The following is a 72089-nucleotide window of genomic DNA, read 5'->3' on the forward strand; positions in this document are numbered from 1 at the left end:
ACAGGCCTGCTCACTGGCTCAAGACGAGCCACAATCGCTACCACGTGCAGATAGTAGGAGAGTTGAAAGATGGGATAGAAAGACAGGATAGTAAAAACAAGGCCTATCCCGGAGGCAGTGAAATACCGGACCAACCGGTGGCGGGAGTGAAGCATCCTTCAAACTCTCCGCCACATTTCCAAAAATGTGTCCAATTGGACCCGTAACAAATACTCTACGGGGTCCGGACATTTTTTTTCGTCCTTTATTCTTTCACTCCCTCTTTTCCCCCTTCCCTTATGGCGCGGTTCAGGTGTCCAACGATATATGAGACAGATACTGCGCCATTTTCTTTCCCCAAAAGCCAACTATTATTATTATTACTCTCTGTGTTCAGCATTTCTTGGTCAGTCCCTCTGTGTGGGCATGTGCCATTGTGTGAGGGTAACAATAATAAGAACATCGCACAGCACTCGGGCGCCTCTTGCGTTTCTGCTCCATCGAAACATGGCCACCGCAGCTGGATTCGAATCCGGATCCTTCAGCTCAACCGCCGAGTTTTCTAACCCCGTGCCTTCTCTCTGATTGCCGGTGGACACCCCAGCCTCTGGAATATTCGTACGCGATGGTCTCTGTCCTCCCTCTACGGCGAACAGATAGTCCCGCACACATCCTTAATATCTACTGGCTCCCGAAACTCAAAAACATCAATTTTTCTAACGTCTTTAGCGCAGCGCTAAGGACCGCGGGTCGCAACCCCCTCATAATAGTGGGCGATTTTAAAACCCCTGTGCCATGTGGGGCTATCGCAAGGAAGAGCCGCGTGGCCGTAAGTTGGCGGAACTTATACCTACGCTGGGCATCACTCTTCAAACCTACCCTGCCCACCCGACACGTGTAGGGAATTCCGTCACTCGGGACACCTCCCCCACCTTACCCTCACGAAACACATCCGACACGTAGAGTGCATCAACACAACACTGAGGACGCCTCGGTAGCGGCCACTGCATACTGAATACTGTAATTTACACTCGACACTTATGTCACCCCCTTGCACAAACCAACTTCCCGACTGGAATGCCTTCTGGCAGGCCCTCCCAGTAACTGCTCTCTTGGAGGAATACTACTCAGCTTGGGTATACGGACTCATGCAAACACCCCGTTCACACGAAAAGGAGATCCAGCTTACGGAGCGCCCATCGGACGTGAATTACCACCTGATGCACCTCCGGGAAGCTCGCCGCAGCCTCATTAAACGATGGTGGCGGCAGAAACGCAAGCATAAGCTCCGCGCTCGCATCTCTGACCTCACCCAGCAAGCTACCGAATACGCTGCCCACCTCGCTGACAATAACTGGGTAGACAGATGCAACAGTGCAGCAAGACAGATGTCGAGCCCCAACACTTGGCGGCTCTTTAGGAGTCTCGTAGATCCTACACAAACACGCTCGGAAACCCAGAAAAACCTCACAACTGATCCAGAGTTCTCGGGTTCGAACCCGACCGCGGCGGTTGCGTTTTTATGGAGAAAAAACACTAAGTCGCCCGTGTGCTGTGCGATGTCAGTGCACGTTAAATATCCCCAGATGGTCGAAATTATTCTGGAGCCCTCCACTACGGCACCTCTCTCTTCCTTTCTTCTTTCACTTCCTTCTTTCTCTCTTCCCTTACGGCGTGGTTCAGGTGTCCAACGATATATGAGACAGATACTGCGCCATTTCCTTTCCCAAAAAAACAATTATTATTATATATTTCCCGCGATACACAATTTTCAAGAAAACACAGAACAGCTAGCGAACGTCATACGCTCACAATACATCAGTCAGGATAAAGATCCGCGCAGGGAGGATTTTTTGTATCCAGGCAGCGATAATCCGGAACTGGATCAGCTTTCCCAGCTTCACGACCTTCACGCGGCTCTTGCCAAAATGCGCATGGGGACAGCGCCCGGGAGGGATAAGGTCACAAACTGTTGCCAAACCTCTCCGATCGGTCATACGAAACACTACTTGAATATATCAATGCCATTTGGACCGGGACTCTTCGTTGCCACCCGATTCGAAGACATCATTGGTAACCTTGGTAACACCATGTTCGGCTTCCGACCTCGTAAGTACGCACAAGACACTCTTTTACAGCTTCATCGCGAGGTTCTCGAACCCACAGAACACCCACACAATGACAAGATAGTCCTAGCACTCGTTTGACAATGTTAGACACGCCGTCATATTAAAACACCTTAGCGAGACCAAATGTGGTCCGCGTACCTTCTACTACATCAAACATTTCTTAACAGACCGCTTGGCCTATATATGCATACAAGACACCGAGTACGGCCCGTTTGAGATGGGAACGCGGGGCACACCACAAGGCGCTGTGTTGTCCCCGCTTCTCTTTGATATTGCCATGATGCACCTCCCGGCACTGCTGGCGGTGCCGGCGGTGTTCAGCATGCACTGTACGCCGATTACATCGCCATCTGGGCTACTACGAGAAACATAGGAGGGATGGAGGAATTCCTGCAAGACGCGGCGAGCACAGTAGAACGCTATGCTACGTACTGCGGCCTCGAGTGCTCCCCGTACAAGTCAGAATTTGTGCATATTCGACATTAACCGAAATGCAAAATCTCCGTTCAACTCTCTCTCGCCAGCGGCCCCATCTGTGAAGCGCAGGAGCTGCGAATACTCGGCCTCTTCATCAATCAGCATCGCAAGGCAAGACATGACCCTTGCCAAACTCCGCCAAGTCGGCGACTAGGTGTGCCGAATGGTTCGCCGCGTTTCCAACAAGAGAGGAGGATTGTGAAGTAAGGATATGGTGCGGCTCGCCCATGCCTTCGTAACTAGCCGAGTACTGTACTCGACTCCTTACCTCCGCTGACGGAAACATGACGAAGATTGATTGGAGGTTGTACTCCGCAAAATTTTCAAGACAGCCCTCAACCTCCCGATCCCCACTTCCAACGCGCGTCTGCTCGCGTTGGGGATGGTGAACACCTATCGGGAACTTCGCGAGGCGCATCTCGTTAACAAATACACGCGTCTCGCTCAGACCGTGTCCGGTCGCCGCCTCTTGAACCGGCTACATATCAGACATGACCGCCATACGAAGGACTGGGTTCGAGTGCCCGAACTGTTGAGACGCGCCCTCTACGTTCGACCCCTTGCGACTAAGCACCATAAAGACCGGCGCCAGGCGCGGGCAGATGCCCTGCACCGCCACTATGGCTCAAAGAAACACGTCTTCTACGTCGAAATTGCAGGCCGCTACCACTCCAGGGGCGAATGGTACACGGCTGCCGTCATACATGAGGGAAAACAGGTGGACGGCTTCTCATTCAGAGCGCCCTGCTCAACTCATGCGGAGGAGGTAGCGAACACCATCGCAGCCTCCCATCCCGACTCTGAATTCATTCTCACAGACTCTCGCGGAGCCTGTCGTAACTTTGAGTTCGGTTGGATCACTCCACTTGCTCACCAAAATCTTCACCAGAGTACTCGCGACTGCGATCCAACTTATCGCTCAATCATATGGGTCCCCGGCCACCAAGGCATGCCAGGTAACGAAGCCACCCATGAGGCAGCCGGCGCACTCACTTACCGGGCACCAGGCGTTTCTAGGGTGGACCTTAACCCAGATCACAGCCCTCTTCTTTGTTTTAAATACATTACTGAGCACTATCCTGCCGAACACTGGCGCTACCCGTTTCCTATGAAGGGACTGGGTAAAGCTGGCGAACGAATACTTTGCCCGGTGGTTCTGAAGAACTTCGACTGTTCTTTTGACGGCCGCTGCTTTTTCTAAGGGAACGTAGCCGACACCCTTCACATGGTTTGGGCATGCAGGAAAAATCCTTCTCTTCCCCCCTGACCCCATCCCCTATCCGAGAGGACTGGGAGGCGGCTCTGCTCGGCTGCAAGGAACTATCGGCCCAACAGGCCCTGATTCGGCTGACCTGCGCAGAGGTCAGGAACAACGGGGTCCCGGAATGAGGGACTCCGCATTCTGCTGTAAGGGGCGAGACCCACTATGGGTCTCTTCCCGAGCACCTCTCTGTACATGTAGATTAATAAATGCTTTTCACCACCACCACACCCCAGCCTCACCACGAGGGAAAATTTGGCTTTTCGAAATGGAAAGACTCAGACACTGTATCATTTTCACATGGAGACCTCAACCCCACCGTAATGGAAAGAATTACGGAAGGAGTTCAGAAAGTAAGACAGAGGTGTCGCAGAGGAGGAATCCTGATTGATTTCGACCGTCTGGGGTGCCTTCAAGGGGAAACCGAGGACAAATCCATCCAATTATTGCCTCTAGTAAAAATTTATTGACTTAGTCTTTCCGGATAAGTTAACCTTTTTCAGACAGAAGAAAAAAAAAGACTCATGCCTGAGCAAAATGATTTTCAAAATGTTCGCTCCCCTGAAATCTGTCTGGACGCGGCACTGAGATGGACCCTTTGCTGCCGTTTTGCAGTAAACAGTTTACAGCATTTGGGATGCATGCAAAAATTCGGTGTCCACGCATGCAGCATATTTGCATAATCAGCCCGTGAAGGCTACACCTGTGTAAAGTCTTTTGATCTTTTCTAGTTTATAAAAGCGCCGCTTTTTGTTACAGTGGTCTCTTTTTCAACAAAGGTTTATTTGAAAAACACCCGTAGAAGCACAAAAAGGGTATCTGCGCTCACAAAGAAAAAGGAACCAACCAAGATGATCTCAAGTCAAGTGATCTCACGTCAGATGACCAGTTTCTCCTCGGTGTCCGTTTAATAATGAGAAGTACAAGTTTCCTGAGATCAGGTAGGCGAGGAAGCTGGGTGAAAGAAGGAGGACAGAGCCTCCGTAACGGAGGGCGTGCTTTTTGAATTTCGCCTCAATTGAGACACGGTCGCCGAAGCGGGCTTTTACACTGCGTCCTCGGGCTCAGCAGGCGAACATTCTAGCCAGTGTCCACCGAGGCAGGTGTAAAAATCTGCAGTCTCCGTCGTCGCCGATCGATAGTAGGTGTATGCATGAAATGCAGCGCAGGAGAGGCGTAGCACATTGTAGGACGGCTCTTACGTGTCCGCCCTTGAGTATCGACAAGGCTCGACGTGCCTCCACCTTCGCTCGGTTCTGTTCTTGGAAGTCGGCAGAGCGCCTCGTTTCTGTGGGTGCTTTTGTGCTGGTTCAGAAGTCGCGGCCATCAGACCCCTCTCTTCTAAATGCACAGTAGCGGTGGAATCGGTGGTAGCATTTTGTTCTTTTCGTGCCACTTGTTCAGCATCTGATATTACTCGCGCTGAGCAGCGTCCTCTAGATAACCCCGCTGCTTTCGCTGCTTGACAAACAGTAGCGCTGGCCCGCTCCTCTATTGTGTTACGGCGTATTAGGCCGCCTCAGCCGCCGTCTCAACTTTTTCGGAAAGTTTCGGCCTCCGGTTCCGGAGGATATTCGCCTAAATTCGCTCAGAATAAGCGCTACTTTATGACGAAAACCCACCACTCGTATCGATAGAAATCAGTATCATGGATTCCGGCTGCTCCATGCGTATATACGCATTTCGCCTGGCACGTCGCCGACAGGGGTAAGGCAGTTTTTCGCGCCCCAGCTTGCTCTTGCCATGCACTTATCTTCTAGCATCACTTTAACGTGAACATATTTCGGGACACTTCGTTCATGGAATTTGTGAGCGCAGTGCTTGGGTCTGCTCTGTGTCTGTACTCGAGCAGCTACGAGAAACAAGACATGCGTAGACATCACCCTCGGAAACAACGTAAGCAGTGACGTTCGATGTGTTGATCTCATGTTGCATTTCATCTCCCACCTGAGAATGGTATCCGTCGTCGCATACATGCGCCCCAAAAAGCGGTGCACACGTTCTACCGCAGTGTAATAAAACAGAGACATTTTTCATACCGATGATCACTCACCGATAGCTATATCCGACCCATACACACACAGCGTCAACCAATGTGTCAGAGCCCGTTAGCCCGACTACCACCAGAAACCTCATCCGCAAGGAGGGCGGACGACCGTTGCAGTTTTTAACCTTTATAACTGAATATACAGATTTCAACTAAATCATTTGTTCAGGGATCCGCGTTTTTTTTGTTCATCCCATTCCCCTATATTCTGCTACACACAACATTTAATTTTGTACTGCAGCTGCTATGAATACACCCGCGGACTTGCGTGGTCACCCAAGGATTCACGCCATTTACTCTCTCCGACGCAGGCAGTGGCGGAGTTGTCTTAAAACATAACGAAAGAGAAAGGCGCCTTTAATGCAAGCACTATGGCTTAAAGGATCCACCGCATACAAGCCGCTCTGTTGGAGGTTCGTCGCGGTGGCCGTCGCACTGTGTGTCTCATAGTGCTTGGTGTTGCCTGGCGATCGGCAATCACGTCGCGCAGCGGTCTTTAGTCTCGTTGTGGACCCGAAAACAACAATGTTTCCCGCAGAGTTTCCCCGCACGGCCGTCACAGTAAAGGTCGTCGTTGAGCGAAACTACGCAATGCGCTTAACAGTCAGTTGCAGCGGCATCGCCACCACATGTGGCCTTCACGGTAATGTATGTAAGACGGCTGTGCAATTATCCGCCGACACAATTGTCACTAACATGACCTCAATGACCTCAATGTCACTAACATGACCTCAATGACAATGACTTCACGATCGTTTGTGCGACCACTGCGTGGCGGAATCAACCATGCTGAGGTTGCGCATAGTTCCGCAACATTTTTTAGAGATAGCTGCATTACGCTAGCACTTCGAGACTTCAGCGTGGCACCACTTAAGCTGCGTGGTCGCCCTTGAGCTCCGTGGCGGCGCGGTGGCTGTCACGCGGTTGGTCACGTGGAGCGGTGCAGCTGCCGGTGGTGCGGCACGCCGGCGAGACGAATGAGGTGTGCGGGGGAGTGGAGGGAAGAAGTGAGTACACTTCCAGGGACGAAGATGAAGAAGGAACGTCCCGCGAAACGCAGCAACGAAAGGCTGATTTTGCAATTCGACTGAGCGAGTTCCACTTGGCCAGATGCAGCTATCGGGTCACTGCAGGTTTAACCAGAGCTAAACGACAGCCATTTTTGAAGAGAAAAGCTTCACTACGCTAGCATACACCGCGCTTCGCGCGAGCCGGCCTGTGTCGGCGCACGAGTGACGTCACGTACGGCGCAGTTTCTCTCTCTCTCTGCCGCTTCCTAGTCACTAGTGCGCATGCGCCACTAGTAGCACCGAGCTACAGGTGTTCCATCGCTGCGCAGCGCCGCGCTTTTCCTCAAAATCCAACTTTCGATTTTAAGTTTTCTCTTTCCTCTTTCTCTCCCTCCTTTATACCTTCCTTTACGGCGCGGTTCGTGTGACCACCGAGATATGTGACACGGCTACTGTGGCATTTCCTTTCCTCAAAAGCCAAACAAAACAAGTGCGCCAACGGCGTTCATGCAGTTCATTGGCGTTGACAACTTTGCAAAGGCCGTTCATTTTCAGGAAAGGAAAGGCGCACAACCGGCTCCGTGGGCCACTGGAGACCTCAATCTCGCTTTCGCTTGGTATATCCTGGATTACCTGGGCTAATCTACATTAACTTTTTTTTGTTGTCTAGATATAGGCTGGGTCAACACCGGGAGTTCTCGTGGGGTCTAAGATCCCCTTCTAGTATTGACAACGGATCCGAGACTTCTAGTGCTAGTATGCAGCGATTGCGTGAATCTGAACCATTTGCCCATTTTTATTCTTGCAAGTGGTGGTCGGAGAATTTCCTCTCTATCGTTTCGGAAATTTCACTCTAGCAAGAATTATTAACAAACTTTCTAATACCTTTCGACTGAGTAAAATAAAAAGTCGGAAGCACTACAGAAAGGCTAGAAGAAAAAGAGAAACCCGTGTCATATCATAAGTCAGTGTAGAGCTGGTCATTAAGCTCCAGGATTCACATGAGCAACGCACAACTGCGAGGGGCACTGACATAGCCTGGTAATCGTTTGCCTTAAGTCTATGTCATAAATTCAGGAAGCAACTACTTTTAACAATCAGTTCTGCCCTTTGTGTAAAATGATGTGCAAAAAAGGCCGCCAGCCGCTCTCTCTCACACACTTTTATTCCCCTCACCACCGCCGCTCAAATCACTGGAGACACCCCTTCAGTGAGACCAAACTTTCATCACTGCTTATATCTTTTGCTCGCAGTCAGAAACAGGCTTCGAGTAGAGGTGGCAGACAATCGCGCACAATGGTGCGGCAGTTCCTCGGCCGGACGGCCTAGCGCGGTGGTCGACACTTTCAACTGCAAGGCTTTAAATTCTTTCAAATATTTAACGATGTAATCGCAAGGCAAAAAGGAATGACACGGAACAGATTTTGTTGTAAATAGCAATGACCTTGAGGTGGTGGTGAAAAGCGTTTATTAGGCTCTATGTACAGAGAGTTGCTCGGGGAGAGGCCCCTAGTGGGCATCGCCCCTTAGAATAGAAGGCGGAGTCAATCATTCCGGGACCCCGTTGGTCCTGAGCGCTGCGCAGGTCAGCCGAACCAGGGCCTGTTGGGCCGATAGTTCCTTGCAGCCGAGCAGAGCCGCCTCCCAGTCCTCTCGGGCAGGGGAAGGGGTGATAGGGGCAGAGAAGGATTTTGCCTGCATGCCCAAACCATGTGAAAGGTGTTTGCCACCTCCCCACACAATGAGTAGCGGCCGTCAAAAGAACAGTCGAAGTGCTTCAGGACCACCGGGCAAAGAAGGGTGTTTGTAAAGAGCTTAACGAGAATTCGTTCCCCAGCTTTACCCAGTCCCTTCATAGGAAACGGGTAGCGCCAGTGTTCGGTACGATAGTGCTCAGTAATGTCTTTAAAACAAAGAGGGCTGTGATCTGGTTTAAGGTCCGCCCTAGAAACGTCTGGTGCCCGGTAAGTAAGAGCGCGGGCTGCCTCATGGGTGGTTTCATTACCTGGCATGCCTTGGTGTCCGGGGACCCATATGATTGAGCGATTAGTTGGATCGCAGTCGTGAGTACTCTGGTGAAGAAAATGGTGAGCAAGTGGAGTGATCCAACCGAATTCAAAGTTACGACAGGCTCCGCGAGAGTCTGTGATAATGAATTCAGAGTCGGGATGGGAGGCTGCGAGGGCAATCGCTACCTCCTCCGCATGAGTTGAGCAGGGCGCTCTGAACGAGACACCGTCCACCTGTTTTCCCTCATGTATGACTGCAGCCGTGTACCATACGCCCCTGGATTGGTAGGGGCCTGCAATGTCGACGTAGAAGACGTGTTTCTTTGAGCCATATATACTGGCGGTGCAGGGCATCCGCCCGCGCCTGGCGCCGGCCATTATGGTCCTTAGTCGCAGGGGGTCGAACGTAGAGGGCGCGTCTCCACAGTTCGGGCACTCCAACCCGTTCCATCGTATGGCGGTCATGTCTGATATGTAACCGGTTCAAGAGGCGGCGACCGGACACGGTCAGAGCGAGACGCGTGTATTGGTTAACGAGATGCGCCTCGCGAAGTTCCCTATAGGTGTTCACCATCCCCAACGCGAGCAGTCGCGCGTTCGAAGTGGAGATCGGGAGGTCGAGGGCTCAATTGAAAATTTTGCGGCGGACAACCTCCAAGTAATCTTCGTCATGTTTCCGTAAGCGGAGGTAAGGAGTCTAGTACAGTACTCGACTAGTTACGAAGGCATGGGCGAGCCACACCGCATCCTTACTTCGCAACCCTCCTCGCTTGTTGGAAACGCGGCGAACCATTCGGCCCACCTGGTCGCCGACTCTGTGGAGTTTGGCAAGGGTCGTGTCTAAATTGCGAGGCCTATTAATGAAGAGACCGAGTATTCGCAGCTCCTGCGCTTCACGGATGGGGCCGCTGGCGAGAGAGAGCTTAACGGAGATTTTGCATTTCGGAGAATGTCGAATATTCACAAATTCAGACTTGGACGGGGAGCACTGGAGGCCGCAGTACGTAGCATAGTGGTCTACTGTGCGCGCCGCTGCTTGCAGGCATTCCTCCTTCTCTCCTATGTTTCCCGTAGTAGCCCAGATGGTGATGTCATCGGCGTACAGTGCATGCTGAACACCGCCGGCACCGCCAGCAGTTCCGGGAGGTGCATCATGGCAATTTAAAAGAGAAGCGGGGACAACACAGCGCCTTGTGGTGTGCCCCGCGTTCCCATCTCAAACGGGCCGTACTCGGTCTCTTGTATGCGTATATAGGCCAAGCGGTCTGTTAAGAAATGTTTGATATAGTTGAATGTACGAGGACCGCAGTTGATCTCGCTAAGATGTTTTAATATGACACTGTGTTTAACGTTGTCAAACGCACCCTTCAGATCGAGTGCTAGGACTATCTTGTCATTGTGTGGGGGTTCTAAGGGTTCGAGAACCTCGCGATGGTGTAAAAATATGTCTTGTGCGGACTTATGAGGTCGGAAGCCGAACATAGTGTCGGCGAAGGTGTTCGTGTTCTCGAGATATTCCGAGATGCGGTCACGGACCATCGTTTCCATAAGTTTCTCTACGCATGAAGTGAGGGAGATGGGCCGGAGGTTGCCTGTGTTTACCGGTTTCTCCGCCTTCGGGATAAAGGTTACCAATGATGTCTTCCAGTCAGGTGGCAACGAAGTGTCCCCGGTCCAAATGGCTTTGATATATTCAAGTAGGGTTTCGTATGCCCGATCGGGTAGGTTTGCCAACAGTTTGACTTTGACCTTATCCCTCCCGGGCGCCTTACCCCTGCGCATTTTGGCAAGAGCCATGCGAAGGTCGTGAAGCTGGAAACCCTGATCCAGTTCCGGATTATTGTTGCCTGCATACGAATCATCCTGCCCGCGCGGGTCTTGATCCTGACTGAGGTATTTTGAGCGTAAGACATTCGCTATCTGCTCTGTGTTTCCTTGGAAATTGTGTATTGCGCGAGTGAGGTGTTTTTGGGTTTCCGAGCGTGTTTGTGTGGGGTCTATGAGACTCCTAAAGAGCCGCGAAGTGTTGCGGCTTGACATCTGTCTTGCTGCGCTGTTGCATCTATCTACACAGTTATTGTCAGCGAGCTGGGCAGCATACTCGGCAGCTTGCTGGGTGAGGTCAGAGATGCGAGCGCGGAGCTTACGATCGTGGTTTTGCCGCCGCCATCGTTTAGTGAGGCTGCGGCGAGCTTCCCAGCGGTGTATCAGGTGGTTATCCACATCCGATGCACGCTCCGTAAGCTGGATGTGCTTTTCGTGTGAACGGAGTGTTTGCATGAGTCCGTGTGCCCAAGTTGAGTAGTCTTGGTCCAAGAGAGAAGTTACTGGGAGGGCCAAGCGTAAAGCATTCGAGTCGGGAAGTTTGGCTGTTGCAAGGGGGCGATGTAAGGGTCGAGTGTAAATTAGTGTTCAGTAAGAGAGCAAGCTCGTCTTGCTCACTAAACGCCAGTAATCTGGCGTGCACGTGGTGCTCTCGAGATGTGACATCAACGATTGAGTCGGTGCGACAAGTGAACCGTATTTTCTATTATATAACTGAAAGCCCACTATAAATGACTGTTCTTGAAGAAAAGATTTCCCAATTACGCCTTGCCCAATGAAGGCGTGTCTTCGCGTGCTGCTCGTGTGCTCACATCATGTGCACAAGAAGACATGAGCACGTCGTCAACGCACTATGCATGGTCGGGATAGCACAAGGCCAAACCTTCAATTCCACCCATTTTCTTCCCAACCCCGACGAGGAGCGGGTCACCAACAACACGGCCACTGGCAATGGATGGCTGCTGGATCGGGCCAAGGCGATGGCCGCCCCTTATTAGACTGCGGGTGGACAGTACCCCTAAGCAGCGTCTTAGAAACAGTTTATATACATTGACAATGGCAACACAGCGGCGACGAAAGGTATGAGCGGTGAAAGTACAGAACACAGTGTCCGTATCAGAACGGACAACGGGAGAAGATCGCACAAGTCAAATTCAGGATGGTCCGCTATTTACATGCTAGTCGCTATTCATGAAAACTATATACAAAGAATACGATGGAGTGAACAATGACTACAAAGTAGGCTCGACAAGGCAGTGGTCACATATAGAGTGATTGACACCAAACGCATACGCAATGTGCTTAGGGGAATATGTATACACGCAGCGACAAAATGGGAATGGATGTGTTGTAGACGTTGGGCAGTTGTACAGACAATCGGAACGAACAGTCAACATGTGAAAAATGTGCCTTAAATGGCAAGACCTACACTGTGTGATCGTAATAAGATATAATACACTTGAAGTATCATTTCACTACACCAACTAGGCCGGCCGAAAAACGACCCTTGCGCGCCCGTCTGAAGCGGACACGAAAGGGCAGAACCGTTGGCTTATAAAAATTAGGAGCACTAGGTAAAACGCTAGGGCGCCCGTGTGCTGTGCGATGTCAGTGCACGTTAAAAATCCCCAGGTGGTCGAAATTATTCCGGAGCCCTCCACTATGGCACCACTTTCTTCTTTCACTCCGTCCTTCAACCCTTCCCTTACGGCGCGGTTCAGGTGTCCAACGGTATATGAGGCAGATACTGCGCCATTTCCTTTCATCAAACACCAATTACCTCCTCAACAAAAGGAGCTCTTTGGAAAGGAAGGTATAAAAGCTGCCCATGAAGATACCCCATGACGGGAAAAAAGAGCGCGGCGACGGCGTTCTGACGCAATACCCTCACAGCGATTGCGGAAGATTGCAAATGCACCAGCCACTATCAGCAGACGCAGTTTGCCGCAAGGGCAACGCTATACTCGCAAAAAAAATTGATGATGGTTTAGGTCTGCTTAACCCTGGTTGAAATCAAAAATCTGCATCTCCCTGGCTACATTTGTTGTGGAGCGACTGGCGGTTTCCATAGATAGCCATACTGACACATAGTAGTAGGCGTTTTTTTTTATTAAAGCGAACGCTCTACTAGGCTATGTGGATGGTTTCGGATCGTCAAAACGTGTCCGCAGCTATTTTGCGGTTGAGACAGATACTGCGCCATTTCCTTTTCCCAAAAGCATATTTTCATTTTCATTTTATTGTAGGAAACTAGAATGAGAGAACTGAAAGAGTGGTTATGATCGAAGGAGGATGATGTAAGGTTGCGGTGCAGAAAATTTCGTATTGATCGCATGAATAGTTATTTAAGTTAGATCTAAAAATGTGCACAAAGTGGCTGTGAACACACTAAAAATGGCGCCAAATTTGAAATCGCGGAATTGTAGCACCACGTGATCGGAAGCCGGGCGGAGCCAACCCGTGGCGTCGAATTTATATAATTGGTTTTGGGGGGAAAGGAAATGGCGCAGTATCTGTCTCATATATATTTGGACACCTGAACCGCGCCGTAAGGGAAGGGTAAAGGAGGGAGTGAAAGAAGAAAGGAAGAGAGGTGTGCCGTAGTGGAGGGCTCGGGAATAATTTCGACCACCTGGGGATCTTTAACGTGCACTGACATCGCACAGCACACAGGCGCCTCAGCGTTTTTCCTCCATAAAAACGTAGCCGCCGCAGTAGGGTTCGCGTCGAATTTGAAAGTTTCGAACGAAGTGTGATGGAATTTAGACAAATTGCGCAAATTCTCAAGCAAGTAGAGCCACTAAAGGCAAACAGGACCAAATAGAGGTAAAAAAGAGCAAATACAGGCGACGAGCGCCGAGGAGGCGTCCAATATTTCCCAAAAATCAAATGCGAGTTACCGCAGTGATCTCGAATTTTTCTAAATATTTTGCTTTTTTCGAAAGATTAGAGGCGCTCACACCAGACAGTATATATTTATTATAGCTTCGGTGTTATTTACAAGTGTATTATTGCTCGCTCTATGCGGAGGTATGGAACCAAATCCGTTTCCAAACGACGCGCAAACCCTGCAGACATTTTCAGAAAGCCCAATTCAAAAAGAAATTGTTTGTTTAGGGCGTTGGAGGAAATGACGCAGTGTGAGACAGGCGTCATTTCCTTTTCTTAAAACCAACTTTCGACTTCCTTCGCTTATGTCACAGTTCGGGTGTCCACCGAGGTATGTGTCATTTCCTATCTTTAAAGCCCACTTTATTTCACTTCCCTTCCCTTACAGCGTGATTCGGGTGTCAACCGATATGTGTAAGACAGGCGTAATTCCCTTTCCTTAAAGCCATTTTTCATTTCATTTTCCTTCCTTTACCCTCCGTAGTGGCGCAGTGGCTAGCGCGCACGGCTACTGACGGGGGTGCTCGGGTTCGAACCCGACCGCGGCGGCCGCGCTTCGATGAAGGCGAAACGCTAAAGGCGCGTCTGCGATGCGATTTTAGTGCACGTTAAAGATACCCAGGTGGTCAAAATAATTACAGAGTCCTCCACTGTGGCACATCTTTCTTCCTTTCTTCTTTTGCTCCTTCCTTTATCGGCGCAGTGCAGGCGTCCGCTGATATGTGAGAGAGATACAGCGCCATTTCATTTCCCCCAAAACCAATTTTCAATTTTCTTACGGGCGGGCGCGCTTCGCGTGTAAACCGAGATATGTGAGACAGGTGTGTGAGACAGGGATTGCAGCAGCAATTTAACTCGGTAGTGGCACCGTGGCCAGTGTCTAGAGTCAAGGAGAAATTTTATTAAACGGCTTTGTCTCAGGGACTTTTGTCCCTCTAAAACAAAAGGATAGAACAAGAGCAACTATTGTCGCCTAAGGGCAGCAAATGATTCGAAGCTAGAAAAAAATTATTTACATACGTACACATACCAAGGTTACCGGATAGACTGACTTTACCAAATAGACATGATGCTAAGCATATAAGGCTAGCCAATTAAAGAGGTACCATAAGCATCTTTGAGCAACTAAGAGGAGAGTTTTCAGGCATTGCATGTTCTTGCCAAAGTGCATGTAATGTGATAGCGCTAAAGCTCTCCTTCTGCAGAAAATCCATTGCCGTCAGCATTGTGAGCGAAAAATTCCCGGAGAAGCAACCTCGGTGGGCCACCTAGGTCACGTGATCTTGTGGCGTCATCACAACCCACCCACCGGATTGCAAGCAAACTGACCACTATGGCAGATGACAGTTAAAATAACTATTGGTTGTGAGAGAGAGAATAACAACCTAGTTTGCATATGACCCATCGGTGGCAACACCTGCCATCACAGGGCAGTGGCGCATCGCTTAACTGTTGCACCACCATTCAGAAGAGCATAGTTCCGGGCTAGTTGGTAATGCATTGTACATAGAAACAGCGCGATGAAACGTGGACAACACGAACACGTCTGTGTCGTTTCTTCGTATTGCCCACGTTTCATCGCGCTTTTTTTTAAGTACAATGCACCACCATGCTAGGAGTGGTCTGATGACTTTCAGGGACCTCTGAATGTGAATTCGAAAATGACCAGTTCTACATAAATGGGCATTCACCCATTAATGCTATCTTGTAATACCCTTAAGGCTGAGCTTAAGTGTCCCCTCCAATTTCTTTGTGCTATGTGGTTCATTTGTTCTGGGGCTTTTATTAGTTTCCCCCAAAGTATAAGGAGCAGGCATAAACTACTGTTCTGCGGCCATTTATTTGTGCCGCTGGCTTTGGTTAGGAATTGGCAGGAAAGTAATCTTTGTTTATTAGGGCCTGTTTTTGTTAACCCATTCACTTCCAAAACTGACACTTTGCCTGCCTGTGGCAATTGGGCCAAAGTCCCTGAAGTCGGCGAATCGCCTTGTCACTTGTGCCTTGTCACTTTTTGCAGCACCAGTTTCAGAAAAAGAAGTTGAGTCAAAAGGTACAGGAGTTATGCAGTTTTAAAAAAATGCAATTTAATATTTGTATGCAGTGCGCCTATAAAAACAATGACTAGGCACTCAAACAGTACAGTGTCGATCACACTTTTCTATACCGCTAGAGCGGTGCCGCCCGGTGGAAATAAAGCGAAATTCTGAAGATGGTCATTCACTGATAATTGCGTTCAAGAACAGCCTTATAGACATGTGAACTATCCAGGCACTAGTGCCTTATCCCCAGCAAAGCAGCTGCGATAAGATTTCATTAGCTCCACAGCACTCCACTCAAGCGCTTTAGACAAATGCGATCGACTCTGTACATAAATGCTCGTTAATTCTAAATGATGCCCGTGTCCCGGCACAGCCCTACGTATAATACGAACAAGGCGTTATCCGCTACTGTTAATTCTATCTAGGAGCAACTGGCTGTCACCGCTCATCGTAGAGAGAAGTTGACCAATAGTGAGTAAAACATGCTCAAAATTTGCAAGAGATGTAAAACAATGGAAAAAAAACCTATTACACAAGGCTCACGGAGCCCGCATTCCGGTGCATGCCGTACCAGGTTTTCACTGCTGAAACACTCGCCCGCACCTCTGATGGTTCGGCGCGAGCCGTTCCAGGTTTTCGTTATGCCACGGTCGCTGGGTCGCGATCACGTGGTGTAAGTCAAGACCTACTGAAATAGAGACCTGGGCAACGTTACTAGATAGGGTCAGTGTTTAAACTTCCCTATCTTCCCATGCATCGGCGGCGTCTCTCTTCCTGGGCCTATCGCCGGGTGGCGGAACCGTCTCATCCGGCTGCAGCTTACTGCCGCAACTGCCGTTCGCAGCCGTGCGCGGCGGTCCGCTGGTATCGGCTGCTGACGCGCGCTTACCTTTTAGAGTCACAGAATTAAGCATTTTATTTCGCAGGGTGTAAGTCCTGGTTGTGCCGCTTTCCATAAATAGCATATTTATAATTCTGCATGCCATTGCAGCCTGGAAGAAAAAAAACGAAGCGGAGATCCCTCCATACGCATAGCACGCGCCTCCCGATGCAGCTATACACTTTCATCATTTGTGCCTTGTTGAAGAAATATGTGGCTGGAATGCATTCATTGTTACTACATGTCATGCTAGAAAAGCACAAGATACTTTCTTTTTTATACAAATTTTATTGATCTCAACTAGCTTCCATTTAAGCGAGAACGCCCCTGAAGCAGCTTTGCCTTCTTCCTTGCTGCCTCTACTTGCACACTCTGGTCCTTTTGCTGCCTCAGAACCTTTGAATAAAAGTGCATGCGTGTAACTAGATAAAATTTTGTAATTCGGGCGCAAAGTTTTTCTGAGTGCGTGGGGCAGCCTACATGGACGAGAAGTTTTCCCGAAAGTTCCTGCACCATACTCCATAACAAGACACCAAACACTTTGTGTTCCTGTATTTTCTGTTAAATGACAGATTCAATCGCATTAAGCATTTGTAAAAGGGCGCTAGGTGGGTGCTTTAAAGCACCAGGTACGAAAGACCTCATCTCTGTGAGCACAGATTTTGGTGGGAGATGACTAGCAGCAGTGATTGTTTCGAGGCAGATCTCACAGCTAGAAAACCTGCTTGCTTTCTTTACAACATAGCCTCCAAGACAGTAAAGAACAGCTTCAAATTGATTGGCACGATTATAGTCATGCTGGTTTGTATCCTACGTTGAAGACTCCTTGAAGAGAATCTTGTGAAGCATCTGTCCGAGTTTTTCCTCTCTGGCTTGTTTTCTTGAAAAAGCAGCTAACTTCTGCAAAACCTAGCTGCTTCTACAAAAGCTAGCTGCTTCTGCAAAAGCAGCTAGGCAAAACCCTACCTTCAGAAGGAAGGTATATGTATCGGGTCTTGCTTGGCACCAGTACTAAGCAATGTGTTCTTGTCTCATCTTTACAGGACTCTTAATGACAGCCTTAAATGTACAAGAGTAAAAAGAGTGTTTTGTTATGTTGATGAGTTTCTGTTCGTCAACGACGGCACCAAGGACGACCTTCGGAACGCAAGCTCCGAGATAATTTCAGTATTCAAAGAATGTTTGAACCCGCTTCAGCTAACATATGAAATGCCAGCTAACAATGAAATTCGTTTTTTGGACATCAAGATAAAATTTGCAGAAGATCGCACATGCTGGAGCTATGCACCTAGGACTAACAAACCATTGCTTCTGTACACTTCAGCTCATTCGAAACTAATCAAGCGAAGCATAATCAAAACCACCTTTAAGAAAGCGCTGGACAAGTCATACCAGCATATGACGAGCAATAGTTTTTGCCAGCAGGTTGAACGGTTGCAAGAAGCAGGCTATCCGTGTGCACTCCTGGTAGCAGTAGCCGAAAGCTTGATCGAAAAAAAACAGTCACCAGGTCAAAGCCCGGCCGAGAAATAAAACCGAGTGCGGTGCTTGCGTATATCCACAAGATTTCGCATAATCGAAAAACAAACATGCAATGCCCGCAATGTGCAGTGGGACAGGAGCTAAGTCGTTCCGACGTTCTAATGGGTGTTAATTAGCCACGTGGCATTGAAGAAAAAATAAATTAGACACTAGACTGGACCCTTCTTTCAGCAGTGTATGTCTACGTTAGTAAGAAGCCTAATCTGTGCATTAATAGAGTAAAAGATTAGCACGGACAAGATACAAGCAGAACTCGCGTGCTCTCAAACAGGACATGCACAATTACTGTTACTTTTTAACGCTATGATGCTTCGTGCTGGTGCTTTTTCGTCATGTTCACAGTGAAATTTATTTTGTAAGTCACAAGTCTACCAAGTGTTCCAGGCACTTGTCTTGGAAACAAGGGCATTATGTTGCATTCAGTGTGTTGCTTATGATGTGGTTTGCTGTACATGGTGTATTAGTCATAGTATTGATTCAAGAACTTTCATTTACAATTTCGTTTCATTTCCTCTGCACTGCTCCAAGAGAGGACTCCAAAGTGTTATCGGATGTCAGTACTTGCTATTAAGCTAACAAGAACATCTAAAAGCACCCAAGTGACAGGAGGAGCAGTGCTGCACATGGCACAAGTAAAGAAAGTGTGCCGAACATATGATTACTACTAGTCATAAATATTGTTCAAGAATAACATCTACTGTAATAGCATAAATAAGCTTAACATCTGCATGATAACATGTATGGCATACTATAGTAAACAGAGTAAAAATAATATAGGCATTTGTGCACATTTCTTCACAGGTGTGCAATGCAAACCTGCGTATCATGGCACTGGATGCGCCATTCCCTGGATCTGTTCGCGATTCATTCGTGTGGTCTGCTCACCTGGTACACTATGACCTGTGCCATCGCAACTTCCTCCAGTCTGGTGAATACTTGAATACTTACTAGGTATGTGAGTGGTGGGGAAATATCTGCACTGAACTAATCTGAATGCAGCGAGTAGCTCTAACAGAGATATTTAATAATAATAATAATCATAATAATAATATTAACAATATATTATTGCGCCAAATGTTTAAAAAAGGCTGAAAAAATCCGGCCTGCCAAAGCATCATATGGCTTGAGTGGCAGAGCCCGACAGGCAACGGAACAGCGCAGACATACACAGGCATAAACGCTCATTAAAAATTACGGAACATCAAATTAGTACAATGCCAAAATAAAAGTAGATAGAAAGCCCATGTTACATGTAAAAAAACCTCTCCAGAAATAATTGCGCGGAAGGAATGCCAAAATGGCATGACAATACCTCAGATAAGTACAAAAAATACAGCAGTAACCAATGAAATCACAGAATTTTCGTAACAGGTCGTAAAGCATATGCGTACAACGTCGTAAGCCCACTAATTAGTGTATCACAGCATCTTTTTTTATTTTACATTTAGGTTTAGCCAGTGAACACTTAGGTTTAGCCAGGAACGCCAGCTTTTATTAGCAAAGAAGCGCTGTTTTCCCGCTTAATCGAGACATTTTGCGTTCAGTGCTGTAAAAATTTTTTTCCAAAAGCGAAAGAAACAGCCCACGGAAGCCTAACCTACACAGTTTACATAATAACACACTGTGGCACACACTGTCAAAAGCCTTGCAGACATCTAGAATCAGTGCACTCACTACTTGGTTTTGTTAAAAAATCGATTTAACGTGTCAGAAGAGTCCTCCAAAAGCATTTCTGTACCTTTACCTAGCACAAAACCTTACTGGTGCGGTGACGAGAAAAAATATCGGCTATGATTTAGGCCTTCACTGTAATTCAGATGTCTTTATGGTATTTTTCCAACCTGATCTTGATCGCCTTTTGATGGAAACGATTGTCCTGAAACATTTTTGGTTTAGTGACCCACATGGTCTCTTCGTCCGTAGGAACCTTTTTGTATTCCCTGATGGTGTATGGAAAGCAAGTAAGAGATTACATGTTCCCTTTTACTTTAACAGGTTATCTCCAAGTGTACGCTGGCAAAAACTACATACAAAATAAAAAAGATGCTGTGAAATACTCATGGGCTTACGACATTGTACACATGTGCTATACTACCTGTTATGTAAATCCTGTGATTTCAATGGTTACAGCTGTATTTTTTGCAATGATCTGAGGTATTGTCATGCCATTTTGGCTTTCCTTCCTCGCAATTTATTCTGAAGAGGTTTTTTTTACATGTAACGTGGGTTTTCCATCTACTTTTATTTTGGCACAGTACTAATTTGATGTATCGCAATTTTTAATGGGTGCTTATGCCTGTGTGTATGTCTGCGCGGTTCCATTGCCTGTCGGGCTATGCCACTCATGCCATATGATACTTTGGCAGGCCGGATTTTTCAGAATTTTTTAAACATTTGGCGCAATAAAGTATTATTATTATTACTATTATTATAATGTATTAATATTATTATTATTATTATTATTATTATTATTATTATTATTATTATTATTATTATTATTATTATTATTATTATTATTATTATTATTATTATTATTATTAAACTTCTATGCTATAGCTACTCGCTGCATTCAGATTTGTTCAGTGCAGATATTTCCCCACCACTCACACACCTAGTAAGTATTCACCAGACTGGAAGAATTTGTGATGGCACAGGTCATAGTGTACCGGGGGAGCTCACCATACCAATGAATCCTGAACAGATCCAGGTAATGTCGCATCCAGTGCCCTGATACGCGTTTGCATCGCACACCTGTGAAGAAATGTGCACAAATGCCTTTATTATTTTTACTCAGTTTACTATAGTATGTCATATATGTTGTGATGCAGATGTTATGCTCATTTATGCTATTGCAGTCGATGTTATTCTTGAACAATTTTTATGACAAGTAGTAATCATAACTTCGGCACACTTTTTTTACTTGCGTCATGTGCAGCACTGCTCCTCCTGTTACTTGAGTGCTTTTACATGTCCATGTTAGCTTACTAGCAAGTACTGACATCCGATAAAACTTTGGAGTCCTAATTTGGAGCAGTGCAGAGGAAATGAAATTTCTCCAATCATTACTGTGACTTCTACACCATGTACAGCAAAACCCATCATATGCAACACACTGAATGCAACATATTGCCCATGTTTCCAAGACAAATGACTTTTGACTTGTGACTTACAAAGACTTGTGACTTACAAAATAAATTTCACTGTTAACGTGACGAAAAAGTACCAGCACGAAGCATAATCGCGTTAAAAAGTAGCAGCGATTGTGCATGTCCTGTTTGAGAGCACGCGAGTTCTGCGTGTACCTTGTCCGTGCTAATCTTTTACTCTATTAATGTACAGATTAGGCATTTTTCTAACGTAGACATGCACTTCTGAAAGAAATATCAACTCTAGTGCCTGATTTATTTTTCTTCAATTCCACGTGACTAATTAACCCCCATTAGAACGTCGGAACGACTTAGCTCTTGTCCCTCTGCATATTGCGGGCATTGCCTTTGTTTTTCAAAAGTCATGATCGAACCATTTTTCATGCTTTCCACTGCGGTCACATAAGTTAACCCGCACTCTCCAATAGGACGTTTTCTCTTCAGTGTAAATTATGCTCGCTTAATTGCAGCGCACATACAAACCGAAATACTCCTCAAAGGAGGCGCTCCAATCAGTGGTATCGTCAGACATTCTTGACGCCGCGGTTAATCTGTATTTAATCGCCTTGCACATGTTAGCATGAGGTCTCAGGAACTCGCAAGTGCAATGAGCTGAAACACGGTTTAACATGATTAACCGCGGCGTCATGAAAATCGGTCGACACCACTGGCTGGGCGACCTCCTGGCACTTCGTTATTGACATGTATTCGACTACGTTACGAATGAAAAAAAGACATCGAAGAGCATCGTTACAAGGCTGGTTACTGCCGCTCTTACCACTATGGCGTTCAATGCGTAGTACCCTTTGTGGCAGAAGTACGCCGGCTTGTTGACTGCGTCAGATGGTGCGCGGATCCAAATTAAAGTTCCGTCGATGGCACCGATGCACCCCTGGAATCTGCTGCCCAGCCGCTGAAACCCCTCACGTGCAGTCGCCAGTTCCGCCGGAGTGTATGGGAACGAAATTCATTCCTTTCCCAGGCAGCTTAAAATGGCGTCTGTTACTGCGTGAATGCAGCAAGTGACACTTGGCTGGCTAATGGCCAAATGTTCGTCGCTGACAAGCACTCCTTGAAAGCTGCCTGTGCCGTAAAAGCGGAGCGCGCACAGCACCTGCTGCTCCACTGCCTGAGCAGTACTTGTGTACACGCGCTGCGACTCACGATCGTCGTGTAGTTCGTCGAATAGCCACATCACCAAATCGTTCGTGAGTCGGTAATGTCCACGGATCATTTCGTCAAGCAAATCGAAGGTGTCAAGATGATCGTGATAACGGCTGCTCTCCGACTCCATGCCTAAAAAAGAGCGAGCAAAATAGACCTTGCCTTGAAACGGGCACTTCGATCGAGCAACCACAAAGAATAGTACTTTACAGTAACAAAGTACTCACTGAACGCAGCAGCGTCTGCGTCGGCTGCGTTTGAATCTGTTCTGTAAAAGGCGTAGACTAATGATACTAATGATCACGATCGCCATCCCCTGGACCAATGCTTCCTCATTACGGTGGAAGGGTTGGCAACGGGGGAACAGTTAGCGCCGCTATGCGGTTGCACATTGAAACTCTGGCTAATAATGCTCCGAACCCTTGCTTACTTCGCATGTGCCCTTATGACACCATTTCATTGCATTGTACAAACAAAACAACACTTTTATATGTTTTGTTTTGCTTCAAAAAAATACCTGTCAAACTGCGGCGACCAAACGTCGTATAAATCAGCGTTGCATTCACTCATTCGCTTAATTCGGGTACCTTTCGCCGGGCGAAGCTTTGGCGGCGAATTGCATCTATTTTTAGCAATGGCGGCACATCTTAAAAATCATTAAACGTCAATTTGACATCACTTCATCCAAAATGTGTGCGCATCAAGTGTTACACGTGACATTGTTCCAGCCAATCACGTTTCAGGAAACGTCCATTCTCAGTCTGCATCTGTTTACTCTAAATTGGCAATTCGAGCGCCTGTGTTCTCATACGTACCACCTGTACCTCCTTTTTTCTCTTCACAATAACTTATATTTACTAGCCGGGCACCAAGAATAGCGCTACTGAAAATGTTTTTTCAATTCTATATCAATTTGACGCCAGCGCAAAAAGTGTGTATGCAACAGACGATGATTCACACCCACTTTGCTCTGCCTTGTCGCTGACTGACACTTCTGACAGCCAATCAGAGAGGCAACATGGCGCCGACCGGCAAATCAGTAGGTCTTGGCATACACCACGTGATCGCTGACCAAGCGACCGTGGCATAACGAAAACCTGGAACGGCTCGCGCCGAACCATCGGCGGCGCGGGCGACTGTTCCAGCAGTGAAAACCTGCTACGGCATGCACCGGAAGTCGGGCTCCCTGAGCCTTCTGTAATAGTTTTTTTCATTGTTTTACATCTCTGGCAAATTTGGAGCGGGTTTTACTCACTATGGGTAAACTATCTACGAGGAGCGGTGTCAGCCAGTTGCTCCTAGATTGAATTAACAGTAGCGGATAAGGACTTGTTCGAATTATTCATAGGGCTGTGCCGGGACTGAGGCATCAGTTCGAATTAACGAGCATTTATGTACAGAGTCGATCGCACTTGTCTAGAGCGCTTGAGTGGAGTGCTGTGGAGCAAATTAAATTAAATCTTATCGCAGCTGCTTTGCTGTGGATAAGGCACTAGTGCCTGCATGGTTCACATGTCTATTAGGCTGCTCTTGAACGCAATTATCAGTGAATGTCCATCTTCAGAATTTCGCTTTATTTTCACCGAGCGGCACCGCTCGAGCGCTCTAGAAAAGTGTGATCGACTCTGTACTGCTTGAGTGCCTAGTCATTGTTTGTATAGGCGCAGTGCATACAAATTTTAAATTGCATTTTTTACAACAGCACAACTCCTGCACCTTTTGACCCAAGTGCTTCTTCTGAAATTGGTGCTGCAAAAAGTGAGAAGGCAGAAGTGACAAGGTGATTCGCCCACTTCAGGGACTTTAGGCCAAATGCCACAGGCAGGCGAAGTGCCAGTTTTGGAAGCGAATGGGTTAACAAAAACAGGCCCTAATAAACAAAAATTACTTTCTTGCCAATTCCTAACCAAAGCCAGCGGCACAAATAAATGGCTGTAGAACAGTAGCTTATGCCTGCTCCTTATACTTTGGGAGAATCTAATAAAAGCCACAAAACAAATGAACGAAGAAACAGAAGGCCACCACATAGCACAAAAAATTGGAGGGGACACTTAAGCTCAGGCTTAAGGGTAGTACAAGATAGCATTAATGATTAATGCCCAATTATGTGGAGCTGGTCCTTTTCGGCTTTACATTCAGAGTCCCATGGAGTCCTCCGACCACTCCTTGCGTGGTGGTGCATTGTACTTAAAAACAGCGCGATGAAACGTGGGGCCAAATTAAGAAACACACACGTAGTTGAGTTTCCCCTTCCGGTGGCGATGAGAGGAAACTACTTGATGATGAAATCGGGGTTTCTTGGTGACCCGGTGGTTCTACTCGCAAACATTCACATTACTCAAGGAAAGGAGAAGGTTAACTATTTATTTACAACATAGGTAAAAAAACGAGAAGAAACAAAGCAAGGAGAAAACTATTTAACATGACTAAATCGTGGATCAGACGAATTCAGCCCCCGCTCAACCCAGAGCGCTTGGTTTTAAACCCTCTGTCTCCGCCCTTAGCGGGGACAGCAACCAATAAGATAACCAACGACCCATCTCGCCAATCAGTGGAAAGGGAAAGGAAAATAAGGTCCGCCCACTGATCAGAGATTGGGGAAAAAGGTCTGATTAAAACATTTGGGAAGGAGGTTTCAAATAACTACACAAACAACACAAAAGCGACTTCCGTTCCCACGCCACCCACGGCACCACAGACGCTAGAAACATGTGCCTACGAGGCGATGACTCAGGTTGTTGACAGCAACAAAGAGAACACAGTCGTTAAGGGAAGTAGACAGTCGTTACAGGAATAGTGGGCTTACAAATGCGACTTCCGTTCCCACGCCACCCACGGCACCACAGACGCTAGAAACATGTGCCGACGAGGCGATGACTCAGGTTGTTGACAGCAACAAAGAGAAGACAGTCGTTAAGGGCAGTAGACAGTCGTTACAGGAATAGTGGGTTTCCGGTCACTCGGCTAATACCTCGTGCGCCCCCGAAGCCTCGTCAACCCCTTAACAACCACATGTCGTCAGGCTGTACTTGGTTCGCGTTTTCCCGGCGGGTCATCCCCGTGACGGCGCGGCGTAAACGAGGACCCCCGCCGCACGAAGGGGAGGCAGGGACTGGACGGGCCCTTTGTTAGGGACTTTCGGCCCCGCTGGAGCGGCGTTCCTTTGCGAACACAAGATCAACGAGTTCGCGGAATGGTCAGCGAACTCCACACCTCTCAACCAAGAATGTCACGCGGACACTTGCTGTCAGTGTGACATTAAAGTCCGTCCACAAGGTTCCAAGCATCACTGGGCACACACACATACACAGCCTCAATTCGTTCCGTGCACACAAGGTTCGGACACCAATTTGCACGTTCCAGAACCTGCCATGTCCGTTCTCTGACGTCTAACTGCCAAACTAGCCTTCACTTCCACCCGTGACTACCGCAGTAAGCTAACTAGTTACCCTAAAAAACTTACACCTACTATTTAATCACTCGTTTGCGGCTGTAGCAGAGGAAACTTACGCAAACACACATCAAAGCATTATCCTAATGTCATTGTTCCTGGCATTCTAGACGAGAGAGCGCATCAGCGCACTTGTTTAGTGACCCTTTAATATGCACAACCTCTAGGTCATACTTTTGTAATGCAAGCGACCAACGCATCAACCGCGCACTAGTGGGCGCTGAACGGGTCAGGTACGTGAGCGGTTTGTGGTCTGTTGCGACCTTCACTTTAACCCCTAATAACCAAGTATCCAGTTTCCCCAGTGCCCACACGACTGCAAAAGCTTCTCTTTCGATTGCCGACCATTTGGTCTGAGCAGGGGTCAATTTCTTGCTCAGAAATGCAATCGGCTTCTGTTCCCCCTCAACAGACTGCGACAGACATGCTCCTATTGCCACCTCCGAGGCATCCGTTGTGAGAAGGAACTCCTGGTTTTGATCAGGTGCGACCAGCTCCGGCAACAACGCCAGTATCCTTTTCACCTCACCAAACGCTTCCTCGGCCTTCTCATTCCAGGGAATGACATTCGGGACCCGCTTGTTGGTGAGGTCCGTCAATGGGCGAACTACCTTTGAATACTCCGGTACATATTCTCGGTAGTAGTTAAAGAGGCCCAATACGCTACGCAGCTCCTTCTTTGTTTTGGGTGCTTTCAGTTTTGTGATCGCGCTTACTCTCTCTGGGTCGGGAGCATGCTTGCCTGATCCTACTACATGGCCTAGGTATTTTACCGTTCTCTGCGCAAACTTGCATTTCGCAGCATTTGCCGTTAAGCCTACTTCTCTCAGAGAATCAAGTACTGCCTGTAGGTGTTGGATGTGCTCCTCCCAGGTTGCCGAAAAGATGGCGATGTCGTCAATGTATGCCATTGCATAGGCGGAATGTTCTTGTAGGATTTCGTTCATAATCCTCTGAAAAGTTGCTGCCGAGTTTCGCAACCCGTACGGCATTACCTTCCATGCATAGAGTCCTTGAGGTGTTGCAAACGCGGTAAGACGCTGCGACTGTTCGTCTAATGCGATCTGCCAGTATCCGCGAGTCATGTCCAATACCGATATGTAGCTGGCACTTGCCACTTCGTAGAGCATCTCAGTCATATTAGCCATAGGGAAGCTGTCTGATTCAGTAACTGCATTCAATTTTCGGAAATCAATACACATCATTACTGACCCATCCTTTTTGGCTACGCATACAACTGGATGTGCGTACGAGCTGTCAACTGGATAGACGAAGTCCCATTCTAGTAGTTGTGCTACCTGACGCTCTATCTCCTTTCTGAATGCGAAGGGTACCTTATAAAGGTGTGACCTTTCTTGCTTGGTGTTGGGAAGCAGCGTTATTTTGTGGCAGCCCACTTTGCATCGACCTGGCCGCTCGGAGAAAACTTCAGATGCCCCCGTTATGACTTCACCAAGCTCAAGTCTTTGTTGCTGCGTCAACGCTTTATCTGATATCTCGAACTTTAGGGATTGGTTCCGCATTCCGCGATGTGGAGTCTCGTACACCTCACCAAACTCGCTGTCCGAGTCGAAGACAACTCCCACATTCTGGGTTCGTGCTACGTAGGGTCGCAGCCTATTTGCATGCACCCATCTGTTTCCCTCGTCAGTGTCAAGAACATAGCTGTTATCTCTCTTCCTTTCCTTTATAACAGCTGGTCCGCGCCACTTCGGCTGTAGTTTACCCACCTGGCCGCTTTCTAGTATGATGACTTTATCCCCTTCTCTGAACTCTTTTGGTCTGGCCCTAAGGTTGTATTTGGCTGCATACGACCTCTGTATGGCCTCTCCCCTTTCGTCAACCCTTTTCGCGGCGTCATTCATCCGTTCCCTCAGCTCGAGCAGATATTGAGCGGCTGGTTTATTCAGTCCCGTCGGCGGAGTCCACTCACCAGTCCACGTTTTGTGGAGGATATTGAGTGGTCCATGTGGCGCCCGCCCGAACATTAGTTCAAATGGTGATTTGCCCGTTACGTCATGCGGTACCTCCCTGTATGCCCAAAGCATGCATGGAATGTGCCGGTCCCATTCTCTCTGATGATCATGTACGACATGTCGAAGCATAGCCTTAAATGTTCCGTTCCACCTTTCCACAATCCCGTTACTCTGAGGGTGTTCCGGAGTGGAAAACCGCATCTGCACCCCCAGCCTCTGCATGAATTCTTGAGTTAATTTGGACACAAAGTTGGTTCCTTGGTCACAGCAAATAAGTTCAGGAGTCCCATACCTAGTGAAAACCTCTATTAGTGCCTGGCATGTAGCCTTGGCTGTCAGATTTTTGAGTGGTATCACTTCTGCCCATCTCGTACACAAATCAACGACGCTCAGCGCATAGCGGTGTCCCCGTGCTGACCCGGGCTCAAGTGGTCCTATACAATCGAGGAACACTACCTGAAAAGGTGTCTCTGGTCTAGTTAGCGGTGTTATCGGCCCTCGATCTCGAACAGTCGTACGTGAAAACACTTGGCACGTATGACAGCTGCGGCAGTGCTCCTTCACGTCAATTACCATCGTTGGCCAAAAGAACGCACTTCTAAGCCTCTGCTTGGTTTTCTTTTCTGAAAAATGCCCTCCACTCGGTCTGTCGTGCGCCAGTTCGAGCACTTCACGTCTTCGCGGTTCTGGCAGCACTAGCTGTTTGTATAACCTTCCATCAATCTTTTCTTCATGGAAAAGCATCTCCTCCTGCACTACCATCCCATGACTACCTTCCCTTGCCTGTCTCCGCGCTTCTCTCAACGATAGATCGTCTCGCTGCTCCAGTTTGAAGTCTCGACCCCTCGACGTAGTTTCTGCCACTACTTCTTCCTGACCTACTGCAAAAGCTGGCACAACTATTGGCTCCGCATTCTCGTTTTCCTCAAACTCAAGTGTAATCTCTGTTTTGTCCTCTTCCAATTCATGTGCCGCGTTTACCTCTCGTTCAAGAACAGCTCTCTCTTCAGCCACTGCCACCTGCTGCTTTTCCATCCCTTCTAGCATTGCATGCGTTTCGGGTGTGAGCAACGCACCTACACCTTCGGCTAGTTCTGCGGTGACTGCACATAGTATTGGCAACTGCTGATTGACTGTCTCTCCTTTCGGTACTAAAGACATAGGCACATTGTGGTAGATTGTGCAGTCACGCGTCAGTCTGTTACACACATATATTAAGTCTGCCTCCACGATCTGTCCAAAAGCACCCCTCAGTTTTATTTTACCGGAACAGTCCTTTCGACACGATAGAGGCACCGTCTCTGCCCTTAACACTGTAATCTCAGCCCCTGAATCTACACAAGCTTCTGCCTGGTTATCTCCGATTTGTAACCTTACCCTGGTAAGAGAGTGAGATTTACTCAATTGCTCAAGTTTAGCCGTCCTCTCCCGTTCGGATTCTAGCTTATCAGGAACCAACATTTGAGCTCGTGCTACTAGCTTGCTCGCGTCCTTCTTAGACTCTGTTGCGTCCTGTCTTTGCTGTGCACTTGGGCAGTGAATAGAGATGTGCCCATATTTCTTGCAGCGAAAGCACTTCACCCCTGCGTGTCGATTTTTACCTCCGGAGTTAGGGCTTAGGATTGGCGTCTGTCTTTCCCGTTTCTCCCCACCTTGATGTGGTGGTTTAACACCTTCGAACCGCTCCCTTGGTTTGCCTACCCGTCGACTTTCCTCGAACGTCTCCGCTAATCCGGCAATCTCATCGGCCGTAAGCCAGTTCCGGTTCTCATTTTGCATGACATATGTCCTCACTTCGTCTGGCAGCACTTGTTTGAAACGATCTGCTATCATTAAGTCTTTCAAATCCTCCAGACTTTCAACCTCCCGGCTATTCACATAGTACATGAACATTGTCTCGAGCTTGGTCGCTACCTGATGCCACGAGTCACTTTGCTCCTTACGTACCGCCATGAACAATCGTTTGTACTCATTCGGAGTCATTTTGAGCTCTTTTAGAACCCTTTTCTTAAGCTCCTCGTATGGCATTACCGTTCCGTTGGACTCGCTAGCCACAAATGCCCTCATTTTCTCAGTCAGAAATGGCAATAGGATAGCCCCGCAACTTTCTTTAGGAATCTTAAGGGTCTCTATCATTGTGTCTACACTTCTGAACCATGCGCGCACTAATGGGTCTTTTTCTGGCATAGGAGCCAGCACCGCTCTCAGTTCTTTTGCGTACTCGCCCAACTTTGGACCTGACCGCTGTCCATGCTGCGCATCTAGTTGCGGTGGAAGCTGCCTTTGCGTCAATTTTATTTTTTCCAGTTCAATTTGAAGCTTCAATTTTTCAATTTCGAACACTTGAACCTTCTGCTCTTTTTCCATTAGCAAAGCTTGCGTCATATTTCCCAGTGCCCGTTCTGTCGTTAGCACCGACTCTGATGACACGAGTTGCTCAACAGGCTCTAGACCATTCCCCCTCGCGGCATCCATCTCTGCATCAGTCATTATAGTGCTACCCTATAGCGAACGACTACTACACAGACATGGCAGTTTCAGAGAAAGCAAACAGGTGTCCTACCTCTTTCGATGCTCCGACGACCGCAGCGCTGTCAATCTCAGCGTGATGACCGCGGGCTCCCGGGAAGGTATAGACGCCCACGAGTTGATCCTGGTCCCTCCGCAGCTCACTGCCTCGGACCTCGCTTGACTTGGTCGCTTGGTTCTCAACCTTTTCGATGTGGACGCTGGGTTCTTTTCAGCTGCTCGCTGACTCGACCCCCGATGGCTTGTCGTTGCCCGGCTCCTTCAGCTCCTCGCTGACTTGAGCCTCCGACGTCCTCTCGAACTCGACCCGTGACCTGAAGCTCTCGACGTCGTCTTTCGACGCAGCTTCACGTTTTCTCCTTTAGGACAAACAGCTTGTCCACCGACTTGTTCTTCTCACCTTCCGTCCAATGCCTTGAGTAGAAAGAAGTTGCGATCCTGTGTCGACTGCGCCAGTTGAGTTTCCCCTTCCGGTGGCGATGAGAGGAAACTACTTGATGATGAAATCGGGGTTTCTTGGTGACCCGGTGGTTCTACTCGCAAACATTCACATTACTCAAGGAAAGGAGAAGGTTAACTATTTATTTACAACATAGGTAAAAAAACGAGAAGAAACAAAGCAAGGAGAAAACTATTTACATGACTAAATCGTGGATCAGACGAATTCAGCCCCCGCTCAACCCAGAGCGCTTGGTTTTAAACCCTCTGTCTCCGCCCTTAGCGGGGACAGCAACCAATAAGATAACCAACGACCCATCTCGCCAATCAGTGGTTAGGGAAAGGAAAATAAGGTCCGCCCACTGATCAGAGATTGGGGAAAAAGGTCTGATTAAAATATTTGGGAAGGAGGTTTCAAATAACTACACAAACAACACAAATGCGACTTCCGTTCCCACGCCACCCACGGCACCACAGACGCTAGAAACATGTGCCTACGAGGCGATGACTCAGGTTGTTGACAGCAACAAAGAGAACACAGTCGTTAAGGGAAGTAGACAGTCGTTACAGGAATAGTGGGCTTACAAATGCGACTTCCGTTCCCACGCCACCCACGGCACCACAGACGCTAGAAACATGTGCCGACGAGGCGATGACTCAGGTTGTTGACAGCAACAAAGAGAAGACAGTCGTTAAGGGCAGTAGACAGTCGTTACAGGAATAGTGGGTTTCCGGTCACTCGGCTAATACCTCGTGCGCCCCCGAAGCCTCGTCAACCCCTTAACAACCACATGTCGTCAGCTGTACTTGGTTCGCGTTTTTCCCGGCGGGTCATCCCCGTGACGGCGCGGCGTAAACGAGGACCCCCGCCGCACGAAGGGGAGGCAGGGACTGGACGGGACCCTTTGTTAGGGACTTTCGGCCCCGCTGGAGCGGCGTTCCTTTGCGAACACAAGATCAACGAGTTCGCGGAATGGTCAGCGAACTCCACACACGTGTTCGTGCTGTCCGCGTTTCATCGCACTGTTTCTGTGTACAATGCATTACCAACTAGCCCGGAACCTTGCCCTTCTGAATGGTGGTGCAATGGTTAAGCGATGCGCCACTGCCCTGATGGAAGGTGCTGCCACCAATGGGTCACATGCAAACCTGGTTGCTCTTCTCTCTCTCACAACCAATAATTATTTTGACTGTCGTCTGCCATGGTGGTCAGTTTACTTGCAATCCGGTGGGTGGGTTGTGATCAAGCCGCAAGATCGCGTGACCTTGGTGGTCCACCGAGGTTGCTTCTCCTGAAATTTTTCGCTCACAATGCTGACGCCAATGGATTTTCTGCAGAACGAGTGCTTTAGCGCTATCACATTGCATACACTTTGGCAAGAACTTGCAATGCCTGAGAACTCTTCCTGTCAGCAGCACACAGCTTCAATTATATCTACATGCACCACACAGGGTATACCTCAGCCATATAAGAAGCAATAAAGCAAAACCTTGGAGGCCAACAAAAGAATAAATATAAGACTTGAAGAGAAAGAAGCAAGTGACGCAAAGGGAAAATTTATGGGCATAGCATAAACGGACAAAAAGAGAGCAGCGCCAATTAGAAAATAAATGCGAGTTGAGAATATTCTCGCTTAAATTAAAGGGACAGTCGGAGGCAATTAAGAAGTTCCTAACCCTAATAAGTGAATATCTAGCAGCGGCACAGAAATACACAGCAGAACAATTTAAAACGTAAATTTTTTAAAATAAGGTAGTCTCACTTTCCCATCGTCGTCAGCGCCTGCAAACCTTGACACTGGGGACACAATACATGAGTCAGTACAGGAATACATACAAACTATATGGACATGATGCATGCCACGTCGCATAGGCACCATGCAATGGCTATAATGAGCATGGCATTCACCAAGACGCGCAGGTTTTATTAAAGTTACAGCTCAGAGCACTAAGGTGGTTTTAAATATATTAACAACAAAATAACAGTGCCGGTGATATCTATCACAGATGTCAGCAGCCGCTTTTGTCAGCAGCACTACCGGAAGCGTAGCGGCCGCGTTGGGTATGATTTCTTCTTGAAACCATTTCAAAAGATGATCAAGGAAAGTTAACAATAAGAATCACTGCAATTTACTGAAAGAGCAAAAAAAGGCTGCATTAAGTTTATATGAACAAAAATTAAGTGCCTGTATAATGCTGGGACATAGTAATGAAATGCGGTATTTTCATTGAAGCGTCTACAATGATAACTGTAACAAGAAAACATAGCGTGTCCCAACTATCCACTCAGACCTCACTTTCTTTGCCAATTTAAATATAAATTCCTCCTCAAAACCACGAGTTCTGCCCGCCGCCACTAGCAAGGTCTCTTAAAATGTGCCAATATTTCTGTACCTGTCTCTGACAGTAGACCGTCCCTTTAAAGGAAAGAATGAAGATGGACAGGGCTTCAGATATGCTGAACTTATTACCAATGTTGAACTGGAGAGACGGAGTGCATGCCAAGAGAAGGGAACTATAACTGAAATGGGGAAGGAGTTTGACGCAGTGATGAACTTAAGAAAAATGCTGGGGTGCCTCTACATGTACAAATCGATGCAGCTGTAGATTACTAGAAGAGGTCCACAGTGAGCTCAACTGTTCTGGTTGCGGTGATGATCAATACATTACTGTTAGCAGAATGCAATGTTAGTGTATAGCAACCATCTTCTGAAGGGATGAGTGATAAGTGCTTATATCTACTAACATCAGCAGTGCAGCCAGCGTCTACAATACACTGGCAGATATCAGTGGCTGATATCAAGGAAGCATGCAAAGTCCGCTGCATTGCATTTTTAAAATATTTGTTAATTTTTCGCTTTTCATGAAAAGATGCAGATTGAAAAGTAACTGAGAATAACTATGACGTTCGGGCCACCAAAGCGGTTCAATGGTTATGGTGCTTGGCTGTGACCCCAAAGGCGCGGGTATAATCCAGGCTACGGTGGCTGCATTTTGATGGAGGTGAAGCACCTAAGGCCTATGTACTGTGTGATGTCAGTGCATAATAAAGAACCCCAGGCGGTATAAATTCTCCGCAGCCCTACACTACGGTGTTCCCTAGAGCCCGAGTCACTTTGGGAAAAAGAAAACAAAGACGCTTGTTTTTAATAATTCAATATTCCAGGCAAAGCTTCTTGTCAATCCAATATGTGAACATAATGGGCTTTGTATATATGAGCAGATGGTGAGAGCTGCGATGGCAGTCAGGCGCAAGTTATTAATCGTCAGTGCAGGTAACTATGGAAATTACAATAATCAACACAAACCCCACAGAGGATAGCCCAGCAATCACTTGAGCTTTGGTGTTGACAATCCCAGGTAGAAAGGCAGCACTGCAGCTGCTGACTGAATAACCTTGGCACGGATGGTTGTGAGGCCCAACCTGTAATTGGCGTCTAGTCTGTGGTTGCCTCCGAAAGAGAAATAGTAGTTTCCACCTTCAGTACCCTTGACCCACAGAATATCTATAGGTGCAACCTGGTCTTTGGTTTTCGGGTTCTGCACAAAAGAAAGAGGCTAAATTAGTGCACTATAACAATTTTATCTTTACATAGCAACAGCAAAAATGAAAAAATGCGGATGCTTCACACACTTGCTTCCTTTTCAGTGAGCAACTACAAGAAGGCTGGAATAATACTACGCACAAAGCATCATTACCATATCAACAGATGGCCAGAGGCATGTCAAAGAGCTGTGACAGGCTGCAGTTCTGGACTCTAGTAAGATTCACATATAACACTTGCAACAGAACACCTTGTACAACTTGCTGGCACAAGCAGCAAATGTGGCCCACAATGGGATAGCAAGCCTGCATAAACCTTAGGCTTAACCTGTTCACAGTTATCCTGTTGCTACAGTAAGGTGCCCTGAACTAAGCTATATACTACAACGAAAAATCGTATGACATCACCCGCACCGGTGTACAACAAATGGTTGCGTCACAATTTTGGTACGAAAGTAGAGAAAACTTCCTTCCACATGGACATCAGCCAGTGGTGCGCTCCCATTCCGCGCTCTCCTGCTCACATGTGTGGCGCCCGCCTACGCATTAGTAGTGGGCCGTCACTCTGCAGTCACTCTGCCCGTCTGCGCACACAAGTTTGTTCATTTCAGTTTCCCGTTCCGGCGCCCCCACCAGATCCCGCCTCCCCCCCCCCCCAGCGACTACGGAGGACCAGCCGTCCCTGCCCCGGCGCCAGGCATGCTGCCTTGGTGTCCAGGGCTCGTTGCCCATGGCCCTCCTACCTCCTGCGACGCACCCCACGAAGGCGCAATGTTTCTACTTCTCCGTGACGGAGCCAGTTCTGGCAGACGACCTCATCGACGCCATCGAGGATGTTGTCGGTGTCGGGGGAGAGAGGGCTGCAGTACCTGCAGCACCTCGGCGGAACGAATTTCCTTTGTGCCGGGAGCTCGATGGCTCAAGCGACGAAAATGGTGGCGGTGGGGAGCTTTCGCGTCTCTGGAGAAGAGTCACTTTTGTTGGTTTTTGTTGTACGTTTCTTTTCCTTTATTGTTATCATTATGGCATCTTTTCGGTTTGTTTCCTTTACTGCGCAAGGGTTTCGCCATGCCGACAGTTGCGTTCCTTTTACCCCTTTCTCCTCTTTGATGTCAGCCCGAAGGGGAAAGGTAGAAGTTGTTGGATGCCGAAGTCTTGAGGTTCTAAACTTGCTCAGTCACATTACTCGAGGAACATCAGGAAGTAAATTGTTTAATCACATATAAAATAGTTAAGACAGAACGGAAGGTACAACAAGGAGAACAACTATGTACATAGTGATTGATCCGCAAAGTGACCAGACGAAATCAACTCCCGGTCCCACCAAAACGTCTTCTTTTAATCCCTAAGTCCCCGCCCTCAGTGGGGACACCAACCAATTAGGTCAAAACACAAGCGCTCATCCAATCAAGGACCGGGGAAAGGAAAACACATCCAATAAAGCACATGAGAAAGGAAAACACATTGAAAAGGAGACAGAGGAGAGTAAAACACGCCCGATCAAGGATTGGGGAGAGGGGAAAGGCCATTGTCACTGATACTAACAGTAATTCCCCTCTCGGATCATTCTATCTTCCCCCGCGGGGCGGTATCTGTACTCGCTTAAAGAGCAAGCGAGGACAACACAGGATGTCGAAAGCCGTCTCCGAGGGGCCACTTAAGGCGCCACTACCCAGTTCTTCTTGACGCCCCCACGTGCACAGGAAGTGTCTGGCAGTCATATGGAGCTGATAAGCGCTCACAGTGAGCATGAGGAAGGCGTCTCCAAAATTGCTTCCTAGACACACAACAAACGACCGCCGCCCGGGTCATGGCCTTGGGCAGCGTCGCCGCGGTAGGGATGAAAGGCGTCGCGCGTCTTCGTTGCTTCTTCTCGGGGCGGGGCTGCGAACAATGGGGCCCGGCCAAGCTGGGTCGCCTGCGCACCCCGAACTCCCCTCCGTCGCCGTCCGATTGACTCATTAGTTCCATGTGTAGTCAAAATGGAAATCAATCACAGCGTACGCACTCTTGTCCGCACACAGGCGGCGTTCCGTACGTGATTACTTGGGGCTCTGGATGTGCCCAAGCCAGCCGCGCAATACACCGACAAACAACGAGAGGTGCTCAACCTTGCCCGTTCGCATCCAGTAGATGTTTTATTTTCCCATGAGTGCAATTTTCACACCGTTTTCAATGTTACTGATTTTCGCTCACGTTTTAATATAGATGCCTTTTTTTCTTTAGCGGATTCACGGTGTTGTGTCGTAGGCGTCGTCTTTCTATTACCAGCATTTAAGGCAAGTGCTCACCGCACATTTGGCATTGATGGGCGCGTGATTGCGATGGATGTTTATCTCGATGGCCGGCGGACTCGTTCGCTTTCCCCACCCTATTGCGGCACTGCTTTCCTATACCGCAATTCCAGTGAAAATAGAAAGCTACGACTCTACTGACCTCCTGAGAGTATGAATGAAAAAATTCGACACTAGTGCTGGCAACAGGCTTTGTATTGACCGTGGAACTTCGCAGAAGTATTTTTTGCGCTGCAGCCAGTTCTTTAAAACCTCACTGAGCTGAAATCGGACTTCGTTCCGGAAAGCAGCGCTTAGAATTTGGGAATTCAACAGCCTTAACTGTATAATTTCTACATGTTTTACTATAGGCTCTGATATTCAGAGAGTGGGGGCTTATAACGAAAATGCTGACTGCGGTACCACGGTTTTTATTGAATCGGCGGCCACACCCACGGCCCGACCAGTGTCTTTTTGCTAGCACACTGTACACGGTGTCTCACCTAAAACGTTACACAACTTTTAAAACTAGGCTTTTTTTGAGTGAGTACACTTTTTTCGGCATCGCATTGTCAGTGGTTCAGTATAATGCCACGACGGAGAAGGCGCGCGGCTCGCCGTCTTTCGTGTTCGCCTCGTGTACCTCCAGACTGCAGAAACTACGCCTTCCCCGGGAACCCTCTCCCTAAAAACTAGCGCTTTAGAACGGGGATCCTTAACCGGCCGCACAGACAAAAATATTAGCTGGAAGTATGGCTCGAGCCACCACCCGCGACATCAGACAGTGCATCTTGCCCTCCCTCACGCTCACCTCATCATGTCTTTCCTCCCTCACCCTCGCCTCACTTGTCTTTCATCCCTCACCCTCGTCCTCACAGATTTTCTTGCGTCCATCCTCTCTCACCCTCACCTCACCGAGTGTAATCCTCATGAGGTGATAGTGAGGACGTCCTCAAGGGGGCTCGCAATCGTGAGGATGCCCATTTCTGGTTAAGAGTAGTCATTTTGGAAATGAAGAATAAAACGAGCAGTTGCGATGTTTAGGCAATACAAAGTGCGCCGTGAATGACGCCAAACCACCCCACGTTTTTCGTAGGGCCGGACAGAGCAGGCACAAGGGCTCCTTGGCTGTCCAGCCGAAATGTCCGAGTGCGTATCGACTCATGTGGACGCTTTAAGCTCGAACTCAAAGCTGCCATCTCATCATCCGAAGACAGGGTACTAGAAGTGCTGGCGCTAATCCTCGATGTCGAAGAGGACGGCGACTATTCCGCGTCAGGAGATGGCCTTGGCTCTTGCCCAGGCGAGATATCTGTGCCGACACTAAACCTCGATGACGAAGGAGATGCCGACGTCGGCTTGGGCTCCTGCCCAGGCACGATGACAGTCTCGTCAATGACGAGGTTGGCTGAAGATGAGTACGACAAGCTGCTCTCGTCACCAAAGGCCTCAGATGTGTTGGCGCTGTTGGTCAAAGCCGCAACGTTGGCTGCGGGCTGCCGAGCGGACTTCGAGACCGGCTTGTTCTCACCATCAGAGACTTGCAGGGGCACAATGGGCTGGGCCTCCGTAGCGGCAGTTACACTTGGAGAGACTGAGGCTGACAGAGCAAGCACATTTACTGTCGGCTCGCTGTGTGCATTAGTGGACTCATCAGCTGGAGGCACCGATTCTTCATCACAGACACACTTAGACGCAAAGGAACCACCCTTAACAGCGCCAATGTCCGAAACACCGGGCTCCTTGATGGCTTCAACGGCTGCATGTGTGGCCGGCGGAGGTGCAGGTCGCGCCGTAGCAACAGAGTACGAGTTCTTGATCGCGCATGCCAAGATTGCGTGTGGATCACCACAACGACGACACGGCAGCACACAACCTTGGCCTCTGTGCCCAAAGACTCCGTAGCGGGCACAGAACAGATCGTGCACTGTGCTCTGAAGTGTGGAGTCGACCCACAGGGCCGACAAACTCGCTGCATGCGTTTGTAATCATATGTAACGTGGTGGCAAGTGACCTTGATGTAGTATGGCACGGCTGGCTCCGGCTTCATTTCGATTCGGACGCACCACGTCCCGGTGATGACAGTGGGTCACAACCCCATGATGCCGCGACTTATGTGCAGCACCTTGCCATAAGGGGAAATAGCCTTTGCATGGGCATCACTTGGTACGCGGGCGGGCAGAAAAATAGCAGTCACCCGAGTCACCTGAAGGCTCAGGGGGACGACGGCGATGTATTCCTTGCCGATGATGAGGCAGGACGCATCAACGATATCAGCCATCGTTGCCTCACTCATCACGGTTACTTGGTAAGTGCGTCCACCGAAGTGCTGGGCACAGTAAACTACTTCTAATCCAACTACGGAGGCTGTCGCATCGACAACATCCTCCAGACTAGCCCCCTCAGGGACGACGACGTAAAATGCAAGAGCCTTTTTGTAGTTGGCTGGCTCAGCGTATTGAGGCGCCCCCCAGCCGAAGGACACCCGAACAAAAGAGCACGACCGGGCGTCGCACAGCGGCCACCGACGCAAGCCGGAGCCCGGAACACACACAGGAGGAAAGTCCAGGAAAATCCACCACCGCGCACCACGGCGCGTCGATCCTGAGCCTCACAGACGGACCAAGCGTACACCGCTGTTGCCCTACAGTGTGCTCCCCTAGTGAGCATATATGTGTTACGGGTTCCCGAGCATCCGCAGGGACATCCCCCAAGGGGTTGCTGGTGAACAGTGCATCACCACGGACCCGAGCACCCGCGCCTAGCCGTGCGGGGCATCGCCGTGTCCGGGGAAAAGGGGATCCTGGTGGTTGAGCCGATGCCGAGCGTTTGGACCCTTAATGCCCCTCGGCGGAGGCAACACATCACTTTGGCCCCAGCTTCCTGTAGACAGCACCTCCGGCCTGACCACACCGGGGGGAACCGGCCGTCGCCTTTTCAAATCCTCCCCTCTATCTTTCACTTTCCTTTCTCTGTCTCACAATTCTTCTATATCCTACTCACTTCTTGGTTTTATTTTTCCTGGCGGCGAGGGTTAGCGCTGTTAGACCAACCACCCTGAGTTGCGTCGTATTTGGTTATAGTTGAGTCGTACAGCTGGCGTGGGCAGGACTTGCTTTCGAATTCCTGTCCGATCCCCTTGTTGGACTCCGTGGTGGGTGGCTGGCACCATGACCGAAAAACTAAATTTTTTATGACTACCCCCTTTTCCAAACCTGATCGCTCTCTAAACAGAGGGCGGAATGAAGCAGATGGTTTTTTGTCAAAAAAGAGTAACATTTTCAATGTTCCACGTAATCCGCAGTGAAAGTGATGGAAAACAAGCAAGAATAATATCCCCATTCCTTGTGTCAAAATGCTTAACTGATACCTCGGGCCCTGGCTACAAGGACTGAAAAATGGCCAGCAGCGACTTCTCGAACTGCGCGAGAGCATCCAGAGTTCCAAACTCTGAAACATTGCGTCTATAATGGACATCTTGTCTCTGTAATCCCCCACCGATCTCTAAACACAGTCAGAGGTGTAATCTCAGAATCTGACTTTATCCTTCTCAGAGAAGCCAAAATGCTTCAAGTGCTCACCGACCAGAAGGTAATCGACGTTCACCGAATCAAAATCCGCAGGGATAACAAAGAAATAGATAACAAACACATGGTCCTCACATTTAACATCAGTAATTTGCCCGAAACAATCGGAGTTGGATATTTGAAAATCAACGTCAGATATTATAAACCCAATCCCCGCCGATGTTTCAACTGTCAAAAGTTTGGCCACGGCTCACAAAGTTCCCGCGGCCGCAAAACCTGCGCAAAATGCGCTTCTTAAGACCACAATTCTGAGGAATGTGGCGCCGCATTGCGCTGCGCAAACTGTGAAGGACACCATGCGGCGTACTCGAGGGCGTGTCCGTCCTGAAAAAAAGAAAAAGAAATAAATACCATAAAGACAACGGAAAACATTTAATCCAAAGAAACAAGGAGACGTTTTGCGCTTACCAACCCATTCACTTTCACAGCAAAACCCAACTGCGCTGATGTGGTAGACGGGGGCGTAGCACCACACAGCACTCCGGCACCTGCCGAGACCGCTTCCACCGAGCCGATGGCAGGGCCTTCCATGCCCCAGGCAGGGACAGCGAAGGCTGCTCTGCCACCATCAAAGCAGGGAGCGCCGGTCCGTGGGTCGGCATCTCGCAGGACCTCCCCTGTCGGGAGAGGCCTGAAACTAACACTACCGCGGCCCCTCCGCGATCCTCCAGCACCTCTGTTGGGGTGATTGATACAACACCCACTCCGCCTCCATTAGAGCGGCGAAACAGCTCTCTTGAGCGGGAAAAAGACAGGCTCCTAATAACGGGCCCGCCACATAAGTAGATTCCCCTTCGTTTCCTCTCAGAAAAACAAACATGGCTTTTTTTTTAATTCAGTGGAATTACAGATGACTTATGCGGAAATGAAGTCACATAACACATATTTTAGGGTCATTGTTACCTATAGTTTTTTGTCTTCAGGAGACAAATCTTGGTCCACAACATGTACCTTTCTTAAAACATCATAAAACTTTTAGACGCGATCGAGAGCAGGCAAATCGACTCTCGGGATGCGTTGCGATTGACCGGCGTCCCTGCTCAAGAAATCAAGCTCAAAACAAAACTTGAGGCGGTTGCATGCAGTCAGCATCGTCAGCTACAAAACACTAACAATCCGTTCCGTATACATTCCTCCAAAATTTGCATTACGAGTCCATGACATACAATAACTGATAGATGAACTTCGAGAGCCATATCTGGTAGTTGTGGATTTTAACGCTCACTCCCCTTTTTGGGGAAGCGAGCGCTACGACATAAAAACGCAACAGCCGCAGTCGGGCTCGAACCCGGGAACTCCGGATCAGTAGCCGAGCGCTCTAACCATTGGGCGCACGGCTGCTGATCCGAGGTTTACGGGTTCGAACTAGACCGCGGCGGCTGCGTTTTTACGGAGGAAAAACGCTTAGGCGCCCGTGTACGATGTTAGCGCACGTTTAAGATCCCCAGGTGGTCGACATTATTCCAGAGCCCTCCACTACGGCACCTCTCTCTTCCTTTCTTCTTTCACTCTCTCCTTTATTCCTTCACTTACGGCGCGGTTCAGGTGCCCAACGATATATGAGACATATACTGCGCCATTTCCTTTGCCCAAAAACCAATTAATATTATTATCATTATTTTTATCACATGCCAGCACGTTGACAACGCAACAGCGCGGCCAATAAAAATGTCTTTTTTTGTAGGGAAGGATAAACGCAGTAATTCTCTCACTAGCTCTGGACACCACACTTTTTTTAGCAAATAAAAACTGAAACGAAAATTGATTCTTGGGGAAAGGAAATGGCGCAATATCTGTCTCACATATCGGCGGAGACCTGAACCGAGCCGTAATGGAAGGGATAAAAGAGGGAGTGAAAGAAGAAAGGATGAAAGAGGCGCCGCAGTGGAGGGCCACGAATAATTTCGACCTCCTGGGGATCGCTAACGTGCACTGATATCGCACAGAACACGAGCCCTCCTCAACGACACCTCTTCCTCTCTTTTTCTTTCACTATCATATTCTTCCTGCTCTCACGGTGGAGTTGATGTGTCCACCGAGAAATGAGCAAATAGTGGTGGTGGTAGTGCTTTTATTAAAAATAATAGTAAAAAGGAAGGAAAAGATTTTTGCTAGCCCCGGCATCTGCCATCGATGCTGAAGCACCTGAGGTGGGGCAGCGGAAATAAAGGATCGCATGGAGAATGGAGAAATTAAATGAAAGAGGTGAGGGGACAGGAAGAGAGGATAGGGAGAGAAGTAATATGTACAAACTATTTACACAGTAAGAAATGTGTTCAGGTTGTGCGCGTGAATAGATCATTTTAGAGGAATTAAATCACACACGCGCACAGCACTGTGTTGGTTACATCTGGAGTGGGGCGTCCAGTTATTAATCGTTCAAGGTAGAACTCGCGGAGCGTTCGGTCACTGCGTGTAACTACCTGACGGAGAACAGACGGGACGTCAAGCCCGTGTGTTCCAGGAAGGCACAGAGGCTCACCTAAGTTCCCTCACGAGTGCGCGCACTGCCCTGCGGCCACAATAGCGCCTTGATGGAGTCTGGTAGTATGCCCTGTGCCCAATAGGCCGCGAGCATTTTGCGACGAGCATCGGCGAACGTGGCACAGTGAAGGAGTAGGTGTTCTAGTGTTTCCACTGCACCGCATCCGTCACACACAACACTCGTCGCGATTCCGTAACGCACCCGTCGTTCCCCGTGCCACACGCAGAAAATATGCGCGCGGGGAAGATCATCGCACGTTGTGACCGTGTAAGTGCGCGACAGCCGGTGACACTGTCGATGCGCTCACCTCCCGCGATGGGTGGGTCGGGGTGCTGCTTTCGGAGATGGTCGCGGACGGCCGCACGCACGTCCTCCAGCGCAAGGGGCAGATCGCTGGCAGGTAGTTGGTGTGCAGCGGTCGCGAGATCGTCAGCTTCTTCGTTGCCTGCGATGCCGCAGTGACCGGGCACCCACTGTGCACGCACGGCACAACCTCTCTGCGCGAGGCACTCGATGCGCGAGCGAATTTCCCGCACAAGTGAAGTACCTTGTCCGTTAGATTGCAGGCGGCTGAGGGCGGCGCGGGAGTCACACAGCAGAGCACTCCTGGGCGGCGGAGGGACGATGGTGAGCAGCAGGTCCAGCCCGAGCCGGATCCCCATCAACTCCGCCGTGGTGGAGGAGACGAGGAAGGCTGCGTGTTGCTGGCTGTGCAGTCGCAGGGCGGGGATGGTGGCCGCCGCAGCAAGGAAGCAGATGTCGCGGGCCACTGAGCCGCCGGTGTACACGAGGAGATGGTCCTGGAGCTCCTCGTGTATGACGGCTCTGGCCAGCTGCTGCACAGCACAGAGGGGTGTGCTCCGCTTTCCCGCAATGCCGACGATCTCTCGCTGTACCTCCGAGGCAGCAGGCCAGGGCGCGCAGGAGCAGTAGGGGGGTGGGCCTTGGGTCAATTGCTCATACTCGAGCAGCGCCGCGCCCATTCGTGGGCGCGGGTGCGAGCGCATACGCTGCAGCAGCGAGCCGCCGTCCGGTGCGCGGTGAAGCCGGTCGATGTGATTCAATGCCCTGCGCGCTGCTTGGAGCTCAAGTGGCCACGCTCCTGCCTCGGCCAACGTTGCGGCGCACTGCGGGTTTTTGGGCAGGCCTAGGCACACGCGCAGGGACTTGCGGTGCTGAAGCTCGAGTTTCTTCCAGCACGGCTTGCGCACCGTGACGAGCGGCAGCGCAAAGAGCACCGCCCCCAAAGCTGCGCCATTGTATAGCCGCAGCGCGGCTTGCTGGGAGATGCTCTGGCCTCGAGCGGTGAGCTTGTGCACGGCGGCGGTGATCCTCTTCATCTGCAAACAGGCCTTGGTCGCCGCGGGGCAGAAGGAAAGGCGCCAGTCGATGTCCATGCCAAGGTACCGCAAAGATTTACGCCAAGGAATCGGAGTCCCGTCCAGTGACAGTGGTTCAAGGTGCGCGCGCGAGCGCGAAACGCAGGCCTTGGCCACCGATTAGTCCGCGCTCAGCGACAGACCAAGGCCGCGCAAGCTGGCATCGGTTGCGGTCAGGGCTCCCTGAAGGCACCCCAGCACGCGGAACGCCTCTCCCGCTGGTCCCCGGCACCACAGAGCTATGTCGTCGGCATATATGGACATACTCACATGGAGTCGGCCGCTCGAGGGGAGGGAGGCCAGCACCACCGACATGGCCACATTAAACAGAAATGGTGATAGGACAGAGCCCTGCGGCACGCCCATGTCCACCGGGCGAGACTTGGAGAGCTTACCTCCTACTTGTACGCGCATGATGCGCCCGCTCAGGAAGCCATGAACGTATCGCAAAAGACGCCTGCTCACCAAATGAGCAAACGAAAGGCACAATTCCTTATTTCTCGGTGGACACATCATCCCCGCCTTGAGGGAAGAGAGGAAGGTGGGAGTGGAAGAAGAAAGAAAGAAAGAACTGCAGCAGTGGAGGGCCCAGGAATAATTTCAACATCACACAGCAGCCGGGCGCCTCTTGCTTTTCTCGTTCATTGAAACGCAGCCACCGCAGCTGCATTAGAATCCGGATCCTTCGGCTCAACAGCCGAGTGGTCCAACGACGAACCACGGCGCCGATTATCGGTGGAGATCCCAGCCTCACCACGAAGGCAAATTGCCTCTGTGTAAAAAAAAGACTCAGCCACTGTCTCATTTCCATACGGACACCTGAACTGCACCTTGAGCGAAAGAATGAAGGCAAGGATCAAGCAAGGAGTGCAGGACGGAAGAAATGAAGGTGTCGCGGAGGAGGGCTCCGATTGATTTCGATCATCAGGGGTGTTTCAAAGGAAACCGAGGACAGCTCCATACAATTATTGTTCTCAGTAAAAATTTATTCACTTGCTCTTTGCTGGTATGTTGACGTTTGTAAGAAAGAAAAAAAAGACTCATGCTAGAGGAAAACAAAATTAATAGTTTTCCCGCCACTGAAAGCTAAAGTCTGGAAGCCTGCAGCGAGAAGGACCATTTGCTGCCGTTTTGAAGTAAATTGCAGTGTAGGATATAGCCCATGGGATCTGCGCAAAAATTTGGTGTCTACGCTTGCAGTTTATTTACATAATTAGGCGGTGTTTGGAGCGCCTGTATTAGGTCTTTTGGTCTTTGTAGCATATAAAAGCTCCGGTGTCTGTTGGTGTCGTCTCTTTTTCGTTCGAATGCCATATGGTCTTTCGATGCAGGCTAACTTCAGTTTCTCCACGGTGTCCGTTTAATACCGTGAAAGAAAAGTTGAAGGAGGAGATCAGATAGGCGATGAAGGTAGGAGAGAATTAAAGAACGGAGAGCCTCCGTATTGGAGGGAGCTTTTAAATTTCGCCTCGATCGAAACGCGGCCGCAGCAGCGGGATTGCACGCTGCGTCCTGGGCTTGAGCAGGCGTGCATTCTAACCAGTGAAACACCTCGGTGGGTTAAAGAAATTGCTGGTAGTTTAGCTCTGGTTAACCCTGGTTGAAAGCGGCGAGCTGCATCTCTCTTCCTACGTTTGTGCTCGAGCAACTGGCCGTTTCCATAGATAGGCTTTTATACGCAACACACATAATAGTAGGCTTTTTTTTTCGTTTGTTAAACACCTTCCTTTCTTCGAAACGACATTAAAGACGCCCATACAAGAAAGTATATATTTTTATATAGCTTCGGTGTTATTCACAACTGTATTATTGCTCGTTGTATGCGCAGATATGGAACCAAATTCGGTTCCATGTGACGCTCAAACCCTGCAGATATTGAAGCGAAGAGCTTTACTACGCCTGCTTTTCGAGCCGTAAGGCTTCCTATTCCTTAAACAACATATTCAGAGATATTACAGCATTTGCGCCTTGAAAGGCAGACACTCCCGAGGCCCGCTAAGGGTCTTAGTAAATCATAAGAATGTCACCTTCGAGGGCTACAAACTATGTCGTTTAATAATCCACCTACGCTTCACGCCATTGAGCCCGAGTCCTTTTCGGCACAGTGCAAATTTTGTGGCTAGAAGGCAAACATTTACCATATGGTATGGGTTTGTCAGTAAAATAACAGTATTGACATAATAAATTAGCCAACCGGGGAGGGCTGGGAGGCGGCGATGTCCGGCTCCGACCTCGAGGAACAACGAGCCCTCATCGCCAGAGCACGGGCAGCGGCTTTTACCAACGGTGTCCCGGACAACGGACCCGATCAGCCTTCCCTTAATCTAAATCGGTGTGGCTTTGAATAAACGTTTTCATCATCATCATAAGAGGCAGATGGTGAGATCATTAATATGTGGATGATCGCACCGTTTTGATGACTCGCTGCGGCATCATCCGCACCTCCGCTTTCAGTTGCGACTGTCTTTGTGGTCGTCGTCAGAAGAAACCTTTGCCTGCCAGTCAGCCTCTGATTGTCACTCTGCCGCAACATTTGCCGATAGTGAACACGAGTTGTTGAGTTCAAATAAATCGAAGTTATCAGGCAACTATTTTCTGCAGTAGTCAGTGGCAGAGCACTGCAGATTTCGATAGAACGGCAGCAGCCAGAGCCACCCGTATAAACTGTCAAAGGTAGTCTCGAGCGACAGTCTGAATAACTTCTTGAATTCCAAGTTTTCTGCCTCTCTCAAGTACCCCTTGACTCGGTGAGGGTCATCCTGCTCCACTTTGCAACGCGACAGAAAGGAACGTGTCAAATTTTTCATCACCTTTGGAGTTAACATATTTAATGGCCGCTCCACGAACAAATGCCCGTCCCGTCTCAAAGGGGACGCATCTCATTCTCTTTCTTCCCTTTTTCCTTTCTTTCTCTCCCTTTATTTCCTTCCTTCCTTTTCTCTCCTTCTTCCTTCCTTTCTTCTCTTTCTTTCTTCCTTTCTTTATTTCTCCTTTCTTCCTTCCTTTCTTTCTTCTTTCTTTCCTTGTCTCTTCCTTTCTTTCCTTCTTTCTTTCTTCCATCCATGCATCCATCCATTGTTTTGGTCAGGTCGAGTTCTAAAAAACTTGCCGGGGCATTTCCACGCAGCCGTTTTCCACGAAGCTGCGTTTGCACCGTGTTGTATCGGAGGGTCCGCCGATGTTTAGCAATCGGTTTTACACGGACTTTGTACAGGACAGCGAAAGTGCGACGTTGCAGTGACGAAGGCTTCTGGATCGTGATACTCAACGGGCGTATATATATTGTGGGGACTGCCCGGAGCCTCCCCTTGTACTTTGCTTTCCCGCGGTGCACCCTCCAACGGCTCCGTCTCAAATGTGGCGCGCCACGTTACTTTCCCTGGTTAGTTACATTAGTTAACAAGGGAGGGCGCCACGGACAGTGTGATTGCGGTGCGCGCGGGAGAGCGCACGCTCTTCGGCTGGGATCGTCAGCGCGAGCAGACGAGTCGATCGCGGCTCCGCTGTTTTCCAGCGGAGCGAGGAAGTGGCGGGAAGAACTCTGCTGCTCCCGTACAGGGACTCCGGAACTTTTTTTGTGTGTGAGTGTTGGGGGGGGGGGGTTGGCAAGACTTTGAGCCTATTTTGTTATATACTTGGTGCTTGTACATAATAAATTTCATATATTTTTACTTTTTATTTTAAAATGTTCAAAGCTTGATGAAAACCGTCACGTTGTGGTGACGACACTCCAGCAGACAGGAAGACAAAGAAAAGGCTTCCAAAAGACACTTTTTAAGGGGCGGACTATCTCGCACTAAGAACTGAATGACTCGAAGGCGGCAACAGTCACAAGCGCGCGGGGCGGTCGTCGAACTGAATGCCTGCAGTTCTTTGCCGCGCTCAATTTAAAGCTGGCAAGGAACCTTCTGGGTTAAGAACCAAAAGCAACTGCAATAATATGGAAAAATGTGGAAGCATGTGCACGTGTTCGAGATCAATGGAGATAAGTCTGGTCGCATCCCGCATTACAAAACAAAATGATAAAGCCACCTGCCGGCGGTTTTGAGTGCGAACGAACAAACGGGGCAAAGAACCACGGCAATATAAAACGAATTGAAATGGCAATTGCTTCGATATGGGAAGCTTTACGCACCAGGAGTGACCAATTGCACTAAAAAATTTCGTGCATACTTTTTTAAACTCTGCTAATCATGATCATGTACACGGGTCAGACAGTCGACTTGTGTTGGAACATGACTGGTTTAGGTCATATATGACATGCTTTAACACTGGCTACGAAGCCAAGTAGCTCAGCTCCACTGTGCTTTGCATTAAGAGAGTCCTAGAACTGAAGTGTTTCAGTTGTCAGAAATCTGATCCAGATGCAAGCAGTTGGCGACGGGGACGGGGGGGGGGGGGAGTGGGGAGCTGCCTTTTCCGGAAGAATGTTGGGAGGGGGGTTACCCCCTGTTCCGCGGTCTGTGCTCCCGTATTTCGTTCCGTCCGGCTTCGGAGTATCCCTTGTGCTAGCATGGGCGAACATTCACACGTAATCTTGCTCATGAGTCCGACTACCTCGATTCCTTCGCGTATTTTGTTGCTAGCTGGCGTTATTGTTGCTGTAGCAATAAATGCCTGTTTGCGTCAGCAACTGTGTCGTTGCTTTCTTCCGTCAGAGCAAGGCTCGTCGAGGTCGGCGTGCGCTCGGTAGCGTAAGCGATCACGGCGTGGGGTCCTGGGCGGCTTTGAACTTAGTCAGCCGCGATTGAATGGGGGAAACGTATTTATTTCCCCTAAGTAAATCGCCACAATCTAAGCCTGGAGTCCGTGAAGTGTTCCGCGAAAGCGATCAAAGCGAAGACCTCAAGCGCAAGAAGGCCTACTACGCACGTGAGCAAGAGACGCCAAAAAAGGCATTTGAGACCCAAAGCTGGGTAGTCGTCTGTTAGACGCCAAAACGGGCCTGCCGGTCGCCCAACCGGGTAGTGGCTTGGGAAACTCTTAGACGGGCCTCCAGACCTCTCGGCTGCTAACGTCAATCAGCTTTCACTAATTACTGCGCTAAGCCCGTAAGCTTACCTCTACCTGACTCTACTATTTTTGTTTTACTTTCCCCTATTCAAAACGAAACGGGAGCAGTTATCAATTTGACTTATTCATATATGCCGTTGGAAGGCAAAACGCCGTACGCAACCGCTGCCTCTCACTGGGAGGAGTTTTGCACACGTACACCCTGCCTTGCATGCGAAATTACGTGCGTCGATTCTGCTGAAAATTTGGACACGAATTTCTCGAAACAGGCGGGCTACGAGAATAGCCTTCGAATACGAACGTATCTAAGTTTGTAACATAGCAAAGCACGCTTACTGCGCGGAGTAAAATGTTTATTAATTGATTGTAGTTAGGAGACTCACGGTTACAATTAGCAGTTCCCTTTATGCCTACTCGGTCACACAAACTGCGAGTAAAGACGGCCTTTGTGTACTGCTCATCGCTTTTTGTTCTTTACGTTTTAAGCATCCTGTAAGCGTAATTCCGAACATCTTGTATATACCTGAGCATCGCACGCTATCCTCAGCCGACTATGCGTCAGTGGGCTGCGTATTTCATTTGAAACATGTGCAGTGAGAAGTACGATGTACACCTCCGCTGTCTACATCTGTGCAGGCCTAAGACAGAGAATTATGGGGGCTGGAACTTATCATAAACCTGAATCCGAATTCCCTGCAGAAGACGTTCCATTCCGCCTGGAGCTTGGCAAAGGTAAAGAAGCTTTCCAGGTAGTGACAAAAAAGGTAGGCCGCTTTCGTGAGGATTGGCTTGCCGTCCGTTTTGGCGCAGTGTAAAAAAAAAACTGAACACCGTCAAATTACGTATACATTATATGTGCGGGCGTCTTGCATTCTGAATTTGTGTTGCCATTAAGATCGTCCTAAAAGCGCGCAGCGCTCCGCTAGAGACAAGGGCGTAATAGGCAAGTTGACGGCTGAGGGCCAGGGTACGCGTACTGCGCACCAATGCTGAATGAATGGTTTATATATGAAGTCTCCAATACCATATCTCATTTCGAAGCTGCAAAGTTAGCTGTTATTGCTGTTCAGCTCTTTTCCTGCAAAAGTAAGTCTACGGAAGACGCAAGGTGTGGCATGTTGTCGGTGTTCATCTTCTTTGCTTTTTCACATTCTTTGAAGAAATTATTTTATTTATTTATACCTCAAATGCCCCTGTTGGGGTATTACATGAGGGGTGAGCCGTTACCGAATTACCGGATGTCGATGATTTTTTTAATTAACGCCTTGAAGCGAGAAGCATTCGTGTGGTGAACTGCGTCGGCAGGAAGGTGATTCCAGTCCTTGGCTGTCTGAGGAAAGAAAGCGTTAATCGTGAATTGAAGCTCCTGTCAGAAAAAGAATCCAGTCAGTGGACGTTCAGTGACATCCTGACACCATAAAAGCCACTGATGGAAAGCGATTGAAAGGAACTTATGGATGGGCCAAGATAAGTGTTTCAGGGCCGTTTGAGTAGAAATTAGCAACGAGTTTTTCGGTTTCTTATTAGGAAAACAATGGCGTCTCGCCACCCAACTCATATCCGATCAGGACATGCAGCAACAGGCGATTGTCGCTCAGGAGCGTTTGCAGCTGCGTTTACAAAAGAAAAGATGACTGATGTTTACACAACTTGTAATGCGGAGAATCAGCGCTAGCCGGCATGCGATAATGTCTACGCAGAGAAAGGGGCATCCTTCGTGCAAGGTCCCTGCCACCCGCAACCCCCGGTTACTCTCGGCTGCACTGACGCATTTTGACGACGGCGACAAACACGCTTGTCCCGCGAGCCTCCGGCTTAGCAGCTAGCACTGTAAAAAAAAGTATATATAGCCTTCACTACACTCTCCACTAGAGTCAGCGAGAGTGTAGAGGGGAGGGCGGAGACAACGCATAAAACAGCACACTCGCAAGCTCTATAGCATCATTGGGAAAGCGCACTGCCTCTGGAACAGTACCGTAAGGCGTCCACATGCGATAGCAATGGTAGGTCTTATATATCGCATTCCACGTCCGTAATATTGCCTGTAGTACCATAAGCGTGACGCTGAAAGAAATGCGAAATGTAAACGCGTTCACGTCCTTGTTCGCGAGGGCCGTAACGGGCATTTCAGGCTCTCGGACACCTGAAATGCTTCAATATAACGACAACACGCCGCACACGGCACGCAAAACCAAAGGGATTGTCATAGAAGCGTCTCTGCTGACTCCAGTAGTCCTGGTTATCGACTGATTACCACCACGTGGCGACCACTGCGAAATTTCAGGCGAGCCCATATTTCGCGACGAACTACATAGAAAACTACCATGTTCTCCGCTGTCTGGCTGGGACGTAGGACAACGGCAACTGCACTGAGTCCACACCTGGATAGCATTCTCAGTGGCCGGCAGGAAAACGCCACTTAACGATTGCAACACACTAGGACAGCGACAACCTTTTTCCCAGAAAATGTAGCGATATACAAAGCGGTCGCCCCAAAACTCCCAGATATTTTCATCTGGTACCATGGTGGTGCTAACAAAATAATTTTGAAGAACAAAATAAAAGGACGTCATCAAGTGTGGCCTCTTGTCCAAGAGTCCACGAGCCTAGGCTTCACAAAGAACTCTCTCCATTAGCCTTGTTTGGCCACCTGTTTGAATGACTAGGGAAATTATGGTTTCATGCAGCGCTCCCGCGGCTTGATGTGTGCGGCATATGGAACCATTATTCTCTGGTTCGCATAGAATAAAGGAGGGATTCACAGCGAGAGCTCTTTAGGGGCACCTTCTGCCACTGACAACCCGTAACCCCGTTCCGCGATCGCATGCCCAACGCCGCCTTCGTTTTCTTCGGGTCGAGGTGGGGAGCGCGCCCTCAACTGTGATCACGTGTGTAGCCCCCTCACGCACCTCGAGCTGGAGCTATCCACGGGCCGCAATTCTGCGCCAGTGCGCTTCCCGGGCCCTACACTACCACAGGCGGCCCGGCCCGACGCTAAAGATGCCTGAGATCGTCCGGCCCGGCCCGGCCCGGCCCGGCCTTAGGCAGGGTTAAGGCCAAGCCCGGGCCCGGCTCCACCTGCAATAAAGCCAGGCCGACTTAAAAAGAAACAATATCAGGAAAATGAGTTTATTTAAAAAACCTTATAATGTTGAAATCTTGCATTCCCTATGACAGAATCGTGGATGTATACAGAAGCAGCGCGTGCACAGAATTGTGATTCTAAGTTATTGTGCAAAAACAACCAGTTGTCTATTGGTGAAGGGTTAAGGCAAGTGCGGCGCTCCAGCATTATGAATCCGGCAGGGCTGAAGTTTCGTTCACTGCTTGAAGTGGTGGCAGGAGTGGCTAATAGACTCTTAGCAATAAGAGCAAGTTTTGGGTACGTGGCTTCCTTGCTTTTCCAAAACTGCACTAGTTCAGATTCCAAGCACGGCGTCGATTCCTCGGCCAAGTAATCGGTCAGCTCGTCTCGTTCAGCAGTCTGGTAGTCTGCAACTAGCTACTTGCTCCGACCGGGAAGACGAGCAAGAGATAAGGGAAGCGCTTCCGGGTGCACTACTTCGGGGCTTTGTGAAGCCTCGTCCTGAGAATGCCACAAAACACTCGATTGTCCCCTTTTCTGGGTGCCGACAGCGGCGAGTTGAAAAAGTTCGCACGTTTCTAAGGTGCTCCTGAAAGAAAACAGTGAGCTTTCTAGCATGGGCAGTGACGACGTTTGCTTCCTGTCGACTTCGACCAACGACCAGTCTTCAAGCAATACCACTGCCCATTGGAAAAGCTCCCTATACGCCGCCGCTTGGCTAATTGTATGTGTGGCAAAGGCAACCCCGTGTGCGCCGTACACAGGCTTATCTTCGCTTCCCAAACGCTTCCCTTCTCAGCTTTTTTACTGGGAGGAGCCTGCAAGCAGCGGATTTTCCACAGCGTCGGTACTTGGAAGAACCGAAAACGCATTCCGAGCCTCCGCTAACTTTCGTTTGCCTTTTGTTAGCGTTTGTACTTTTCTCCCGCCCCTGTAGATTCCATTTTTGATGAATAAATACATTACACTTCCTGCTGTACCTACATGCGAGACAACAAGCATACTTTCGCATAAGGTACGCAGTCAAGATCGGGGAGCCCGACCGGCCCGTTCGAGACATAGATAGCCTGGCCCGGGCCCGGCCCAAGCCCGAGTGAGACAATCTCCAAATGGCCCCAGCCCGGCCCGCGGGCCGGGCATGGTCCGGGCTTTCGGGCCGGCCCGAACACGTGCACAGCACTGGCCAGAGCCTCGGCCCTCATGCAACCGTAACGTCGACAGACGCTTCGAAACGCCTCTCGCACACTCTACGTAGCCGGGCACGTAGCAGTACATAGCAAAGGTGGGGCGCATTGATCACAGGTAGCAGGCGATCGGGACGGCTGCCCGACAACATTCGCAGGTCTGTGCCCGCAAATTTCAGTGACAACTTTTACGCCATGCTGCGGGAAACTCAGTAGCGTCGCATGTCCGCGCGGGTGGCTCGTCACGCTTCATTCGTAACAAAGGTCGAGACACGAAGGCCCTCGCTCTGACAAAGCCAAATGAGTGGAAGCTTTTGTAGGGCTTAAGCAGTTATTAGGAAAGGTGTGGTGGCAGTCTTCCAGTGGGTGGACACCTGGTCCGTTCCATGAAAAAGAGAATAAGACAAAAGGGGAAAGGATCTGATGAATTTCGCGATTTATGCAACAAGGGTTAATGTTGCATTTTTTGTACGCAGCTGCACCGCAACAGGAGCACTTATTTTAACCCACACTACTAGCTCATTGCTCATTCGTACTACTGCTTTGGTGTGTAGGGGACAGTTCAATTCCGTAGTCGCCCACGAAAGAATGAACATGTAAAACAGCGCAAACAACGAGAGACCAGAGAAAGAAAGACGCAGGACAGACGCTGACTCGCAACTAAAGGTTTTATTTGCTAAAACTTTCGTGCATTAAAAAGGAGCACTCAATGGCATGAAAAATGATGACACAAATAAAACAACAATAAAAACCAAGCAGAGATACGCCCGATCTTCAACCATCCTCAAGGAAAACAATCTCCCTATCTCATAGAACAAGCGATGTGTTGGTGATGCACTTCTGTTCGTCCTTTGCGATATGGAAAGCTTCAACCACTTCTCCCGTTGCGTGATCCTTGCGGGTGTAAAGTACAGGTGCCTGATTAAACAATGATGTGCCTTTTTTTCTCCTTTTCGTTTTTCCCACGTCCTAGACAATGCGTCACCAGATATGACAGGCCATTTCCATTGTGTTTATTTGTTTATTTAGTCGAGAATTGGTACCCGCATAGTGTATAACTAGCTCAAAGGAGATAGCTACATCTTTTCATGCAGTACTGCCGATCCGTCGTACATGCACTTGTTTGTTCTTACGCTTAGCTTTCTAGAATTGCACAATATCATTGATATATCAGCGCACACCATATAGCCTGCAATTTTTGCGCTTTGTTGCGAGATCTATATAACCCAAATTTATTTTCTCAGAGTTGCATGACGAATAAGCTTATTTTGTGCCCGCTTTCACTCTTTATTCGTCACTCCCTTCATAGCACCTGTGAGGTGTTCACCTAGTGTCTGACTGTTGCGCGTTGCATACCTTTTAAAGAATACACTGTAGTCGTCAGAAAGCGGCCCGGCACATGCCAGCACGTTCACAACGCAATAGCACGGCCAATAAAAATATCTATTTTGTTGTAGGAAAGGAAAAAAGCAGTAACTCTCTCACTAGCTCTGGACACCACTTTTTTTTAGCAAATAAAAACTCAAATGAAAATTTGTTTTGGGGGAAAGGAAATGGCGCAATATCTGTCTCACATATCGGCGAACACCTGAACCGAGCCGTAAGGAAAGGAATAAAAGAGGGAGTGAAAGAAGAAAGGAAGAAAAGGCGCCGCAGTGGATGGACCCAAATAATTTCGGCCTCCTGGGGATCGCTAACGTGAACTGATATCGCACAGAACACGAGCCCTCCACTGCGGCACCTCTTCCTCTCTTTTTCTTTCACTATCACAATCCTCCCTTCTTTCACGGCGGAGTTGATGTGTCTACCGAGAAATGAGCAAATGAAAGGCGCAATTCCTCATTTCTCGGTGGACACATCATCCCCGCCTTGAGGGAAGATAGGAAGGCGGGAGTGGAAGAAGAAATAGTGAAAGAAGTGCAGTAGTGGAGGGCCCAGGAATAATTTCAACATCGCACAGCACCCGGGCAACTTTTGCTTTTCTCGTTCATTGAAACGCAGCCAGTCCAGCTGGCTTCGGATCCGGATCCTTCGGCTCAGCAGCCGAGTTGTCCAACGACGAGCCACGGCGCCGATTATCGGTGAACACCCCAGCATTCACCACGAAGGAAAATTGATTCTGTGTAAAGGGAAGACTCAGCCACTGTCTCATTTCCAGATGGACACCTGAACAGCACCTTGAGGGAGGGAATGAAGGAAAAGATGAAGCAAGGAGTGCCGGACGGAAGAAAGAAAAGTGTCGCGGAGGAGGGCTCCGATTAATTTAGTTCATCAGAGGTATTTCAAAGGGAACCGAGGACAGCTCCATGAAATTATTGTTCTCAGTAAAAATTTATTCACCTGCTCTTTGTTTCTATGTTGATATTTGTCAGGAAGAAAAAAAAAGACTCATGCTAGAGCAAAACGAAATTAATAGTTTTCCCGCCACGAAAAGCTAAAGTCTGGAAGCCTGCAGCGAGAAAGACCATTTGCTGCCGTTTTGAAGTAAATTGCAGTGTAGGATAATAGCCCGTGGGATCTGCGCAAAAATTCCTTGTCTATTCTTGCAGGTTACTTATAATTAGGCGGTGGTGGAAGCGCCTGTATTATGTCTTTTGGTCTTTCTGGCATATAAAAGCTCCGGTTTCCGTTGGTGTCGTCTCTTTTTCGTTCGAATGCCATGGTCTTTCGATGCAGGCTAACTTCAGTTTCTCCACGGTGTCCGTTTAATACCGTGAAAGAAAAGTTGGAGGAGAAGATCAGATAGGCGACGAAGGTGGGGGAGAATGAAGGAACGGAGAGCCTCCGTATTGGAGGGGGACTTGAATTTCGCCTCGATCGAAACGCGGCCGCCGCAGCGGGATTGCACGCTGCGTCCTGGGCTTGAGCAGGCGTGCATTCTAACCAGTGATCCACCTCGGTGGGTTAAAGAAATTGCTGGTAGTTTAGCTCTGGTTAACCCTCGTTGAAAGCGGAGAGCTGCATCTCTCTTGCTACATTTGTGCTCAAGCAACTGGTGGTTTCCATAGATAGCCTTATATACTGCCACGCACATAATAGTAGGCATCTTTTTCGTTTGTTAAACATCTTCCTTTCTTCGAAACGACAATAAAGGCGCCCACTCAAGACAGTATATAATTATCTAGCTTCGGTGATATTCACAAATGTATTATTGCTCGTTGTATGCGCAGATATGGAACCAAATTCGGTTACAATTGACGCTCAAACCCTGCAGATATTGAAGTGAGGAGCTTTACTACGCCTGCTTTTCGAGCCGTCAGGCTCCCCTCTCCTTAAACAACATATTCAGAGAGATTACAGCATTTGCGCCTTGAAAGGCAGACACTCACGAGGCCCGCTAAGGGTCTTGTAAATCATAATAATGTCACCTTCGAGGGCTACAAACTATGTCGTTTAATAATCCAGCTACGCTTCACGCCATTGAGCCCGAGTCCATTTCGGTACAGTGCAAATATTGTAGCCAGAAGGCAAAATTATACCACATGGTACGGGCTTGTCAGGAAAATAACAGTATTGACATAATAAATTAGCCAACGTGGGAGGGCTGGGAGGCGGCGATGGCCGGCTCCGAGGAACCTCGAGGAACAACGAGCCCTCGTCGCCAGAGCACGGGCAGCGGCTTTTAACAACGGTGTCCCGGACTACGGACCCGATCAGCCTTCCCTTAATATAAATCGGTGTGGCTTTGAATAAACGTTTTCATCATCATTATAAGAGGCAGATGGTGAGATCATTAATATGTGGATGATAGCAACGTTTGTGATGACTCGCTGCGACATCATCCGCACCTCCGCTTACAGTAGCGACTGGCTTTGTGGTCGCTGTCAGACGAAAGCTTTGCCTGTCAGTCAGTCTCTGATAGTCACTCTGCCGCACCATCTGCCGGAAGTGAACACGAGTTATTGAGTTCAAATAAATCCAAGTTATCAGGCAACTATTTTCTGCAGTAATCTGTGGCAGAAAACTGCAGATTTGGATATAACGGCAGCATCCAGAGCCACCCGTATAAACGGTAAAAGGTAGTCTCGAGCGACAGTCTAAATAACTTCTTGAATACCAAGTTTTCTGCCTCTCTCAAGTACCCGTTCACTCGGTGATGGTCATCCCGTGCCACTAGGCAACGCGACGGAAAGGACAGTGTCAAATTTTTCATCACCTTTGCAATTAACAAATTTAATGGCTGCTCCACGAGATGCGCCTGTTCGAACATATGCACAGTGTTGAGTACAACCAGCACAATTAAGCACATATGTCAAACCACGTGACAAACACCAACGCATTGTCACAGCAGACAAACATTTCTGCACTTTTGCACTCGATTTGGCCATTGCAACGGGAGTTTTATAGTGTTAGGCTGCACTCGCGCCACATGAACTGGCGCTGCTCTAGCACGGCACTTTTGTGAACTATAGTACAGAAAGTGCAGCCAAATGTGGAAACCTATACTCAGGTGTGCAATGTTGGTATCGTGCCCACAATGTGTACTGTGGTAAAAGACCTCGATAGTATACCTCTTCTCTTGTGATGATCATAAATAGAAGCATGTCTTACCACCCTTGCAGCTTCCTTGACTTTACATCGCAAGAGTCTTGTTGCCTGCACTTGATCTAGCCATCCTGACAGTTGTAGAAGGTCTTTGTACTTCTGTCGGTAAGCCTTTTTTAACATGTAGATATTACGAACTTGCATACCGGGCTGAATCTCTTCCTCCTGTGCTTTCCATTCATGAAACTGTAAATTGTGCAAAAATATACTGTACAAAATATTATGCACACGGGTGTTAAAATTGAAGTACTCAATATAAATGACAAATAAAAATGCTCCTCTGCTCATCAAGCGTCGTTGTTGAAAAAAAACATTATGGATTATGTGCACTGTTATTTCCAGTACACTGTCCCCTCTTGTACATGCTTAGAAGTTGAAACTTTGCACCTTGGAGAATATACGGCGCATTTTTTTTTTCAAAATTGTTCAGTATATCTTCAAATGCCCAATGCGTATCAATCCCAAACGTTTATGATACTCGAGCTGTGCTTCTGTTGCAGTCACCTGAATATATATTGGAATGCGTGTGTGCTAGCTGGTCCTATTTGCTACCGAAATAACACCCACTTTCTCGCAGAAGTGTGCAATTAGGTTACAGAATGCAATATGTAGAGTCATTGGCTTGCGGACAGGTGCACCTGAAGATACTGAAGGCATGGGCCTTTGTTAGAGACATGACTTTTTTTTTCCTCTTACAGTCCAGATCAGATATGACCAGCGCTTGCATATGCTTTTTGATGCGCGGAATAAATCTACCGGGTGCGGACTCTGTACTAGAAATAATGGCAATTCTTCCAGAGCTTAGGTGCGTTAACATCGGCAACAGTGACCAGCTATGAGCAAACATTGCCGTGTTTCATATTTCCAAAAACGCGACTTGATCGCGCCGGACAAGCAACTCTGGCTGCGGATTCTAAACAGGGTTTTCCGCAGCAATATGCAACGATGAACATGGGCTTCTTGATCGTGCATGTAAGCTTTTTCGCGTGCAGCTGTCATATTATTAGAGCTTCTCGAAATCTTCTCAAACAATTAGGGCACTTAATTTTGCCGAAAGGAAATCCGCGCAAAAGGAAAACAGAACGATAGGCGAGAGGACGCAAAAGCTTGATCCAAGAAGGCACATCACCGGCTTCACAGTTACGCAACTGTGTAGATTTATTTACAGATCGCTCTAAAAGAGTTCGCAAGGTATTACGCTCGGATCGAGGCCGCGGCTTTCTATTGTGTGATCCCCGCTTTCTACTGCTTGTTAGACCAGCTAGCAAACCGATCATAAATATGCACGCAACGGACTGTGGTAAGCAATTCCGCGCAATATTTGTGCGCGGGTTAGTGAAACAAGCCGTTTTGTTTTCTAGCACGACAGTCCAATCAAAAACCTGTGTATAGCGTCAGCTATTGCCAAAATACGCGTCCATCGATCGAACACTGTCGTCGCAGTCGTCCTCCAGAGACCCTTAATTTCGAATATGTCCTTCAAAACGTCATGCTAAACAGGTACGGACCGGAAATTGAAACTCCCGCACGAAATGTCAGCGGTAACAAAACCTAATAGGGGTTTTGTCGAGCATTCTCCAGAACTGTCTACATGCATGCAGTGCCACGCGAAGTCGACCACACCTGTCTGTTGGCACCCAGTGGCCGGAGTGCACCTGCGTAATTTACAAGTGGCCTATGGCTTGTCGTGCATGCACATTTCCATGCAACTCTGATCGTGGTTAACCTCATATCTATAAAAGCTGTATGGTATGCCAAGTGGTGGCGATTGTCACAAAATGCACAACACAGCCCGCCGTTCGAGCGCGCTCTACACAAGCCACGAAAGGAGCACAGCACAGAGCACGGATAAATAAGAAATATGAAAAGCTCGCAGAAAATCTACAAATAAACCCGTTGCGCACATATATACATATATGCGCGCGACGGGCTAATTTACTTCGCATTCGCATAAACTTGCTCAAGAACGAAACCCTCTCCCTACCAAAACAGCAAAAAAAAAAACATTGAGAGACGTCACAGCGGCTCACTGCTTTCAAATTCATGCACGATAAAGAATTACCTTTGTCGTTCCCAGAGTGAAGTTGCAGATTTTCGGCAGGAAACTGGTGTACTATGCAGCAGTGATGAAGCAGTTTCCCGCGTTGCAGCCCGCTGCTGCACTCATCGCACTTACGGAATGCTCCTTCCGTCTCCAACTTTTGGGCATTTCTAATATGCTGCAGCACGTTCTTCCGCTAAGTGAAGACCTTGCAGCAGAAGCTGAAACGTCCATAATGATCTGGATCGTCGTGATGCGAGTCACGATCACCGCGATCAGGTTGATGTTGACCCTCATTGGGACACTGCCGCCATTCCGGACAGAAGCAGGCAGCGAAAAAGCGGCGCGCGCTCTCTCAAAACCTGGGAAAAAAAAAGAAATCTACGAAAACGTGTTTCCCCCAACCAGAGATGACGTCAATTTTTTTTTTCTACCAAACAGCAGCGCTTCCAGCCTACCTGCCCCCAAACGGTTGTGTCCCCGATGGCGGTCGCGCGAACTAATCGCGCTGCGGTCGAGACACGCTCCGTCGGCGAGGCCGCCGCCGCTCACTGCCGCGAAAGACGCTACGCTACAATTGCGGCGCGTAGGGATGTAAAACTTCCGTAAATTTTCAACCCCGGAAGAAAACAAGGAAAAAAAGTCTTTTTTTTTTGGAAATATTGGAAATATGTAAAAGCCCCAGAAACATGCTTAATACAGCACGCACAACTGTATTTTCAACACCGATGATTTTTTCTGCGCGTTTTCTTGTCGTTAACTCCTATTATACAACCGCTTTTTTTATTTCAAACGTCTTTACTGCAAATTTGATGTTTTAGTCCATTTAGTATTGCTTATTTGGCACCTGCATTCGCAAACTGCGCCGTCCGGTGACGTTAACGCGTGCTAATGCGCGCTTGTGAGAGCGGTCCGGCAACAGCGAAGCGAGTTTTGATTCTTGAGGTGCCCTGATTTCTCCTGGACTGCCGTGTCGGCGTGCGGAATCGGTCTTGAATTCCTTGCCGTCGCAATCATGATTAGACTTCTTTCGAACATTTGGGCGAACTTTTGAAGCATTAGACAGCGGTAAGGGGCCAGCGGTGTGAAGGTATTCTGTGCCAAGTACGAGTTCGCGAATGCAACGCGCTTGAGAAGCCACATTGCAAAGGTCCGGAAATATCCATCGGACATTAGATACTTAACACAATCGGTACAAGTAGAGCTTCGGTACAAGAAAAGCTTCGGAACGTTCATCTGGCTGCTGTCGGTCCGGAAGTTGTGACGTCGAGGAGTCAATCATCAAAAAATAACAGCATGACGGACAAGAAAGAGGCTGGAGGTCTAGCCACTCAGAATGTTTCAATGGAAACATTCCTTCACAGAGTGACACCGCAGTTTCAAAACGAGATTGATGAAGGCCTGGCACGAGCGATATACTCTAGTGGAGCACTTCTGCCGCTCACAGATAGCAAATACTGGCGGGGAGCTTTCGAGCTTCTAAGGTCCGCATTTGTGCCGCTGTCAAGGCATTCGCTGGACGGGCTTGTTTTGGAAGCTTACTACGTCCGGGTGATGACACAGGTGGAAGAAAAAATAAGTTCGGCGCTCAGCATCTCATTGCTTACTGATAGCGCGAACAACGTGTGCGTGGAGAGCGTCACACAATAAAGCAATGCCTTAATCAAAAATTGTCTATAAATTATGAAAAAATTAATATCATTCTCTCGATGTTGCGTATGGGCGTACGCTTTGCGTAACAGATAGACCTGAAAGATGTGGTGATAATGACTTCCCACTCGTGACAATATCTTCTTCAAAGAAAGGCGCGTAATACGGCATAGTTCGCAGTTGACGTTGCCAATACCACTTTTCACATCTAATGCCACCATGCTCGACAATCAGCGGTATGAGTCGTATACTGATTATAAAAAACAAGTAAGCGCTATGTTATTGCCAATGCCAAAAAGCAATTCAATCTTCTTTCTCTTTTGGGAAGAGGTAGGAAGAAGAGGAGGAAAAAACTTTTATTGCTCTATTAAGCAGAGGTGTTAGCGGCTTCCGGATGTCTTCATCCCTTGGGCTGAAGTCCCGGTTGATCCGATGGTTGGTTCATTTGTTCCATGGCCCCACTGAGCTGTGCCGCCCCGCATGCGTGCTGCACTAGTCATCTTTGGACCGACAGCTCGCTGCTGGTGAGCAGGCCCTCCCACTGTTTCGCATTGGGCTTTTTCAACTTATGGAAGGAGAAGTTATTCTTGCATTCTCATGTGATGTGGAATAACGTGGGGGTTGCCCCGCACCACGCGCATGTGACCGCGTATTGGTTCGGATACATTTTGTGGAGTGTGTGTAAGTTGTGGAAAGTTTCTGTCTGCAGTCTTCGCCAGCCGACTGCTTCGTGTTGCGTTAAGAGTGGTGGTGGAGTGTGATACGCTATTCTCCTGCCTCTGTGATAATTCAGTATCTCCGCGAACGTTGGCTCCACCGTCGTGGTGGGTTCCGAGTCCGGTGATGTATCCGCTCGGCTAGTAAGCTCGCGAGCTAGATCATCGGCCCTCTGGTTCCCCTTCACTCCGGCGTGTCCCGGTACCCAGAAAATCTTATGTTGTATTTGTGTGCTCGGGGGCCCTGCTTGGAGGATTATGCGCAGCGCCCCTTTGCTGACTGTACCGGTGGTGTAGTGTCTGCAAGCCGTTTTTGAGTCCGTGAGAATTGTGAGCGACTAGTTCTTACGATACCCTTCCGCTACCGCTAGAGCTACGGCGGCTTCTTCCCCCTCGGATACCCTACAGCCTCTCAGTGTTGCGCAGGTGATCATGTCACCTTTGTGGTTCACCACCACTGCCGCAACTCTGTGTTCTTTAGAGTTTCTGTCCACGGATGTAGGGCCGCATCCGTATATAGTACGTTTTTGTCATTCGCGAGGTGCTTTTCTAGATATAAAAAAGGAAGAGGTAAATTTGATGTACGCATAATAAAGCGGCACACAGCGACTGCATTGATCAGAATGTTATCCGTAGCTGCGGCAAGAATTAACTTCAAAATTATTGCCATGTATACATACCCACGTTTCCATATTTAAAAGGAAACAGTGCAAAACAGTATCGCATGCTTTGCTGTACCTAATATCGTAAGCACTGCAGTGCTTACGCTGTTAGGTCCCCGCTCGAGACGAACACAATGCAACAGGGGCAATGCAAGGGCACAGCATACTAAAGCGTATCAGTTGTTTAGCCTGTCTTATAAAATGGCACCATCGCTAATTGGTGCCAAAACTAATTATAATAAATGAAGAATGGCACGCTAGCTCGGAACTACTCTGATTCTTTTCACACAACCGCTTCGCAGGGTTTTATAGCTGAGCACGTTAATTTTCAAGATATTTCTACTGATTGGCACGAGACAGTGCCTGGGTTTTTCCCGATTTTGATCCCTTGAGAAAAAACCTGAAAAAAAGTTTTTTTTTTTCAAAATGCTGTTTTTTTTTCGAGCCCTCCCATTCCTAGCAGCTTTGCACGTCGTGTGCTTCAGGGCTTCCTTTTGTTTCGTATTTTGTCACATCTGGCCTCTTTATGCCGACCTCTTTTCACCGCGATGCAATTGCAGGTATCGCAACTATGACTAGGAACGTCGTCATTTCTGCGGGGCGCGGAAAGACCCCAGCGCTGTCGAACACGGACACAAAAGATACGCAAGACAGCATGGGTACTGCGTCCGTTTGGCGTCTCGCCTCCATCCAGACGCGGCCGCCGCGGTCGCGTTGGAACCCGGAAACTCCGAATCAGTAGCCGAGCGCGCTAACCACTCAGCCACCGCGGCGGGTGGCGGACACCTAAACCGCGCCCCGAGGGAAGTACAGAAGGTGGCAGTGAAAGAAGAAAGAGGTGCCGTAGTGGAGGAACCCGGAATAATTTCAACATCGCACAGCACTCAGGCGCCTTTTCCGTTTCTGCTGCATCGTAACACGGCCACCGCAGCTGGATTCGAATCCGGGTCCTTCGGTTCAACAGCCGAGTCCTCTGACCACGAGCCTTCGCTCCGATTGCGGGTGGATGCTCCAGCCTCATCATCATCATCGGCCTGACTACACACACTGCAGGGCAAAGGCCTCTGTGGAGTTCGCTGACCTTTCAGCAAACTCGTTGGTCTTGTGTTGACAAGGACGCCCGCCAGCAAGCAGGGGAGGCCGAGACGGGATGGGACCCTTTGTTGGCGACTTCCGACCCCACTGCTGTGGCCTTCTTTGCGAACACGAGACCGACCAGTTCGCGGAAAGGTTAGCGAACTCCACGCCTCCCAACCAAGAATGTAACGCAGACACGTGCTGTCAGTGTGACATAGAAGTCCAGCCACAGTTTCCCGAAACAACAAAATTACACACACGCGCACATGTATGATCGGCTGTTCAATCAGTCCACAAACACGCACACTCGAGTGCACAATGCGGTTAAATCAATCCGCACGCACAAGGTTAGGACACTAGTCTGCACATTCCAGAATCCACCATGTCAGATCGGTGCACCAAATTAAAAGAAATTATTAGTTGCCGCCTACATCTCCAAACAGAAGTTCATGCTCCTTTTTTAGCTTTGTGCACAACATTAGACGAAAATTTCGATTTATTCGGCACGTTGCCGGCTGTAAAGGCTACCGCCGCTATGGTTATCTACGTCATCGTTTTCCTCCAAAAGCAATAAAGCTCACCGGCTCCTTGCGCTCTACAAATATTGCTGCTGCCATCGCGTTTGCATTCTCTTCCTCTCTGAACTTCACAGTTTGGAGTAGCCTGTAACCGAAACAACAAAATTACACAAACGCGCACATGTATGATCGGCTGTCCAATCAGTCCACAAACACGCACACACGCATGCACATTGCGGTTAATTCAATCCGCAATGTGCACGCGGGAGAGGAGAAACTCGTTGCAGCTGTTCCAGTTAAGTCCCAATCTGCTGCAGGAACCTTTGCGGCTTCCGGATCAGCCTGAAGCTCTACTAAAGTCCCGGGTTTGCCGCGAACCGAATCGTGGGAAATGTCGAAATGCTCTTCCAAATCTGAGCTCAGATTTTCTTCTACTAGCTGCGGCCTTTCAGAGTGCTCTATCAGTGCGTATGTTTCCGGTGTTACCAGCTGCCAAAAATCTCTATCTAGATCTGCTGTCCCTGTTAGTGCGCACAGTGTCAGCACCGGCTGGTAAGACAACTCATCTTTGGCAGCTAGATTGCCATCGAATGCGCCAGTTGAGTTTCCCCTCATCAGACTGCGCCAGTTGCAATCCCCTTCAGGTGGAAATGAGAGGAAACACCATGTTGATGAAGAAATCGGGTTTTCTTGATGACCCGGTGGTTGTAACTCGCACACATTCACGTTACTCGAAGAAAAGAGAAGGTTAACTATTTATTTTCAATATAAATAAAACAAGAAGAAACAAAGAAAGGAGAAAACTATTTACATGACTAAACCGTTGATAAGACGAATTCAGCCCTCGTCCAACCCAGACCGCTTGTTTTTCACCCTCTGTCTCCACCCTTAGCGGGGACTGCAACCAATAAGATTACAAGCGACTCACCTCACCAATCAGTGGTTATGGAAAGGAAAATAAGGTTTCCGCCAACTAATCACAGATTGGGGAAAGGGTACTGATTAAACGTCTTGGGAAGGAGAGGTTGCAATCAAATACACAAACAGCACAAACGCGACTACCCTTTCCCACGGTACCCATGGTACAGCCGTTACTACTTTCCTGACATTGCAATCTGCTTTCTCCCTCGCACACGCGACAAACGTATGCAGACGAGACGATCTCTCAGGTTGTTCATGTTCACAGAACCCATCAAAAGAGAAGAAGACAGTCGTTACGGGAATAATGGGTTTCATGGTCACTCGGCTCCTACCCAGCAGTTTTTCCTTCATTCTCGAAGGCTCGGCAACCCCTTGACAATGCACACATGTCCACAGCTGTATCTGGTTAGAGTTCTTTCCGGCGGCTTGGGCCCGTGACGACGCGGAGTAAACAAGGACGTCCGCCGCAAGCAGTGGAGGCCGGGACGTGACGGGTCTCCTTGTTGGCGACTTCCGAGCGGCCTTCCTTGCGAACACAAGACCAACGAGTTTGCGGAAAGGACTGCGAACTCCACTACCTCTCAGACCATGTCTCTCCAATTAACCCTGTCCTTCGCCAGCCGCATCCACCCTATGCCTGCAAACTTCCTAATCTCATCCACCCACCTAACCTTCTGCCGCCCCCTGGTACGCTTACTTCCTCTTGGAATCAACTCCGCTAACCTTAAGGACCAGCGGTTATCTTGCTTTCGCATTACATTCCCTGACCAAGCCCATTTCTTCGTCTTTATTTCGACTAGGATGTCATTAACCCGCATTTGTTCTCTCACCCAATCTGCTCGCTTCCGGTCGCTTAACGTTAAACCTATCATTTTTCTTTCCATGGCTCGCTGCGTTGTCCTTAAGCTGAACCCTTTTCGTTAGCCTCCACGTTTCTGCCCGTAGGTGAGTACTGGTAAGATACAGATGATGTACACTTTTCTCTTAAGGAATATTGGTAAAATGCCATTCATTATCTCAGAGAGACTGCCATATGCGCTCTACCTCATTCTTATCCTTCTTTATATTTCTCTCTCCTGATCCGGATCAGCTGCTACTACCTGCCCTAAGTAGGAGTATTCCTTATTCCTTTACCACTCCCAGCCCCTCGCTGCCAACTGTGAACTACTGTTCCCTTGCTAGACTGTTGAACGTTACTTTGGTTTTATGCATGTTAATCTTTAGAAGCAGCGTTCTGCTCTGCCTGTCTAACTCATTGAACATGATTCGCAGTTCACCTGTTGAGTGTCTAAGCAAGGCAATGTCATCAGCGAATCGCAGATTACTTAGGTATTCTCCATTTGCTTTTATTCTCAACTGTTCCCAATCCATGCCTCGGAATACCTCCTGTAAACAGGCGGTGATTAGCATTGGCGAGATCGTGTCTCCTTGCCTGACGCCTTTCCTTAGTTAATTTTATTGCTGACTCTATCGAGGACTATGGTAGCTGTGCAGTTGCTATACACATCTTCCAGTATTTTAACATACGGCTCTTCAGCACTCTGATTACGCGATGCCTGTATGACTGCTGAGGCTTCCACTTAGTCGAATGCTTTCTCGTAATCAGTGAAGGCTATATATAGGTGTTGGTTATATTCGGCGCATTTCTCTATCACCTGATTGATAGGAGGAATGTGATCTATTGTGGAATAGTATCCTTTACGAAAGCATGGCTGATCATTTCCTTGATTAAAGTCTAAGGTTGCCCTGTCTCTATTAGCGATTACCGCAGTAATTACCTTGTATGGAACGGATAGTAAACTGGCCGCTCTGTAATTTTTCAATTCCTTGGCGTCTCCTTATTAATGAATTAAGATGTCTGCGTTCTTCCAAGCTTTTGGTACAGTAGACGTCATAAGGCATTGCGTATACAGGGTGGTTAGCTTTGCTAGCACGATCTCCCCGCCGTCCTTCCAGAGATCTGCTGTTAACTTATCCTTATCAGCTGCTTTTCCCCTTTCCATTGCTCTTAAGGCTTTCTTTACTTCCTCTTTCGTTACTGGCTGTATGGCACATTGCTGTGCTCTACTGTCTATCTCATTAACATTCTGATTACATTGGCTACAGTACAGACTTGTGTAGAACACTTCAGCTACTTGAACTATCGTATCCATATTAGTAATGACATTGCCCTCCTTGTCTCTTAGCGCATACATCTGGTTTTTATCTATCCCTAGTTTCCTCTTCGCCGCTTTTAGGCTATTTCCGTTCTTGACAGCATGCTCCATTCTCTCCATATTAAACTTCCTTATGTCGTAAACCCCCCTCCCCTCTTATAGCTTATTCATTAACATCGATAGCTCTGTCAGTTCTATTCTGTCGGTAGGGTTAACACCATCATGCTTTCACGTCACTTAATGAGATATTTCGTCTCCTGAGATAGCTTGCCATTATTCAGTTGAGCCGCCCTACCGCCTACATTTACTGCGCACTCCGTAATGATAGCTGTCAGATTATAGATCATTGTATGAACATTAAGATCTTATTCCTCAGATAAATCCGAATGTCTGTTCTGCAACCATATCCTGAATTCCGGTATTTTCCCTCTTACCGCTAACTCGTTAATGGACTTGCTCTTCACTTTCTTCTTCCGTTCCCTCTTCAAGACTAAGCTAATTCGAGACCTTACCATTCTGTGGTCGCTACAGCTCACCTTTCCGAGGATGTCCACATCATGAGCGATTCCAGGTTGAGCGCATAATTTGAAGTCGATTTCATTTTCATTCTCGCCATTGGGGCTCTTCCAGGACCACTTCCTGTTCTCTTGCGGAAGAAGGTATTCATGATACGTAAATTCTTCCTATCTGCGAATTCGACTAATACCTCGCCTCTGCTATTCCTAGAACCTATCCAATAGTCCCTTGCCGCGTGGTCGCCAGCCTGCTTCTTGCCCATCTTCGCATTGAAGTCGCCCATCAGTAGAGTGTAGTGTGATTTTACTTTGTTCATTACCGATTCCACGTATTCATAGAAGCTTTCCACTGTCCGGTCATCAGGGCTGGATCAAGGTACGTAGGTCTGCGCCCCTTCAGCTTGTGCCTCTTATTGAGCCTAATTAATATAGCTGCTACCCTCTCACTAATGCTATATATACAGAGCCCTTCTATGTTGCCGGCTATATCGTGATTAATGAGGAATCCCACACCTATTTAATGCCTATCCGCTAACCCGCGATAGCACATTATGTGCCCGTTTTTAGTACAGTATACGCCTCACCTGTCCTCCTAACTTCACTAAGCCGTATTACTTATTATTTAGTTCCCGCTAGTTCCTCGAACACCACTTCTAGGCTAGCCTCACTAGATAAAATTCTAGCGTTAAGCGTTGCCAGGTTCCCATTCCCATGGCGGCCTGTGCGGAGCCAGAGGTTCTTAGCACCCTCCGCTCCGTCACAGGTATGACCGCCCCAATGGTCAGTTGCTTCGCAGCCGCTGGGGACTGAGGGTTAAATGGTTTATTCAAAGAAGGTTGTGACGAAGTACTACACCAGCAGTGTGACCAAATCATGTTCAGATGAGGGAGTGCGTTGTCGGTTCTGGTCACCGAGATCAGGCCGTACCTCAGGCCTGCTTATACAAATCCATCGACATGCGGAGTTTTTTTCTTCAACCCTGTGGAGAATTGCACGGCACCAGGATTCGAAGCCAGGTCCTCTTGCACGCGAGACGGACGCTCTACCTCTATGCTATCGCCGCGTGAGCCGCAACACGAGGGAAAACTGGCTTTACGGAAACGAAAGACAGCCATTGTCTTATTTCCAGATGGACACCTGAACCGCAGCTTGAGGAAAAGAAAAAAAAGACTCATGCCTGACCAAAATGAAGTTCAAATTTCCCAGCCCCTGAAATCAGAGTTTGAACGGTGAAGAGAGAAGGGCCGTTTGCTGGTTTTAAAGTAAACGGTTAACAGCATTGGGATAGACACAAAAATTCGGTGTGACGAATGCAACTTATTGGCGTAATCAGCCGATGAAGTCAACAGCTGTATTAACTCTTTTCGACTTTTCTAGCTTAAGAAAACTCCGCTTTTTATTTGAAAAATACCCGTTGAAGCACAAAGTGGGTATCTGCGCTCACAAAGAAAAAGGAACAAACCAAGATGATCTCAAGTCAAGTGATCTCACGTCACATTATCTCACGTCAGATGACCAGTTTCTCCTCGGTGTCCGTTTATTAATGTGAAGTACAAGTTTCCTGAGATCAGGTAGGCGAGGAAGCTGGACGAAAGAAGGACAGAGCCTCCGTAACGGAGGGCGTGCTTTTTGAATTTCACCTCGATCGAGACACGGCCGCCGAAGCGGGCTTTTACACTGCGTCCTCGGGCTCAGCAAGCGAACATTTTAACCAGTGTAAACCGAGGCAGGTGAAAAAATCTGCAGTCTCTGTAGTCGCCGATCGATAGTAGGTGTATGCATGAAATGCTGCGCAGTAGAGGCGTAGCACGTTGTAGGACGGCTCTTACATGTCCACCCTTGAGTAGCAAGAAGGCTCGAGGCTCGAATATGATACAGAGACTGCGCCATTTCCTTTCCCCAAAAGCTTATTATTAATATTATTTTATGCGATGCCGGCACACGCTTTCCCGCTTCACTTAAGGTCAATTTCAAAGGTCAAGGACAAAGTCAGAAGTCAAGGTCAAATTTCAAAGTCGAGATAGTTTGTGTAACAGCCGCTGGTGTCGCTCCTGTAGCCGACAGCAAGTGTCAAACCTGACTACCACCATTCTGCTCATGGTTTGAAAAGTGAAACTTGCGGCCCCACTGACGAATCGTAAACCTGGCGTAGTGAAGCTTTTCACTTTAAAATCTGCAGTCTGCCTCGACTCCGTTACTCGCCGCTGTGGCTCAGTGGTTGGGGCGCTCGACTACTGATCCGGAGTTCCCGAGTTCGAACCCGACTGCGGCGGCTGCGTTTTTCTGGAGGAAAAAAGCTGTTGTGCTCGCGCTCCCTTCCTTCTGTTGAGTTTGGGGAATTTGGACATGGGGAGGATTCCCTGAAAACCACCGCGAAAGTGAATGAGCCGTCTGGAAGAAACGTGGCTGCAGGAATGTCGGAAGCAGCGACGATAATAGCGTCCCCACGTGTTCGAACATACCATCGGGTCAACGAAGTACAAGACCAGTGTTGTGCTCTTCAGTCACGCTGGGCTTCCACGTTCCTGTCATCAGTACAAGATCTTTCAACCCCTGCTGGGAGACAGCCCGCATTCCAGTGTTACGCAGGCGCCTTCCGGTTCCACATGGGCGCAGTCCGGACCCATGTGCGCGCCCACCTAGAGGCCGCGTGGACGACATGACCGGGTACCGTAATCTTTCCCTCGACCGAGCTGCGAGAGAACTTCAGGACCGCCCTGCCGTGGGTGGTACGATCAGTGCCATCGTGAGATTGGACATCATTCTTCGAACTGTATTCCCCAGCTAAGGATTTGGGGAATACGAAGAGTATTTACCGAGTTGCTGGTTTTGTACCAGAAAAGAGCCCCCCTCTTGAGATATAACCTTTGCTTTGAGAGGCTCCAGACTGCTAAGAAGCTCTCTTTACTGAGAAGCACTCTCAGTTGCCCTTACTTGTACATTATGTAAATAGTCCTCGTCGCTTCTCCGGCCCAGTCACGCTACCTGAATCCCAATAACTGGTGGCAGCGGTTGTATGCTGCTACCTGAATTCCAACAACGCTAAGGCGCCCATGTGCTGTGCGATGTCAGTCCACTTTAATGATCCCCAGGTGGTCGAAATTATTAACGGAGACCTCCACTACGGCACCTCTTGATTGCTTTCTTCTTTCACTCCCTCCTTTATCCTTTCCATTACGGCGCAGTTCTAGTGTCCGCCGATATATGAGACAGATACCGCGCCATTTCATTTCTCGCAAAACCTCTTTTTATTATTACTCGTCCGTGTTAGTATAGCTTTCTGTACGAAATAGACCGCTTGAGAGTCGTGGTAGATTCTTTGACAGCTCGTAGGTTGCCGCCCTTGGGTATCAGCAAGCCTCCTAGCTTAAGAAGACTTCTTGCTGGGCAAATTGGTATTTGATCATTTTAATGTATAGGAGCCAAAAACCATGCACACAGGCACGAGGGAAGAAAAATAAACAGTTGTGAAATCAGTTGTGAGTGGCGCTCTGTCCATTTCTCCTCTCGAGTGTGTGTGTGTGTGTGTGTGTGTGTGTGTGTGTGTGTGTGTGTGTGTGTGTGTGTGTGTGTGTGTGTGTGTGTGTGTGTGTGTGTGTGTGTGTGTGTGTGTGTGTGTGTGTGTGTGTGTGTGTGTGTGTGTGTGTGTGTGTGTGTGTGTGTGTGTGTGTGTGTGTGTGTGTGTGTGTGTGTGTGTGTGTGTGTGTGTGTGTGTGTGTGTGTGTGTGTGTGTGTGTGTGTGTGTGTGTGTGTTTTGGCGCCTTTATATCGCAATGAAGGTTCCTGGGCTGCTCCACACACCTCCACCTTCGCCCTGTGCTGTTCTGTGGGAGGTGAGCAGAGCACCTCGTTTCTGCGGCTGCTTTCGTGCGACCTCAGAAGTCGCCGCCGTCAGACGCTTGACTTCCATCTGCACAGCGAGCGATCGCAGTCGGTCCCCGACTTTTG

This window comes from Amblyomma americanum, chromosome 1, assembly GCF_052857255.1.
Source record: "Amblyomma americanum isolate KBUSLIRL-KWMA chromosome 1, ASM5285725v1, whole genome shotgun sequence".
NCBI lineage: Eukaryota > Metazoa > Arthropoda > Arachnida > Ixodida > Ixodidae > Amblyomma > Amblyomma americanum.